Source organism: Merops nubicus, unplaced genomic scaffold (assembly GCF_000691845.1).
Source record: "Merops nubicus isolate BGI_N331 unplaced genomic scaffold, ASM69184v1 scaffold9312, whole genome shotgun sequence".
Classification (NCBI taxonomy): domain Eukaryota; kingdom Metazoa; phylum Chordata; class Aves; order Coraciiformes; family Meropidae; genus Merops; species Merops nubicus.
The window spans coordinates 28,769-100,857 of NW_008595595.1; the positions used below are offsets into that span (position 1 = coordinate 28,769).

Genomic DNA, 72,089 nt, shown 5'->3' on the forward strand with positions numbered 1-72,089 from the left:
GTGTCAGTAGGGAACAGGAAATCTCAGAGGTATTGAAAATAAACCCCCCTACAAGTCCTTTGCTGCCAAACACAGCTCTGAGTCATCAGTGGAGTTTGCCCTCAGCTCAGATTTTTCCCATTAAAATAAGCCCACTGAAACCCACTGTGATCAGAAGGTCTTTGTCCTGCATCTAATTTACCCTGTCAAAGCATCTCTTCCATTTGAGTCTCTGCAGGGAAGACAGAGTCATCTCGCTGTGATTCCAGCTCTAGTCAAACCTCCTGCGCCCTGCTGAAGGTGACAAAGATAATACTTTCTGTAACATCCACCAGTTGACTGGTACTGCATGTGAGGAGTATCACTTAGTTCATAGTCTCCCTCCTTCATTCTAATTTAGGTGGAAGCAGAACAGGTTTTAGCCTACAATGCCTGAGAAACCCTGTTCAAATACCCTCCCTCTTCTGAACTTCCCAAAGTTGTCTGCTGTTCTGTTCATTTTTTGCCACATAAAAATGACACTTCCTCTAAATGTCTGCGATAATGGGAAGAAAATACAGGCTCTTCAAGTACCTCTGTCTGCATCTGATCAAATGCAGTCTGAGCTTGGAGTGGCCGTGTTGCTATTTCTACTGCACTTCAAAAGGACAAAGCTTCTTCTCTGTCAGGAACTCTTCTTAGAAAAGCGTAAGGCAAAATTAATATTTTGCATACTGCATTGCTAGCAGCCAAGCTTGTGAACGGTAGAAAGTCCAACTTTCCTGAACAGTTCAACTGCTCAAATGACTTCTATTAATAATTTGTCAGAAGCATTTAGGACAAGCTTCTTGAAGGCATATTGATCATTCCGAATCAACGTACAAGATAATAGCTCTGGAACAGCATGTGCAAAGCTGCCAAATAGAAGTCATCCTTTCAGATACTCATATTCATGAGGTCAGCAGAGGACACTAACTCCCAGCACTTTTAGTTTCCATGATCTTTTACCCCTTCTTTGTCCATCTGCCTTTCCCCTGCACACTGCACTCGGGCGAGCAGGGGTTCACAGCACCCCGGTGTTTGCAGGCACTGGCACTCTGGCTGCTCTGCCCATTGCACTCCAGGAGGACCAGGGTCTCTGGCATACTGAAGGTAGAAGATGGATTGAGATTTAGGGGCACAGAGTGGGAAGGACCAGCAGGATCATCCAGTCCCACAGGGCTACTTGGAGACTCAGTATCCTCCACACTGTGCACAGCTCAGCGCAGCTTATTAAATGCCCCAAAGACAATACAATGGGGTGTCCCATAAGGTGTCCATCCCAGGGGGACACAGCTCATCAGTTGCAGAGCAGCCAGGGCAGGCTGGCATGTTGGGGATGGTGCAGTTGGCTCAGCCAACCAAGCTACAGAGGGGCAAAAGCACCTTTTGAAGAGGGAGAGAAAAGCAGAGGTAGATCTGAGGCTCTGTTATCTCTATGGCAACTGCCAGGGAGCTGAACCATGGTCGCTGGGGGAGAAGGGAAGAAAGGGAGAGGGGAGGATAAAACTCAGAAAGAGCATGGCCAAGAAAATGCTTAGCAGGGAGAAATCCACAACAAAGGGAAAAAGAGAGGTGGGAGAGGAGCAGCAGAGCCCACTGCTGCTGAACAAGCAAGCAAAGGGCTCACAGTTGGCATCTGAAGAGGAGACCCTGGAGCTCCCTGCACAGGGCAGCTCTGCCAGCGTCCCCATCCACACCCTGCAGCAAACGTTCCCCATCATTTTCTAGGAGACACCAAAAAACGTCTGAGAGAGACCAAAATAACTCCACAAAGGTCTTCAAGCCTGAGATGCCAGCATTGCCGCAGTGCATACATAATTTAAGGTCTGAAATATTCATTTTACTCAACCCACAGACTAATATTAAGCTCAGATAAAGATGCCAAATGGGTGGTGAATAAGTTCTATTCATTGAAATCCATCTGAAACAATGTAAAATAAATATTGAAAAACAGAAGGCTGAGGATCACGCCAGTGCTGTACAACTTGTTTCACGTTTGCATCAGAGCACAATGAAAAGGCAGCTTGGATTCAAAGTAGCCACATTTGTTCAGCTTTCCCTCATCCAGGAAAGCCTTGCTTTGTACAGTCTGGAAGGCAAGGTGAAAAATTCACTCCTTGCCTCCCACACAGTCACAGCAGAGGAAGATTTTCCCTTCCAAAGGGAAACATACTGTGCTTGCTCCAGTTTCCTATCAGCTCCTGAGACTCCTGTCCCTATTTGTCCCACCTCTGTTAGTCAGTAGCCATTCATATGCCCTAATGATTTGAGAGAAAGAGTGGATGGCCATTCCCAGGGACTCCTCTTTACACAGAGAATAAAAAGAGCTCATTTGCAAACCTTACCTGTGTATGTGGCTCTCCTGCTTGCCTGTAGCTGAAACTCAGCAACAGAGCAGTTTGCAGCACTGAACTCCAGGATTCAGAAGACAACACAAGTGCAGAGGCCGTGCCAAGCAGGGATTAACAGCACCGTCCCTCACAAGCTGGAAGGACATTCACTGAGCACAGGAAAGCTCTCAGCTGCTCATGCAAACAGAGGACAGGCTGCCAGCTCAGCAGTGGGTCAGAGACTTACTCTGGGTTGACCACCACATCAATCCTAGGAACTCCAGGCTGAACCATGTGCTCCCCCATGAAACCTAGCATGAGGCTGCCCACATTGAGGTGCATCTATACTACCCCAACTTCCTTCCAAGGCAAAGGCAAGGCAAGCTTCTTCCTAGAGGCAGTGGGAAGCAGCCAGGTTCACCTGACATGTGTGGAGATGCTGCCCTCACCTTGGTGCCAGGAGAGATGGAGGGGCTGAGGTAGTCATGACCAATGGTAGTTGCTGACCAACTTCTCATCTTGTTTACAGGCAGGAGACTGGCATCACCTCTGGTGGGGGAATGAGCCATGGAAGGAACCACAACCATGTGCTCAGCCAAAGCACGAGGGGTTCTAATGACAAAACATGGCCTCACAGCCTGGGGTTTCTTTACCTCACAGCTTTTTGGTTAAAAAGAGCCCTGTTCCCTCCCCTTCCTGCCAGTTTTTGAGCACTGAACAGCAGCCACACACCAGTCCCCTGGGAGGTGCCCCACATCCAGGGGTAGTTCTCCTGCTCACTGCTGTCAAACAAGACATTTAGTCTCCATTAACTAAAGGTTTGAATTTAAGGCAAATTTGTTAAACTGCATCAAATGCTGTTGGGGTTACTCACATTCATAACTACTTCAGCCTTAATTAGGTTGATCTTAACTTTTCAGTCTAGGCCATTTTAACTGTCCATGCACACTCAGCACCATTCCAGCACTGGGACACAGAACTCTGTTTTTTTTCTTGAGAACCAAGTTAAACAAACCAGTTGAGTCACAGGAATTGCTCATGCTCACACTGTGGCCCTTCACAAACGTGACATCTGACACACGCTAATACAAATACCTCTCCTTGAGGCTTAATGAAGGCTTTGCCTCGTGGCTGCTGCAAGGCGAGAGCACCTGCAGCATTAGCTCAGCTCGTGGAAACAGGAGAATTTGGTCAAATCTGTAGGACATCTAGAGAAATGGCCCCAGTAAGTGCCTAGGAGATGAAATGTCATGTATGCTCTGTGGAATGGACACGTGCCAGTCAAGCAAAGTCAGCTGGGGATCACTTTATCTGCACTGAAATAAGACTTCCCACAAACTGAGTGTCCACACAGCATCAGGCTGTGATTCACCCCCCCTGGGCAGGGGGACACAATCCTGGGGGCTGCTCTGTGGTACTCCACAGGCTCACACATGGGCCCTCACTCATTCGTCACATGGAGGCATTCTCAGCCCCAGCACGGCCATGGTTATGTATGGCTGTGGCAGCTCACACACATCCACTCAGGGGTGCCTCCAGCAATATGGGAAAAGCTTTCATCATTTTCTCAGGCCTGCAAGGATGGGCACAGCCTCCTCATCCTCTGCTCACACTGTGCAGCCTGAGGGAGCAGCTGTAGCACAGGCTCATGTGGAAAGGACAGACCAGCAAGGCAGGGGCTTTAAGGCAGCGATTTGCTGAACAATTCAGCTGTCCTGCTGCAGCAGCACCTGAAGCTGTTGCAGACAAGGCTGCGTTTTCCCCTTCACACAGCACTTGAAAGGATTTTAAACTCAGTGACGAGGCGCACTGCAGTGCCTGAAGATAAGGATAACACAGAGGAGACTTAAAGTCTTTGACTTTGTCTCTTCCAGACAAGAGCAAGCAGAGGTGGAGAAGCCCTCTGAAGAGACCTGACGTGCTGATTGGAAACCTTCCCATGATCACTTTGCTCACCATTTGCTGCTGTGCTGATTGCACTGCCAGGAGCACACAGCTCAGTGGGAACCTTCCACCAGCAGAGCCAGAGACAAGGTAGAAGACTGTGGTACAGCTGCAACAAGTGAGAGGCTGCTGGGGAAAGCCTCTGCTCATGCTAGCCAAAAGAAGCAGCTGAGGATGAGCCTGCACCAACATGGCTGAAAAAGGTTGGTTTGAGCAAAAACCATTGTGAGTGCAGCTGGTGTAGCCCAGCTCACAGCACACCACTGCCAGTGCAGATTCCCTCTCCCACCACAGCCAGGACAAGCGCTTTGGTTGCAGGAACCCTTGGGGTTTTGGTGCTCCTCTTCAGCACAAACCCCTCACCACCAGCAGTGGTGAAAAGCAAAGGGGATTACTCGGCCCCAGGAGATTTTGCTAAATTGCAGCCTGTGCTCATGCTATGCAGACCAGAGTTTCCAGGCAGAACAATCTCTGGGGGAAAAAAGTACCTGTGATATCTTGTCCTAAATGATGGTTTCAGATACCACTATATGAAACGACCAGTAAAATTCTGTACCTGAAGCATTTTGGGCAACTCTTCATATGAACAACGCAGAGCACAAGAGAAGAAGTCTTTATGGTTTCCTCTGAGAGGACAGTATAGGCTCCCTAAAATGCTGCAAGCAGTTCAGCTGCTGGAAACAGCTCTAAATCCCTTTCACATGAACAAGTGAACACCCCGAACTCTCTTGTATAACCTATGTTTTTGTCCTTCTTACAAGAAGACTCATTGACCTGAAAGAAGGATTATCAACTGAAAGACATCAGATTTAGGCTTTCAGGCAGAAATCCATACTAATCTTGGCTAATCTTATGCCTGCTTAAAGCCTGCTTTCAAAAATTTCTGTTCAATCAGTTACAGAACAACCTACATTCAAAAGACAGACCAATGCCATTAATTATTAGCTTTATCCCTCACCATAGCTCTCCCGTCTGCCTTAAAGAAAAGCTTAATCCTCCAGTTATAAGTTTTTTTTGGACTTAGTGTTTCACAGAGGACCAGGAGTTGAGGCCTGATGGGGAAGGAGAGGGCTGCACGATCTGGCACAAACCGAGCACGCAGCAGGGACCTCGCAGGGCTGAGGCACCTTCTCCAAGAGGAAGATGCTCATGAAGAATGACAGAGCCTTCACTCTCCAGCCACCACCGTTCCCATCCTGAGGAATTACAATGCTCCCTCTGTCTCTCCCTTGCAGCCCAGGCACATTGCTCAGAGAAACAGCTCTTGCCAAGAAAAGGGTATAATCTAGAAAGCCACCTGCTCAGCTTTCGTTCTTTGAACTCCCGACAATCAATTTCCCTTTCCCAGGAGAAGGTGCAACTGTTTTCCAAGCAGGCAGAAAGAGAGGATTCACAACGTGCTGTAAAACTGCAGCTAGTCCCAGGAAAAAGGTTCATTTCCCTCACTGAAGGGGTTGAAACCTGTTATGTGGGAGCAGCACAGACACCCCAGGATCCCCAATGGTGACCTTCCAAACTTCATGACACTCTCCTTGTGCCTTCTCTCTTGAAGATTGCATTGTTAGCACCATAGGAGACAAGATGTGGCACTTTACCTTCCTGACAGGTCTCCATTTCCTCCGCGTGGCTTTGCCCTGGCTGTAAATGCCACTCTGCTCAGGACTGAGGAGTCTGGCCTTTGCTACAGGGCATCTCTTGGCTGGTCACCCTGTGGCAGGGCCATGGTTTAGCTCAGGCCCAGTGCCCAAGGCAGTGAGCACCAGGTCTGTGGAGCTGAAAGCCACCCTTCCTCCTTGTCCTTTCTCCTTGTCCCTTGGTTTTGGCAGGTCTGAGGGTTCAAATCATGTAGTGTCACAAAACTGTTCTTGGCAAACACCAGCAGCATCTGCCCCTGTATCTTTACAGGGTAACCTGAATCTCCACAACCCTGCCACCATCTTTCTTGGATTTCCTTGGTCAAAGAATGCAAAAAATGACCAAAGAGATACATCACTTGGCCTTGCACAAATGTACACCTTGTGTGGAGCTGTTGCAGCCAGCTGGCTTTTATGCAGATAAAGGCTTGGTTTCTCTCCAAGGGTTCCTCCTACAAACATCTGTAAGGCACAGCATGAAGCAGGTACTGTTGGGGTTAAACTAATCCTTTCCTAAGGGGCACAGCTAAAACAGGCAGGACAAACCACTGCCTAAAAAGACCTATTTCAGTACTGACAATAGCAAGGGTTTAGCTGCCTTGCAGAAGATGGGTGCTACAGGCAGCAACCAGCACCGCTGTCCCCAGCAGCACACCTTGGTCTCCCTCTCAGGCTGAGATGCTGCTACATGACGCAGCTTCTCTGAGCAGGAACCCCTTGGCCCCCTCTTGGGAAGGTCCCAGTGGTGGGAGGGTACTGCACGGAGACACACTGAGACCTCTGCAGCACCAAGCCTCTCCAGATACAGCCCAGAGCATCATCTGTGTCCCGCGTGTCTTCTGGGAGCAGCAGCTCTTACCTCCACCTGCTCCCTTGGGTACGAGGGACACACGAGCTGCTTTTTCTTGCTGGAGAGCTGCTCAATAAAAATTTCTCACCAGACCAAAGGCTCTCACCTACGTACATCATCACTGAATACTCTTTAGTCAGTTTTCACATGCAATTCATATAAAAAATGGGAGAAATCAAAACTGGTGCCATTCTGTCTTCATTAATGTTGTCATATGACTCCATACTGGAGACTTTCATCTGTCCTTAATTTGATGCCTGGTAGAAACATTTTTCCTGTGGACATTTGTGTTCATTTGATGTTAATTATGACCTTTAAGCATTAACTGAAAAAAAAAAATCCCCTGGCAACAGCCTCTATGAACAAAGTGTGACAGACCGTGGTGTCAATTTTCACATAACACATCTCCTCAAGGCCTGGGAGAGACAATTCCAGCTGAATCACAGCTGCAGGTTTATTGCAACCACCTTGCTAGGAAATACCAAGTTAGAATCAGTAACAACAACAAATAATTAAAAACATTTCTCTTCTATAGAACAGACACACACTGGCAGGAGCAGAAGCACTGCCCTCAGTAGTACCACTGAATGGCATTAATCCTCTGTCATTGTAGCTCTTCTAACACATTCCATGGTGGGAGAACACCACTGAAATAAAAGTCACAATGTTTTCAAAGCACCCAGTGGCAGAGGCCACCATGAGAAATGCAAGTATCAAATGGCAAACCATTTAGATGCAGGTCTCCTGCCAGGGCTGTCCTCCAGCCCTCAGCACCAGAAATAACCATCACAGCTCCTGCTGTCTGAATCATCATTTCTGTCTCCTTTCTAATTGTATTACTTGTAGCTGGTCCACCAGACCCTGTCTGAGGAAGCATACAAGTAATTCATCTGTATTTCTCCATTCTCCCCATATATGCTTCCAGGCAAGGTAGGTCTTTGTCTGCTTCTCATCTCATCTCCACCCTGTCTACCTAGTATATTATTTCGATGCATTTTCAGCTGCTCTCTGAAATTCATGCTTCACCTGGCATATTCCATCTCTTCCCATATTCTAAACTCTTGATTAAACATACTTCAGAGGCTGAGGGTGAACTACAGGCATTCAGTCAGGTTGACTTAGAGGACTAGTAGTTTTGGGTCAAAAATGATCATCAGAGCAGTGGCCACAGACTCTCTCACCCCTGAGGGTTTCTCCCCCAGCCTCCCTGCAGCCACACTAATCCATGGGTCAGGAGTGGGACTGATCACCTCAGCCACTGTGCCCACAGCCCCTGCTGAGCTCTGCAAACTTCTGCTGGTAGAAACCAACCCCCCTGGTTACCAGCATGCTCCCTGCCCAAACAGCCCTTCACCAACACCATGGGGAGGGCAGTGGCTGCCCCTGGGGCAGCAGTCACCTACTGCAGACCCCCACAGCCCAGCATCCCTCCCCACACATGACATGCCAACACATCACCTCCTCTCCAAGCTTACTTTTGGCCCCGAGTATAACATTTGCTTCCCAATCCCAGCCTTCCAGTTGATTAATGCCTTAATAAATGGATAAGTCCCCGCTGTGCAGTTTAACAGAAAACACTTCTAAGCCCACCCATAACTCAAACTTGCCTTGGCAATCATTCATTTTTCTTCCAGTTTCCAGAGTCAGGTGGGGTGGACTGTGCAGAGCAAACAGCTGTCAAACATAACGCTGCCTCCTGCTCATGTGTTGTCTGATGAGGTTTTGATTTCTGCACATTCTCTGGAAATTACTCCACTAATATTTTCTGCAAAAGTAATTTATTTGCAAACTGTTTCAAATCATCAAAGAGAGTAAAAAAATCCTCATTTGAAACACAACCTGTTTCATCAAGGGCATGTTCACCCAGTCTTCTTTGCTGCAGAGGAACAGCTGGTGGGACAGCACTTTAATCCCATGCCTGGCCTGGCTGCTCACGTTTCCCTTACTGAACTCACAGATTCCTCAACATCATTTTAAAAAAGAAAAATATTTTTAAGGGACCTGCTGTGGAAGGCAAAAGCCAGACTGCTCAGCCTGAGTCTGTGTGAAGGCAACCCAAAGGGATTGTGCCAGAACAGCCTGAAAGGGCACTCGTGCTTCAGACCTGGGAGATGCACCCTGGCAGCACTCACCAGCTGCCTTCTGCTTGGTGTGACAACCTGGAGACAACTTTACAGGTACAGTACTACGGAAACCTCGGGGGTTTCATGCTTGCCAAGGGGGGTGGGAAGAGCTGACAGGGGAGGGGGTTTGGGTGCCTCGTGGTTGCTCTGTTCCTAAGTGCACAGTCACTGTGCCCAGACGTTTTCATCCTTCACAATCATCTTTCCCCTGCTAAGCACTGCACTTTACAAGTAAATCTCAGATTTACTGAACGTCTGCTGCTGCTGCAATATGGGCTGGGGCAGGCCCACAGCAAGCAGCAGAGGCAAAAGAGATTGCTTCTGCAACCCCCTCACCTCTTTCTTTTCTGATGTTTCCTGAATTAGTTTCCCACATCAGGCTGCTGTCTGTAGCTATAGAAGTGAGACAGAGGCTAAGGATGGTACAACCTGATCTTTAGTCTGAACAGATAGATGGAAGAGATAGGTTATTACACAGGAAAGCTCTCTCTGTGCATGCAATTATCTGATAACTCTATTTTGGGATAGGAATCTCAGAAGGAGGAACATGAAAAACTCACCTTGTTTGCACTGGGAAGCTGCATTATCCCTTTAGCAACAGGGAATAAAATGCATGAAAAATGATACAGAAAGCAGCAGAACAGCATGGTGCTTTATCTCATGCTCTCAGGAGAGGGAGGGGAAAGGGGCCAGTCCCAGTGGTAAAATCTGGTACAAATTATTCCTGATGATCTAAGACTGATCAGGTCTGTGAACAGCTTCTTCCCATGCTTCAGGGCTGGATTCCTTCATGGATGTAAGAAGCAAAATCCGAGTGAAACCTCTGTACCCACCTTTCTCTGGTGGGTGCTGGTGCCTAACGTGCAGGCAGAGGTCATGCTGCAGGCTCGAGCCCCAGGGAAGGTGCTGCTGGGGCCTCTTTGAGCCACTCACCCCATCTTTACTTGGGAAATCTGCAGGAATTTAACAACCTTGAGGTGGCTGCCCCTCTGCCATGCTGACCAAAGGTGCAGTTTGGTAGAGGATAGCCACAGAAGCACATGGAGCATGTACCCTGAGCATGTGCTGGCCCACCTGAGCTCACCAGGGGTGGAAGGACTTGGCACATGCTGGTGTCACAGGACAGCCCATGCACAGTGCCTGGATGTTCTCCTGAGAGCACCAGCACACTCAAAGGGGTTTCAGAAATGTGTAAACTAATCTGTGCCTGGGAAGGAAAACATCATCAGTCTTAACTTACAGCTGAGAGACAGAGGGAAAATAGACTGTAAAGAGGCAGGACTCGGTGGCAGAGCTGGAACAAGAACCCAGGTAGATTCACTCCTGTATTCACTCTGGCAGACACATCCCCACACCAGTCCCTGAGGGCTTCTCCAATTTCTAGTTGTTAAAACACACTGTAAACAACTGCAAACACCTGTAGCCCTTTCCTGACATCACTCCCCTGGAAATGACAGAGGTAATATCCCCCCATTCCGGTGGGACAGCAGGCAAATCACACCAGCACAGGGCCTGGAGGACGTTGGTGTGCCACTGCCAGAAGCCAGGCATGTCAGGAGACACGAGAGGCCAGCCAGGCAGCCCCCTGTGTGTTGCTGCTGTTGATGCTGGATATGATTTTTTCTTGTGTTCTCCCCTTCAAGGCTGAATTTTTATTACATCGACTACCACTTTATCATCCACTTCCACTCTCAGTGATTTCAAAGGGGCACAGAGAAAGGTGAGAAGAGCTTTTGCTGCCAGCCCCCTCTTCGTGCAGAATGGAGCAGCTCCAGGCTGTGGGGGCCAGTGCCAGGAGCAGCCCCAGCTGCATGGGACAATCCAGGGTGCCCAAGGTTTTCTGCTCCCTGTATTTTGGCACAGAATACCATGCAGCATGACCTTGGACATGAAAAATGCTAAACATGGCATGAAAGGTGTGTGTGGGCATGCTATGGGATTTCCATCCAGCCACTATCTTTCTGGTGAGAGCCTGTGCAGTACCTCTTTCCATACAAGCACAGAAAGCAAGTCCTTCCCTATATAATTTTATGTTCATTTGTTTATAGCATCAGAGAAGGAAGGAGGACTTAGAAGGTATTTTGCCAGCAGTTCCTCTACAGACATTAGGATAGCCTTTTAAATGGAGAAAGTGAGGCTGTTCTGAGGTTTAAATGAAGAGGCAAGCCACTTGCCCTTCCTGAAACAACCTCTCCCTTTGGAGAGGTGAAGGATCAGCCTTCAGACAGCACAACTGGTGGTGCTAGGTTAACAGTTTACATCTTCCCTAACTGTAAATACTGAAGGCCAAGTGCTGTTTTTCATATAAACACAAGCCATGATGAAATCAGGAAGGTAATCCAGGAGGGCAAAACACAAACATGCACACTTGCACCATTGATCTGGGCTTTATGCCTTGCCTGAAACCCGAAAAGCCTCTCTCCAGATCCCACTGAAGGCTGTATACACACCCATAATCTAACAGAGAGATAAAGAGAATCTGAACGAGTATGGCAAATTTTACTGGAATGGTATTTAAGGCATCTGAGTTATAATTTCTGCAATAACACAGATCCTACTAGAGCAGGATTTTATCTAGTGACTTACCCACTCTAATCCAACCTTTATCCAAGTCTCACTGGTCACCTTCTGTGTTAAATCACTTTAAAAACATGGGTCAAAGTTGTTTCATAGCTTTACTCTCTCCGTAATGTGCAACATGAACATAATAGTGTTATTAAGAAGTCAAAAATAACTTAACACAATAGCTATATAAGATTACTCAACGGTCAAACTTTTCAGCAATTACTTTTTGTTAAGTTCAGAAAATTAGCATATTTGTTAATCAAATTAATTTAAAAAGTAGCTTTTCAAAATAAAAGCAATGCTTTAAATAAATATAGTCTTTTTTTTATAACCATAAAACACTTAGTCCCGTTAAAGGTAACACAAATACTACACTCAAGCACAGTACTTAAACGATTGAAATGAATGCTGTGAGCACACATGAGCTGGACACTGGGAAGGATGAGGACACATCGCCTCGTGACATTCTCCATCTCCCTTCTACAGCAGCACAGAGAGGCATCCAAGTCTCAGAACTACCCTAAACATGTGACAGGCTATTTGTAACTGCTCCCAAAAATGCTGGTAGCCTGTTCTTTCCCCAAACTATTTCTCTACACTCTGATCTGTAGCAGTTCTGCAGTCTGGCTTCAAATTTCTAGGACAGCTCGATTCTTCACTGCAACAGCGAAAGGCCAGATCCTGCTCGCTTCACCCAGCTGACTCCAACACCTCAGCAGACAGCAGCAAGCAGAAGCTGACCCCTCACACCTCTTGCAGTGAAGCTCACAGTTTGTGAAACCTGTAAAGCCTTCCTCCTAATACTGGCATCGCTGGGTGTTTCAGAACAGCCTGAAGCTCCCCTTCAGAGTTCATGATCCCCAGAGGATATTCACAGCTCTCCTCCTGACTCCGGGGCTGGCCAGCTATGTTCATTGCTACACGTGGTAATGCCTACCAGCAAAGACTGTAGCTGTCCTGCAGACCTACAAGGTAGCAAGGATTTACTGGAATGAAAGAAATCAGCTGGTTGTTATGCTAGTACCTGCTGTCTGGGTGTCTCCTGAGGAGCAGTTTGTGAAAATCCAGGTGAAACATCAGATCTAATCGTAATCTATCCAGCAATTCTTACCATTTAATATCTCATTTACTGTGTTTTAATTGTTCATTAAAAATCACCTTTGGGATCTGCAGCAAGCCACTGTTCTTGCCCTCACAAAACCAGCTGTCGGTGGCGTTTGTTGTATTTTGCTTTTTTGTTTAAACAGCTTAACAGTAACATAACCTATAAATTAAATGATGAAAGCTGGAGAGGAAAAGAAAGCACAAAACTGATACAAGTACTCTGTTTGTTTTGATCTTCTGAATGAACAGGCCTATTCAAAAATGACAAAGGAATAAATTAGCAAATGGCTGAAGTGGTGTGGTGTGTGTAATGCATGAAAGGGTGCCTGGGGGCTCTGCATGTGGGCACACACAGGCCCCTGCGTACAGCTTGGCTCCGTTAGAACTCTCACTATCAGACTTGAACTTAGATAAATTAACTGCAATAAAATACTGACGCTGTGAGGATTTTAATACTATCGACACCCTGTAGAGGGCTTAGCAAATGGCTGAAGTGGTGTGGTGTGTGTAATGCATGAAAGGGTGCCTGGGGGCTCTGCATGTGGGCACACACAGGCCCCTGCGTACAGCTTGGCTCCGTTAGAACTCTCACTATCAGACTTGAACTTAGATAAATTAACTGCAATAAAATACTGACGCTGTGAGGATTTTAATACTATCGACACCCTGTAGAGGGCATAAGAGTTATTGAAATCTGTGGTGGAGGGGGCAGCTCGGCCTCCCCTCACAGCCTCCCGTTCTCGTCTCCTGTGTCCTTCTCCTGTATGGCCTCCAGGCACCGCTTGGACTTGGCATCCGCCTGCCCGCTTCCCGCTTTGCTCAGGCCGCACGACAGGCACGCCAGCTGGATCTGCTTCATGTTCTCCAGGGCTTCGTTCTTGGCGTTCTTCAGGAGGTCTCCCTGGCCCTGAGGATGCACAGACAGACAGAGAGAGGAGAGTCAGGGATCAGGCGTCACTCACGTCTCTGCCACGTTGCTCGGCGCTGCGGAACAGTCCCGGTCCCGTTGCAAATCTCCTCTGTCCCCTGGTGAACACCAGCCCCCAGGGAAGGGACTGAAGCCCCTTCTGCAGCCCAGCACCCAGCTCGGTGAAGAAGGCAGCAGCCAGCACCATGGGCAGGGGGAGTGGGACAGGCACCAGACTCCTCTCACCTCCAGGTCACCCCTTGGGAGGTAATTTGGGGCTGGCCTTCAGGAGCCTGAGCAGGAAGGCATTTCCTCTTCCACAATCAGCCCTGAGGACCTGCCAGGGATGGGCCAGTGATGGCACATTGTACCCTCTCCCTGTGCCACTGCTCCATCCTTGCACCCTGGCACCAGATCCCAGATGGCAAGGGTTGTGTGACCTCAGCCAGGAGTCCTCCACAAGCTGCGAGACCCTGGCTACCCACCCCTCCTTGGTCCTGGACTTGCCACCCAGCCTTGGTCCTTCCTCCAGCAGCCACAGGCCAGGCTGCCCATCTGTACGAAACGCAACGTCCCGCAGCGCTACGGGGAATTAACGGGTCCATCTGAACCACCCTGTCTGGGACCTTCCAGCAGGTGAATGCCAATGAGAGACTTCGTGAGCTAAGGCCTGCTTCTGAATCTTCTCAGGGCGTGTAAAGGTGAGGTGACTCAAACTGGATGTCATTCCTATTTGTAACTATCAGGGAAAACGTGCTACATGAAGTCTGTATTGAGGAGTTGATGTTCAGAAATGCCAAGATGAATATTTATGCAATATTGGCATCTCAAGTGCCATGAAGCAACTAGATTCTGGTGCTAGAGCATATAAATAAATAAAAGCCAGGTGATGCATCTGGTTACTAAAATTCAGCATCACTAAAAACTTGAGCTGCTCTTTTCCTCACGTTGCCCAAAGTAGAGCTTAAAGTACAGCACCCACTGCAGCTGGTCACAGCATATTCAGAAGGAATACCTTCACTGGCTGAAAGGTCACACTCACGTCCCTGCAACCTAACCTGACCTCCTGCCAACCACAGACACTTCACGAGGTCTCAGAGGAGACAACAGGAGATTACAGCAGGACCTGGGGCACACTAGAGGAGTGACTGATCACCAACCCTCCTTCCGTTTTCAAAACAAGCCAGCAGTGTTGGACGAGCCACAGCATGACACCTTCCAGCAGTTGGAGCATCTCTTTGCTCTCCCTTCCTCCAGAGCTAAGAGGGCAGATTTATCCCACAGTGATGAGCACACTTCCCCGTGTGCCAGCGCCTGGCACCGCGCTCACACCGCCCGAGTCCCTGCAAACAATGCTCCCAACGAAGAAACAATGATGGCTTGCAAGTCCTGCTGGTAAACACCACGTGGGAAACCACGTCAGCAGGGACGGCAGCCCGTGCCCCAGAACGTGATGGCCTCATCTCCTGGGGACATGGGTTTGTCCCTGCTGGACAGTGCAAATCGCTGCCCGGACGCTGGGGCTCCAGCTCCACGCAAGGAGAACCAAGAGCACGGGACGGCCCGAGTGGCTCTGTGTGACCTGGAATGGAGCTCTGCTGAAGAGATTTGGGTCTCGGCAGCATGACACTGATGGGAATACACAGACAGACAGCTTGGGATCCAGCGAGCAGAAAAAAACACAAAGCAATACCAGAATAAATTACACAGTGTGTATTTCACGCAGCGGTGAGCTTGCGTTTAGGACAGAGGCTGAGCTGGTTAAAGGCAGCAGGCAGGGACCAGGAGCCCCGTGGCCACCTCGAGCACCTGGCACACACCAGTCTCCCTGTTGGCAAACGGCAGAGGAGTGGTGCTGGTGCTGCAGCAACAGGGACGACACGCTGCAGCATACACAAGGAGATCCAACAGCAGCATCAGTAATGATGGAAAATCCCCTCAGCACGAGAAGCAACTCAAAGCAGACATCCCTACAGAGCACCAAGGACAACTAAGCCCAAAACCTGGGAGAGCCAGTGCAGCAGAGAGGTAAAATGGTGATGCTGACAGCCCAGAGCCCTGAAGCACCTGGTGTCCCCTTCATTGCAGTGCCTGGGGCATGGCTTCTAGAAGGCTCTGCTGTGGCATGGCCCATGTGTCCCTGCTCTTCCTTATGCATATTCTGATTTCACACCTAAGCAACCAGGGAACTCAGATTACAGATTTTTGTCTGAGGCAATGCACAACGTGTCTTCGAGTTCTGAAAAGAAAAACACTCCTCCTGAGATTACTTCCAATATTTTCAAGATATTCTTATTTTACAGCGATCTAAAAACAGAAGTGGACTTATCAAAATAGTGCAATTCCATTCATGTACAGACCAACTGATTTATGTCTTAGTCTCCTTGTATTTTTTAAACAGCTGGTTCATTTGAGCAAGCTGAAGGAGCAAAAATGATTTTGCATCATCTGTCACAAGAAAATTAATGACAAACCAGCCCCCTGTGACAGAGCTGTCATAATTCTAGAGACAGCATAAAAAAAATAATCTGTGGGCATGCTCTGTTTGAAAAGCCATCTGTTTGCTTTGAAAAACTGGCTGTGAGCATAATCCACTTAAGAAAAATGTCAGCAAAATTGTGTCAACACCTGAACGAACTAAATACTGGATAGAAGCTGGAGTAAACTTGAAAAGTATGATTGCATTGAAACCACCTTCATAAATCAGTCATTGCAATCACCTCTGTGCACAGAATAATCCTCTTTGCCCTTGCCAACAAAGCATCTCTCTTCCAGACAAAGAGGGATCATGATGGCCCACTTCAGCATTTCTCCATCTTAGCTCCCTTCTGCTACTGTTCATCAGCCTTCTTGAAAACAAATACTTGGGAGAAAGGTTACACTCAGCACTTGGCAGGACACTAAATAAAGTCAGAAGAGATTAATTGAATGTTTTACTTGAAAAACTGATCAAGGCTTGTTTTTATTTAGCGCTAGGGAACATTAAGGTCAGGTTTTCACACAGCTAACTACAGCTCACCACGAAGCCTCACCACAAATTAATATTACAGTACAAATAATGCAGCTTGTCAAGCAGCTGTAAGATTATAAATCTTTACCTTGACAGGTTAATACTACTTAGGAACCTGGGATAATCTGACATGGCTTTAAATATTGCTCAGTCTCAGTGACAACCCATGAAAGGCTTTAAGAAATGCAAGCAGTTCTAGACAGACACTGGTAATAGCCACAGATGGGAGGAATCCACTATGTTGGTTTTTATTAATTATTTTTTTTTGTTCCAAATGAAGCTTCTAAGTTTTTGTGAGTCAAGATGACAGCTCATTACATTCAACAACAACCACCTCAGCTCTGAGGTGGGGAAAATGAGAAGGTGGATTAGGTAACTGACACCATTTTGTGCCCAACTCCACTATATTCTTTTTTTAAAATAAGTTGCATGTATATTTCTACATAAATACAAATATATGGGCATGGGTATGTACATGGATAATCACTATTTCTATCATTCTGCTTTCTAGAGAGCACCCTGTGACACACAGGTCTCAAAGCACTGCCCAGCACTGGGGACGCTGGCTGCTGCACAGGCAGGAGCCAAAGCCCCCGTGCTGGCAGCTGCCCATGCCAGCACCAGAGAGGAGCAGGAGGACCCTGAGGGCCATCACTCAGCCCTGAGCAGGAGCAAACTGCACCAACAGGTTGCCCCACACCTTGGTTTTCTACTGGAGAAGTGGAAAATCCCACGTTGAGCAATAGAGCCTTGCCAGTGTTGAAAACTGGCTGTGTTTGCAGGGAGGCTGAACCTCAAAGAGGCTCCAAGAGGAAAATGCAAAGGCCATTTTGTGATCTGCTTATCTCCTGCCAGACACGTTCTCCAACAGCACGTTATGGGAGCTTTCCTCTCCTCTGCTCAAGGGCTGAGTAAACAATAAACAGCAGAGGTCTTACCGCCCATGCCACGCCACGCTCAGGATATTCCTGTTATTTTAAAACTTTTTCTCCAAGGAACAAGCTCTTTCATTATTATTTAATCACAAAGTAAAATCTCCAGGGGCTGGTGGTGGTTGGCTGAAAAAGCCAGAGATGGGCCAATAAACCAAACTCAAGCTCTGCAGCTCAGAGGTAACCTGGGTAAGGTAACAGCATCAACGCTCTGTGCCAGGGGACTTGGGAAGCAGAAGTGCTGGAGTGCTGCTGGGATACTGGGCTGCCCTGTGTGGAGCCAGCTTTTATGGCACAAGGTGCATTTTCAGAGAGTCATAATGGGACTTGAAAGCGTGTTTGGTATTAATAAGGAGGCACAGAATTCAATGATTGCACGTGGCTTTGTAAATGTAATCCTGAGGAGGAAATTATTAATGAAATGACTAGACTGCTATGCTAAACGTATTACAAAAAGCAGATATTTTTCCATGCCTCCTTCAGAGTGAAATGTGGGAATAATTGACATGAATTTGATTATGATACGTCCACGTTTCAGAACAGAGTACATCAAAGCCAGAGTATTTCTGTATCAATGCAGCCTTTAAAAACCCACCCTTTGTATTACTACTCCATACAGTTTATCAAGAGCTTTGCTTTGTTCTCTGCGATAGAGATCGTAATGCACATGTTGGCATGAAAAATTACTGTACACAAAGATTGTACATAAAGCATATAATAATTACACTCTGAAAAACAAAGGATTGCAAAAACAGGTTACCCCACAGGAAAAGCAGGGGCCAAACATTACTTGCCAATGTATTTTAAACTCTTGCCTTGCATAGCAGAAATTCACTTCCTGTCAGGAAAACAAAAAGGCCACAAATAGAAAAGATGTCCCTTAAATGGCACTGCTGGTATATTATTTAAGATCTGGGTTTTGGGGGTAGCTTCCCACACATCCAATTCTGAATAAAATGCAGGAGCTAGTTTCTACCTGACTGAAAACAGCAACAGCTTTGGCACTGAGTAGATGAGGCAATCTGACCGAGTCCTCGATGGGGCCAGTCACCACATTCCTCAATATTTGCTAGCAACCTCAGGTGTCAAACTGAGCATCTCATTTTGGTGTATCAGTGTGTTACTGACAGCCAGACACCACCTCTCCCATTTCCCAAAGCAGGATCTAGCAAAAATTTGCAAGGGGGAAACAGAGCTGAACATCAGTTATATCACACAAAGAACAGATCTGAGATGGCTGAAAAGGAAAATACCCACAGAGGGAAAGGCAGTCACCGTTATATTAAGTGCTAAATCTCTGTAAGCAAGATCAGGGAAGAGAAACTATTGTGGAACAGATTGTCACTTGCAGCTTTGACACACAGTTACGTGATAAAAAACAAGGTGAACGTGGGTTAAGATGAGCATTAGAATTGAATCAAAGGTTCTGCCAAGCAACGAGGTCAGAAGCTCTAGGGCTGATTTGCTCAATGCATCGTAGCCAGCAGCTGGGACACCTAGGACAGCAAGGATGAGGAAGAAGACAGAGGGGAGGAGAAGGAGGAATAGTTAACAGGAATGATCGCCTAGTATTTCTGTTCACTCCTCACTTCATGCCTTCTCAGTTTATTTCTTGTAGCAGCCATATGGATGCAGGCCCCAGGCTCTCCTGCCTGTCTCTCTCACACGGGGCTGAGCGGGTTCAGAAAGCAGAAGGGAATTCCAGCTCCTTTTCCCAGGAAAAGCACCAGGAGCACAGAACCGGCCCTGGCTGCACTGCATTTCCCAACGGCTGGGAAACAGAGCTCCTCTTGGCACCTGCTGCTGGCACAAGTCTCAGAAATGAAACCACTCTGGCAGGCAAACTGGCCGCCTCGAGGGCACTCGCCAACTTGCCAAGACACGCAGCCCTAAGGTGACATGTCCCAGCCAGCAGCCTCCTGCCAGCAAGCACCTAACTCAGGGACAACCGCTGGGTGAAGAGCCAAGGGGTGATCATCTCTGCAAACGCCACCTACAAAGCATGAGCTCTTCTCCACCACAGTCAGTTGTAGGAGCAAGAGAACAATCCCAGCATTACTCCAGGTGGCTGGTCAAATTCACGTGACAACCCCAAAGCAACCTGGCCAGGAGCTCCCTGCACAAAAGCAAAGTGGCTTGCAGCAGTTCAAGGGCAAGAATCTTGATTACAGTCCCTCCACAGAGACAAATCCACTCTGGCTTGTCCTGAGCAGCCAGCAGGTTCCAGTGGACTAATCCAGTCCTCTCTGAAGTGGCACAAATCCCTGCAGCCACAGTAGGTGTTCAGATACCATAGCAAAGGCACATGGAAGAGGTTATTAAAGGTTAATAAATAAATGGGAATAAATAGAATAAATAACAAGGTAAAATAGGATTCAGAATGGCCTTACCTTGTAAGACAGATCAAATCTTAACCTCACTCATGGCTCTATTGTGATTATTCATTGTTGCCACAGGCTGCACAACTCTGTTAGCAAACCAAATGGTTTTATGATTGCATATGGGTACTCTGACCAGGGATGGAGCCTGATGCCGAAACTGTAAATGTGGTGTGTTAAGAACAATATCCTGGCTACCTGAAAACGAGTTCCATCTGTTTTAAACTACTTCCATTTAAACTCCCAAACTAGACCAAGCTGCCAATTGTTCATTTTCCCACACGACCTCCAAGACTTCTGAACTGATTCCTTTTGCCATTTGGGTCTCACCCCAAAGGTCTGCACCTAAAGAGGTGTTCTGCATTAGCCTGGTTAGTTTTCTAGGAGACAGGTCAGTGCAGAGCCAAGCCATCAGTCCCAGAGCACAAGGCAGTGACACGAGGGGTTGTGAAGAGGGAACGCCGGCTGCCTTTGCTAGTGTGGCCCTCCCCTGGAAAACACCTGTGGTATTTTCTGCTTCCTTTTCCAGCTGTTGGAGAGGTGCTGTTAAAATCTAAACGGCTGTGCTGAATCCTGAGAGACAGCCCCCTTGGCACTGCACTGGGCAAAGCTCCCCACTTATTACAGAACTGCCAGCCCACCACTTGCACGTTCCCAAATCCTGTGGCACAGCCAAACGCAGAGCTTGAGGGCAGTCTGGGAGGTGGAAACGAACAAAACACTTCTGTCATACAAGGAGAACCTCAAAAACAGTCATACAATTAGCAAAGAAGCAATTACTTAGAAAACCTTCTGATTCTGACTTGCCAGGATGAGCACATCACTGAAAGAGGGTCTGTACTTGTAATTCCCTTACAGGATTTGCCTAATGAAATAAAAGCGAAGGACAAACACAGCCAGCTTGCTCTCTGAAACACAGTCAAGTGCCCTCCCAAACCCTACTGGCCCCAGACCAAAGCCTGAGAAGGAATTAACGTCAAGCATCTGCTTGACTACCTACGTGGCAGAAGCACTCGTGCTTTTCCCTATTGATCTTCAGAGCTCTCCACTGAAATCCATGGGCTCCTGCAAATCAATTGCACTGTATGGCTACTAACCTATTCCATCAAGGAGGCATTTTACATATAAAAAGAGTGGGCTATTATTTTCATTTTTTTAAACATGCCTTTTGCTTCTTGCTCATCTCAGTCTTTAAATTAAATTACCTTACATCAGGCTGTCAAAAGCAATGAATGTGAACATCTACTGTCCATAACTGTGTTGCAGCAGGGATTTGCTTTCCAAAATAATGCCATTAATTTGATGTTAGCCGTGTGCTGAGCAGCTCTGTCTCTCAGGCACTACATCTAGCAGACAGTTTGCAAGCACAGCCACAAACGCACGGCCTCTCACTGCCAACCCCTCAACACGAGGAGCCTGCCTTTTTTTCTGGTGCTAAGTTTGAAATCAAAGGGTTGGCTGGGAGCCCAGGAGTGCACAATCAATCCTAAGAAACCCCCACATGACTGAAGAAATTGGGGCACTATTTATTTCTGATACGCAGCCATGAGATGGAAATCAAAGCTGTATGTGCAGACATTTATTTCTTATTCCTCTTTTGGTTACAAAACCCAGCTCCCCACATGTACCAGCACCATCTGGTAATTCCAGTGAAGTCCAGAGAGTCCCAGAAAAACAAAACAAGGGGAAGAAAAATGAGGCAGAAAGGACAGAATTCTCTTGTATTTCATTTTTTTATGGGTAAAAGGACCAGTTGCAGGAAGCAAAATACACTTTGCAGCTAACAAAACACCTGTGCAAAGCAGCCCCAGAGCAGAAGGCTTGGCTGGGAATAGCTGGCACCCCCTCACCCCGCCCAGAGCCCTCTGTGCTGACTCACAGCCACCCAGGCTGCAAGCCACAGGGTAACAAATCACATGAAAGGTTAAGTGAACAAAGACAAAAATAACACAAAGTGCTGTCCACCTGCTAGGAGGGAACAGGTTTTTAGAAGACCCCTAAGCAAAGGCTCTGATCCGTCTCATCCCTGTCAGCGGGGACATTCCCTGCCCGGGGCGAGCCCTGTCATTCGGGTCCTCTGCAGTCAGAGGGGGGTTTGCTGGTGAGACCGGCCACCAGACCTTGGTAAAAGCAGAACTGAGCCCCCTTCTCTGCTTATGCTGCCTCAGCCAAAGGTCAGAGAGGCTCCTGTGGGCCTCCTCCCTTGGGAGAATCCCAGCCTGGCCCTTGCAGCGCGGATGTGGAACCGAGCCCAGGCAGGAGCAGGCAGGGTTATTCCTGTGAGCAGCTCACTGACTGCAGGCACAGGGCTACAAATGGCTGGGAGGGGATGAGAAAATCAGGAGGGATCACAGACAAACAGAGCTGGGTGTGAGAACCCTCTGTGAAGGATGCGAATGGAGACACAAAGCCAAGAGAGCGAGCCAAGCACAACAGTAAGTGGTGTAGGACAGGGACTTCAGTATTCATCTGCACATTCAGTGCCCCCAAAATATCAGTGAGTGAAACTGAACAAACATAACTTCCAACATGCTACGAAGCCATGCCAAAGAAAAGTTTTTGGCAAAACTGGACTCCCTTTTTAAGCCTGATAGAGGGCTGTAGTATTATTACCCCCACAGTTAGTGGTGAGGGTTGGAGAGGATGAATTTAGAATAGCCAGCTCCTTTTCCTGAGGCTGTTGGCAGCCTGGTCTCAGCCTGCTCACCCCCTTGGGCAGAGCTGTCAAACTCCCTCTACCTTTGTCACTTTGAAAATCTAAAAAAATAATCCAGGTGTTTTTCAGTGCCTTCACGTGGCTCCCCTCCTCCCCAGCAAGCACACCAGCAGGTCACTGGCACGAGGGAGCAGGAGCCCAGGTGACACCAACAGAACACACAGAGCAGGTAACTGCAATGACCCTCACTGCCTGCTCTGCCAATCCACAGCCATCAGCAGGGCTGCTCCTGCCAATACAGGACCTGTGTCTGATCCACAACACAAAGGATGCTGGAGAAAAAAAAATACTATATGGGCCTAATTCACTTCCTCCTCTCAGTCTGACTACATTGTCTGTTTAGTCTGCTGTCTCATGTACCCAGCCTAGCTGACACCAGCAATGCCATCTTTCTCTTTCTGTGATCTAAAAATAAACAGCAGCTGCCACAGCAGCAGAACTGCTGGTTTTGTCTCAGCTTTTCTCCCCAAATGCATCCTACCTCTACCTGGAGAAACTACCCATGGCAAAGGGTCCATTAGCTCCTGCAGGGTTCATCACCTTGTGCTTGATTTCATCTCACCCAGGCAAAAGAAGACTGCAGCTGTCAAGGATACAACAGACAAAGACTGCAGTTTCCCAATCCATTGTAGTGTAAGGCTTACTGCAAGCACTTGGGCCTCTCACTTGCCTTGCACCCGTGCAAGTTTTTGGGAACACCTGCCACGTTTAGGGCTTGTGGGATCTACCAAGGTCGCTGGGGAAGGATAACTGCAAAGCCTGGTCTCACAGAACACATTTCACTTAATGCAGTTTGTGGCTCTTGACTAATTGTCCAAGCCCTCCTAGTGGATTCATGTTGCCAATAACCATCCATGTTAACAGAGAAGTCTTTACTCCACTTTAGTCCTTTGTGCTGGTGGCTCCAGATTACAAAATGAATCAATACCCCCACTGAGTTAAACAGCATGTTACTTTAACCACAGCCCTCGGAATATGTTACCAGTGTGGACAGATGTCTTCTCTTTCCAGTGTCAGGAGGCAGTAGTGGAAGCTGGACTGGCACAGTGGAAGGGGAAGGTGATGCTGGTGAACTGCTGCCTGCTGGGGTCAGAGTCCAGCTCTCCTGACTCCTGTGCTCACGCCAGCACAGAAGCTGTCAGAGGTCCTGGCTAGCAATGGTGTTCTGCACATCCCAGCAGGTGGGCAGAGGATCCCTACCTGTGCTCTGGAGGGAGATGGGGAGGACTCAACATTCCTAGAGAGGCACACCAGCCCCTAGCTTCAGCACAGCACAAGGGCCAGCATCACATTATCAGATTGGACTGAGGCCAGGCAAAACCCTCCCAAACATCCCAGCAACAGCAAAGGAGGAAGCTTCAAGGAAGCAACCAGCAGCTTTCATTGCCCCCTGAGCTCCCTCAGGCAATTTGCTTAAATTAGACACCCATTCCTCCCCAGGGAGCAGGGCTTTGTAGATGCTGGCACACAAAACAAAAGGGGCACTCAACTTGCCATCGTCTGTAGGTGCTGGGAAACCGTATGGGATCCATTGAGAGCAGCTGTAATGAGCTCAAAATATACCCCAGAGGTCACTTTGAGAAGAGGTGAAGCCTTTGGGCACACACCAAAGCTTACAGCTTAATGCTTGAGCACAACCCTTGCAGGCTAGCACCAGTTACAGCTCCCAGAGAACAGCACAATTCAGATGGAACAACAAGCAAAGGCTGGAGAAAAGCAGTGTACAAGTGATCCTCCTAACGTTCCTGCCACCTGCAGAGCAGTTCCCCATCTCCCCCTGATACTCCAAACACACCCATTCAGAAAATATTCCCCAGGGGCACAATGACCAGCGTCTAAATGAACCGGAGAATTTTGTGGTGTAGGAAGAACACAAGGGCTTTGGGTAGAATTCCTCAGACACACACAAGCCCCAGGTTGGGAGAAAACAAAGGCAGTTTTCTCCACCTCTATTTCCTTGGCCCTGAAGCAATGACAGCTCTGCCAGATCTTTAGCAGGACACAGGATGCTGATTCACAACGGCACTCAAAAGCTTAAAACACAAATAAGACAAAACACCCTGGCAGCCACCATCAGTGTCATCTCTGCACGGGCAAGAAGCAGCAACTTCAGCTAGCTGGGGAGGGACAGGACGAGCACAACAAAAGCAAATTCTAGGTTGCAAAGTGAGCGTGCTAAATAATGGAGATTAAACCATGGCTGAAATTATTTAAAAATGTAACGTGTCTTTTCAATAATAAACAAACATGCAACTGAATCTCTCTTCTCATATACTATTTAAGGGACATCAGGAATCCTCCAAGTTGCGTAAAGAGGTAACTGGAGTTGTCCTAAGCAGTAGGTCAGTCCCTGAGTCCAAGAGGAAAGATCCATTTTGTGTGTCTCAGCACATGAGAAACACCACACTGCTTAACTGAACACCCTGAAACCACATCAACAAGGAGCAAAAGGGAGCAAAGGAGACGACCACCGAGGTCTTCAGTGCCACGGATGATCAGCCAGGTGAGGCACCCCAGGACTCTGCCAACCTGGGAAGGCAAAGGCCTCTCCAAGCACCTCACTAGTGCCAGGCACTGGGGTGGGAGCTGCCTGGGGCACAAGCCCGGTGCCACCCCATAGCCTGGGCAAGGACCTGGACCCTCCAGCACCCTGCCTTGCTGCTTTAGGTGCCTGTGGCAGGGCTGGCAGCTGGGCTTGGGTTGCAAAGCAATCTTTAACACCTCCCAGAGGCAGCTGCTTGTTTTCTTCCTTCCTTTGTTAGCACCGCCATTGACAGATAAAAGCAAGAAATGGGTGAACTTCTGCTGAAACTTAAACTTTCATTCCAGCCTTTGTAATTCCTCTGAATGAGGTCATGTTGTCAGATTGGCACAAACAAGACTCCCGATTTCCATGCCTTCCAGGCTGTGTTAATTATCTCCACCGCTGGGTGCTGCAGTCTTTGATATCCCTGTCTCAGATGAAAATGTCACCGTCGCAGGGGAGGGGATGGTGGCAGAGCTGCTGAAGCTCCTGCACCACTTGCAGTTCCGGCCTTTACTGTCTCCTCCTCCAAGGGATGGGTGACGACACTGACCTTATTTTTACACCCAAGCAAACCTCCTTTAGTGGAGAACCATCTACAAACGTTATTCCATTCAGCCACCTTTCCACCTCCTCTTAGTACTACCCATTTTCCAGCTCAGTTGTGCTCAAGCACACACATGGGCAGGAGTAGCTCCTTTCCTCAAAAAGTGAGCACCTTCAAGGAAGTTGTAATCCTAACTGCTTATTTTTCAAATGACCTTCTCATAGGAGATAACCTTGTTACTGCTCAGAGCAGCATTCAGAGAACAAACTCTTTTTGTATTCACACACCATCACCTGAATGTTATTAATTACTTTTCCAGTTGCATAGTCTTGGACCTGATGACACACATGCCCTCAAGAGAAGCTGGCCTTCCTACCCTGGTGGCCAAAATCCCTGCTAGGTTGGTAGAGAAGAGAGATAACAACTGTGGGGTCTGCCCACCAATGGGAGCAGAGAGGTGCCAGGTCCCACTGAGCTACTCCAGGGTGAAGGTGGCAGGAATAGGGAGCAATGAACTCATGCAAACTGCATCACAAGTAGAGACAGTTTTAGAGTCATGAGAGCCAGGTCAAGGCTGGAGGAGATTGGGACCCAGAACATGGTGGTTTTCCCACTGCTTTACCAGGATTTACATGATGTGCACAAATGGGGTGACACTGAGGGAAGGGGCATCTGAGGCTGGGAAGAAGACACAGAAAAGACTGAGATGACAGTGAGGCACTGAGGGATAACTGAGGCAGGACAGCCAACCAAGCAGGGGGCTTCACAGAGCTGCCAGCCTACACAAGGAGTTAGACAGCTATTTTGGCAGACTAGTGCTATCTGAACATCTTAATAAGCCTCCATTTGTGAAGTGATGCTAAAATTGGTTCTCTACACACAGCACCTCTGCGTGCCAAGCCTCTGACAAGCTCAAAGCCCACGCTGCCAAGGTGGCCTTGGCACAAGGGGCACCAGGCACAGCGACCCTGCCTGCTCCTGGTCCTGCCCCCCACCACCACGGCTGGAACAGGAGGCACCTCGCCCTGCGTGCACAGCCAGCAGCCTGGCACCTGATCTGTGCCCTCTGGCAATTTGTCACATCACTCAAAACAAATGGCACAGCACAAGATTGTTTCCCATCTCCCTCTGGCTTATTTTAGTCAAATACAAGGAAAATGGGCAAAGACAAGATACCATTCAAGGTTTTTCATACCATCTTTTACTTCTCTAATGTGTTCTTTTTATCCCAAAGTTACTGTTGTTCCACAAACATATTTGATGGCCTCTCTCACCTCCTATATATCTACATGCACGTGTGTTTGCACACATATGCATGCACCCCACTGGTCCCACTGGATCCCACCTCCATTTTTGGTCAGTCCTACACTTGAATCTGACACTGACTGCAAGAGGGACTTGTCCCTAAACATACTGTTGTGAAATGCTTGTGGGAGCAGAGCCCTGGTGCTGAAGAAGGAAATGAGAAAAGAGGGCAGAGACCCACATTTCTGCTCAGATGGCTCTGGCCATCAGCCCGTTCCCCAGCTGCCAAGTGACTGCAGGTCCCTGGGTCTCCCAGACACTGGGTGTCACCATGGACGGTTAAGCATTGACTCTGCCTGATCCCAGCATCTGGACAATCACTTCTTGCCAGCCAATCCAACACTCCAGCTGTAACATTATTGGACAAAACCCCAGAAATAACTGACTAACACAGGACAAAGTCTCTCCTCTTTGGGAAGCCACCCTGGGACTCCACGCCCCAGTACGTCTCTTAGAGACTCACAGTATCATGAAGGAGCAAGACCCGTGAACTCTGGTGACCGTTGCTCTCCCTTCCCCCATTAGTCCCTGCTGTTGCCAGCACTTGGTACTTGCAGATTTAAGACCTCCTGGGTGGCCTTCATGTATATTTTAAACACACTTGAATATTTAATTTGCTCTAAATCCAATTGACGTCTTGAAATCCTCCTTGGTCAAGAAAGCAGACCTTGTCAGAAACACCATCAGGGCTTCACAAGCTGGCAGGGAGCAGCCAGGTACCCAGAGAGGCCGTGCTGTCCGTGTTTGAGACTGCTCACTACATCCTCCCCGGAGCAATGCTGACAGCCAGGAACAACAGTATATTCCAGCTGATTAACCAGGACTGCTGAGAGGCTGGGATTAGACTCCTTTTACACTGATACACACTGTTGAAGTAACTTGAGGAATTTCCATCAGATACAACTGGCAAAATCTACCGAGACAAAGTGTCTTTATTAAAGAGTGCTGGTTCCTGCCTTTGGGCATGGGCAAGAAAGGCAAAAGCCACTGCCTTGAGCAGCATGGGGGAGAGCTCAAGGAGGCATTTACTGACCTAATCAGCAGAGAACAGCACTCTGCTATGTCCAAGAAGGATCTGCTTACCTAACAAATAAATGGTTTGGTTCTGTTGGGTTACAAAATACACTGTTCAGAACAGCTTTGCACATGAATCATGCACTTTTACCTTTTTATCATGTGACTCCCTATCTTTTAAAGGACTCTAAATCCTCCCATACCAGGAAAATCTTGAAAGATCTCCCCACAGAGCAATAAGCCCTGTGGCACAGCCCAAGGGCCAGCAGCACAGGCTTTGCCCTCTGAATGAGCTCCAAAGCTGGGAGCCCCCACTGCACTCACCACCACCCTCCAGCATTCAAAGGCCTTGGGAACGGGTTGTGCTCCCACACTGCTCCTCCAAACCCTTCACATGTCCAGTAAGGAACAAACTGAACCTATCATCTCCTTCCCCACCTTTCCCTCTACTTTTAAATAAACTGCTTCAAGCTAAGCAGCTTGGCATTTACAAGAAGAAACAGTTGTTGACCTTGCTGGGCTTTTCCTCCTCTTTAGCACTCTCTTAGAAAGTCAACTTTTTTTTTTTTTTTCCCCTTTTTTTGTCCTCCAGTTCATGTGTAAGAGACCAAACTGATCTAGTTCCTACCTGAATAACTAGAGCAGCTCTGCACTTCCTCATACTCCATCAAAGACCGATTGGCTCAGCCCATCTCAGCTGTAGCTGAGCAGGTCTCAGAGTAAGGCAGCACATCACTCAAAAGTGGCCAGGGCACAGAGTTTGCAGAGGTTTAAAAGTTACCAGCACCACTCTGAACTACATGAACAAAGGAAATGCAAACAACGTGGGGACTAGACAGCAGGAGAGGCATTTAACCTCTCCAGAAAAAGAGCCTTTGAGGTAATCGCATTCAAAACATATTTATCTAGGGAGATCTGGAGACAAGTAGACATAAAATAATACACTAAGCCCAGCATTTAAAGGCAAGCATAAAGTCTCTGTGCCACACAAACTGCTCCTGCCTGCTGCTCTTGCTGGACTATCACTGTCACAAGATGACAGCAAATCACAAGAATTTGTTGCTAAGACACTATAGCTTATACTTAATCTCTTTTTGCAGTCGCACAAATTGAGCACCAATGTGCTTATGTCCACAGAAATGTGCTGGGAAAAGGAGGGACTGGAGATATGAGGAATTTTTCAGGGTGCAGGGAAAAGCCTGACACTTAAAGGGAAAGAAATATATGGTACATGGAATACAGCAGCTCTAGAGTGGCTGGTGAATTCACTGTGCTCTTGGCTCAAGATCTGGACAGTTTGAATTGTCCTACAGATCCTCTGACAGCAATTATAGGACCTGCAGTAGAATATATTGTTATCATTGTCCTTAATTACACAAAACGTCCCCAAGATTCTGTCACACTGCTCTGTTGACCACTCTGTAGTATGCCAAGGAGCAAAGCCATGGTTCTTGCCTAACTGCACGAAAAAAGACTGATGTGAAAAGACTCAAATAAATCTTACTTACAAGATGGTTTTAAGAGTAATGTAGAGTATCCATTAAAAAACACTCCTGTAGTGCACTGTAATAATCCTTAAATTAAGCCTTTGAATGGACCTAGTTCTTCCAAAGACCACCAGCAACTCTGTGTGGTACCATTTTGCACAAAGGGCTTTAGAGTAACAATCACTGTCTGACACATTGCTTTTTTCCTAAAGAAAACCAATACCTTGTATGGATGCTAAATTCATCTCAGGTGAGGTGAAGCCAGATAGCCTGTATGTATAACCTCCAGAAATCCAAAGCTTCCCAAGCTTTTGGATTACTTTGGATAAATCCAAGCTTTTATCTCCTCAAGTACCCTCAAAGTGCACATTTGGGGCTCTGCTACTGAAGTGAAAGGTCTGGATGCTGCAAGTTTCCCAAACAACTGAAGGCTGACTGTCACAAATGATTGTGATAAAGAAACAAGTTATTTGTGGATATCATCCCCTCCAGAAGTGCTATTTGTGCAGAGTTTCATTGCGTGAAAACACTCACACCAGAACTAACACTGATCACAACTGCATCATGAAATTGTTGACTTCTCCCCCAAAGAGTGAACTGCATTAGCAATTAAATAGTTGTATGCCTCCTGCATTCAGCAACCTCTCTCTTTAGATATCTAATCAGCATTAATTTAAATGAAGGATAATCAGCAGATACACTCATGGACAGGTGCTGAAATGATGCCTGAAAATTTAACCACTTGATGTCTTGTGGCATGCACTAGCAGTTGGGGCCCCAGTAAGACAGAACACATGGCAACAGAGGCAAAATCTTATCACGGGCAGTAAAAAAGACTTAGAAAAATCATGAATGGATTTCAGAGGAGAGACTAGATTAAAACACTTGGGTATTCTCCCCTTCAGCAGACAACAAAACCAGTAAAAGCCATTTTATCTTTGTCTTCCCACGTTTTGTCTATAACTAAGTGAGCATGTTGGTGTTTTAACTATACAGACATTTATGACCAACACGCAGGCAAGTACCTGGTGGTGCTGTTCCTAGATTTGTGTGTGTGCTGATCCACCAAGGCTCAAATAGCCCAGCAAAATATGTCTGCAGACAGAGCACATCCACAACACTCTCAAACTTCACTTGGCTTCCTTGCCAGGCTTGTGGGACTCGGGCAGGTCCCAGCTCCTTTGTCCAAGGAAATACCTCCCAGTAGTCTGCTGCAGTTTTGTCTCAACAAGAAGAGCAGGTTTGCAGGCTACAAATGTTTTTTTTTTTCCCAAACATTCTCAAAACCTCACAGAGCAGCCATCACATCAGTGTTTTCCACATGTGACAGATGCTGGAAGTTACTGGGAAACGCTTGGGACAAGATCCCATGGGAGAGGCAGATGGAGTGGGCAGAAGGTTCCCAGGAGAGGTGGCAGGGGAGCTGGCCGGGGGCAGACCCGAGGTGGCCCTGCCTGCACGTCGCCCATACAGAAAGCAGGCACGAGCCCACACACCCAGCTGAACCCCTTCACCCTGTGAAATGGATAGTCACCTATTTTAAACAGGCAAGTGTCTCCTGGAAATGAATGGTGAACCCACAGGCGAGGGTCGTCCAAGCGAAAGGTCTTTGTGTGCTCATCAGGATGAAACAGTTCCCAGCACCGTGGTCCCCACGAGGTTTTGGTTTGCTTTGCTACCTTTTTTTTTTGCTTTGCTACCATTACTACTACTCTGCTATTTCACTGGCACTTAAATAAATATGGAAAAGAAAACAGAGGCACATAGATAGTGGTGTATGGCAATAAAAATGAAAGCCAGACTGAATTTGGGATCATAACCATTTCTGTAATGTTGCTTGAGAACATGATCCTTCTGTCTAGGGTACTGATGCTGTGCCTCTCAGTATGACTGCCTGTGAGCCTGGCAGTATTTTACACAATATTGGGCCAAATGAGAAGATGCAACACTTCAAAAATGTGCACATATATCGAAGCTGACTGTCACAAAGGTATAATATCCCTTTTCTTACTAACATTTTTATGTTCTGGCCAACAGTTTGCCCTTCCAGTAGGTATTGTTAACATGTAATTATGTTTAAATAAACTAAGGAAGAAAATGACATATTATTTTGATTCAGTCTCATTAGACACCTCTTAAAACTACCTCAGGGCCCTTTTAAACATGAAGAATGCCCACAGTTACGAGTTTTATAAAATATACTTTAATCTTGCATTCTGTAACTACTTAAAGATCTTGCCAGTAGCCATTTCTTACTGCATCCCCTCTTTGTATTCAAAGCTTACCTACTGCAATGAGTCTTCATAAAGAAATACATTAATTAAATATGCCTTGGCTTCACTAGCCTGGGAAAAGATTATTAATCATCTCGCAGGCACAAGCACAACATAATACCTGCTACCACTCACGGGCACCTCACACACACTGACTACTGCTGCATGATGTAATTGCCTCCAACAACCTTGAGCACACAAAGAGACTTTCTCCCACCAGCGCCGTGCCACTCGCTCACCTCGTGCAGCATAAAGCAGCTGATGCTTTTGTGAGATGTTCAGGGCTATTATTTTTCCCTTTTTTTACATCACTATGCCAGCATCTAGTGAAACACATTTGGAGTGACCACCCTGATGCTAGATGTACAGAGGACATCGATGGCTTGAGCAGGGCAGGGTTGTTGGTGTCTCCTCACCAAATCCTCCTGGGGAGCTCTCACCAGCACAGAGGGGAGAGTCAGTACCAAACACAAGATGCAGCTGTAACCAGCAAACAGGTTTGTCATGGGCAGGGTCACTGAATGCAGTGTTCTTTAAGAAAAAAAAAGTTGAAACATAAGAAGCATGACCAATGGTCTCAGATACTTGAGGTACAACCACATTACCTGTTGTGTAATATCACTGCTGAGTTGGACTTCAGTCAGAATAAAAAGGTGTTTCATGTGTATTTATACCCATGGGTAGTTCCACAAACTCTGTTAATATTTTATTATGTGAGAAAGGTAAAAAGGAGCTGTGGCTTAGAAATGAAACATGTCAATTATTACCTGACCTTGACTAGAACTTTGAAATGCTCTTTAATATGTTGACAATATGTGCTAGGCAGCAATTATTTTTCATGGAAAATGTTTCTCTTATACCTCAGTTGTACCTTCATTAATAACAGGTCACCCTCAGAGGTTCAAACTTCTCACTTGACAAATGGAAAAAAATTGAAAAGTTTTGAGTAGCCCTGTTTAGAGTGACACTGATCAGAAGGCATTTATTTTTACCTAACATAGTTAAAGGAGTTCAGATTAATGTTCAGAACTGCATAGTGCTTTTTTTTTTTTTTTTTGGTCCTCTTTAGCTACTTGCCTCAATTATGCTGTATGGAGAAGGTCACTCCCTTCCATCATGTTTGAACTGGTTGCCTTTTCTCTTCATCGGAGGTCCTATTAACTGAGCCTACACTGACTCCATTACTCACTTTCCCTACTTCTTATGGTGAATCAACATAAGTAAGGAACCACAGGTGTCCCTCAAGTCTTCTCTAACCTTTCTCTACTACCAATGTCCTCTCCTACCCATTTTTGTCCCTCAGCCTCTCTGTTCCCAGCTCCTTTTTCCCCTCTCCTGCTCAAGATATTTTCGTGCTCCTTCCAGCTCCATGATGCTGAAGGATGCATCTCCTCCTACTCTTGCTACCCACTGCTGCACGTTACATCTAGGTGTAGAGTTGATGAGGAAATTTGTAAAAATTCCCTCTCATCAGCTGGCTCACCCTGGGTTGCCAGTGAAGGGAAAGGCACTGGGGTGTCACAGGGAGATGCTGTCAGACAGGGCAGCCTGCTTAATGGGAGCAGGAGGGAGGGAGCAGCAGGGGGAAAGTGAGGGGAAATCAAAGTGTGATCTACCAGAGCAAGGTGGGAAATGAGGCTCCGAAAGAAGGTGTGAGCTGAATGCTAACAACCTGAATGCTTGGCTCGGGTCCTTGCCTTACTGTCTGCTGTGGCTGCAACAGATCCTCTCCTTTTTCCATCTTCAGCTGTCCCTGGGTAACTTGACCCAGGCTCAGACATCAGTTACTGTCACAATTTGTGGCTGGCTGGTGCTGAACCAGTAGCTAAAGCCCAGTGAGCAATGTGCTCACCACACAGTGTGTCACTGAGAGGCCGGGATGGAGGGATGAAAATCCCTTTTTAAGCTGTTTGGATAGGACTCCAAATTTGAAATACAACCCTGACATTCCTACAGGATCTATAATACTCCTTGTGTTTTTTCACGACAGCCCACTCCACCCTGTCCCTTCCCAAAGAGACACTGCAGTCCTCATTTTGCAAAACAAGTATCTAAGACACTGTGACCTCAAACATGTCACGTTCAGGGTGCAAGGGGCAGAACAGACAGCCACAAACAGGTCCCTGAGCAGAGAACCCACAAGCTATCCTTCCTTTTTTGTTCAGGCTTACAAAAATCTCCTTTCCACAGCTTCCAAACAAGAGGTGCAATTAGATATATTTGATAAATCTCAATAATTTGGAGTAATTTATACATCCTGTTAAAAAAAAATGAATTTAAAAGTTGCTTCAGTATTAGACTCCAAATAGATGAGCTAAAAGAGCAAAGGTTTGTTTATAAAGTTAATAGAAGACAAGAAGTGGTACTTTCTGTGCTTACCTTCAGCACTGTGATATTCCATGCAAAACTCTCGATGGCTTTGCTTAATTTTCTTCCTTTCAAACCTTCCTTTGTCCCGAGGTTATGAAGCTCTTCGTGGAATTCCATTCCTAAAAACACAGATTTATATTTTTTTTAACTTTGTACGTAACTCTCCTTTCCAGTGCTGGATTCCCCCCCAGGCACACGCCTGGCACCCCCACAAACACTCCTTCAGCACTTCTGCTGGCAGTCTGCATTGCTGGCAATACTGCAGCAAAAGGCAATCACTCCTCACCTCCTCGAAGAGATGATTTTGTAGCCTGGAAGGCAGCCTTACAGACGTGGAAATACCTGTTCAGCACAGCAAATACAGACCCAAATGCACAGGTCCTCATTAATCTTCATCAGTCATACGGAAAAGCCCTTGTACCCCACAGTGATAAATTACAGCAGAAATACACACTGCTAATCACAGGATTGCTATTCCTGCAGCCTGGAGGACTGACACTTCCAACAAAAGCCCTGGAAATGCTGCATTTCGTTGCTAGTTTCTGTGGCAAACGTCTGCAAATCCATTGCTGGATGCAAGACTGCAAGAAATCTGGGAGCATATTAAAAATCTTAAGGAATCCAATTAGGCCAACCAATTCAACACTATCTGTACAATGTATGCAAACATTCCTCAGAGTCTGGTCTGGATTAAGAGAAAAAAAGGAGATAGAGTTGCTTATGTTCCCTTAACTTCTACCTTACAAAGGCCAAATTGGCACTAAACCACTCCAAAAAGTCTGAATCTCGTCTTGGCTGAACAAGCCAAGCTCTGCCTCCAGCTGTTTCACAGCTCTCCCCTCCCTAATGTTTTAAGGCAAATGCCACTTGCAAATTGGAGTTTCATGGAAATGCCATGACAGAAATGCCCATCAAGAGAACACCTGCATGGAGCAGATGCGCAGAGCTGTTCACCGGGCTGCAGGAGGAGTCAGTCCTTCAGGAGCCCAAGGCAGCCTTGCCATCAGCATAGCTTGCCCAAAGCACTCCTGGGAGACTTATTTTTCCCTCTGGACCTCACTTCCCTACCTGTAACTTGAAGACAGTGCTGCCCCAAAGAGAGGGAGCCACAAACATGTTAGAGGCACCAACTAAAACACTGAGCAGTTCACCCCTCCAAACTGCTGCTGACTACAGTGCATTGGGCTGAGACTGCACGTGAAAAAAACCCAAACAAACAACAAACCCAGCCACCTGAGAAGCCACCTGTGGGAATGGGTAGGACCCTGAGGCACAGGGAACCAGGACCACAACAGCTAGGGTGTGAAGCAGAGGTCTGCTGGGAACACATGTTCAAAGGGAGCAAGACTGGGGTGAGGTGAAGGACAAGGTCACAGGCAATTGTACCTCTGACAACTCTGAATTTTGAGTGCTTCGTCTTGCCACATTGAAAATTGCCACATTGAAAATGTTATTTAACAGTTTGCCTGAGTAACATTTGCACCAAACTAATCTGCAAGTGAGCGTGGTGAGTGATCCTCTCTCCCCTACTCTTTTCCTCTGTCTAAATCCTGAGTCTTCAGAAGAGCACTTCATACCTCTCCAGCCTTCTCCTTAATCAAAAAATGTATTTTAAGGTTAACAAAGCAAACCAAATGACAATACAAGTAGAGACAGCAGCAAAGAGAACAAACTCGATAAATTAATCTTTTTGCTGGGGGAGGGCAAGAGAGGGGGAGTGTGTGGAGCTCTGGGCACTGGTATGATGGCATGGTCTTGCACCAGTTTCTCTGCACACATCTCTGCTCACAAAGCCTCCACTGCCCAGGCAACGGGTTCTTCTTTCTGTACACAAGAGCAGGGTGGGCAGAAAGCTGGCTGATGTTGCTGATAATTTAGTCCAAAGTAGTGCTATTAATTTAGAGCATCTAGAAAGACCCCCCAGTGCTGCATTTTTCCATCACTATCCCATCCCTAAACCCTCTGCACCTGATGAAGGCTTTGGGCTGAGGTCATTTATGCTGCTTATGCAGATACACAGAAGCCAAGGCACAACACAAGATGAGGCCCACAAAACCCATCAAGCCATAACTGCTTGTCTCTCCTCCCTTTGCTACCCTACAGCGTCAGCACGGCTCAAAGAGCAACAACAAAGTTCCACCCTGCTCTTCCATCACATAAAAATCAGTTCAATGCCATTATCGAAAGAGTTTCCAGATTTCCTCTAATTAAAAAGATGAATTAAAGCATTTGTAAAACACCAGTGTCATTCATTATTTACATTTAATAGAAGCAAATGGCTTGTAGCCTGCGTCACTTGCCAAATCCCAAAATGCCTATCAGAAACAAAAGTATTTAGGATTGTTGTGGTCCCAGAAGACTATGCCTAAGAACACAAATGGAATGAAGTAGCAAGGGTGTGCATCACTGACCTTCAAGGCTTGCTACAGGGTAAAAAGGTGCAGTGAACAACCACAAGAACAGGAAAGAAATTTAATTTCTGCAGTGTAAAACCCTGACAGAAACACAACGTGTGTATGTCCTCAGCATGGTTTCTGACACCTGAAAGCTGATGGATGTATTTGTAGATTAGCACTGCCAAATGTGGACTCCTACCTCTCCAGCAGGGCTAATTCTTGTGTGTCAATGGGAACTACAGGATTCACGTCCCAGTTCCAAGTTTAGCCTGCTATCCTGAACAAGTGATGAAGAGGGGTTTGCATGAATAACCTGAACTGTGAATCCCAGACACTTTGGTGATTTCTACCACCCTGAAAACCACCTCTTCCCTTCCTGCTGGTGCACACGAGGCAGAGCCCTAGTCCAGACAAAGACATCCAGTACAACACACCACCAACACATGATGTACTTCAAGCTCCTCACAGTGGTTTGTGCCCCTGCACCTGACATACATAACCCATAGCCACACAGACTCACTGTGACAGAGTGGAATGTATTAGCATATATTTCCAAAATCTAAAACAAACCTAACAGCAGAAGTAAGTAAAAGTAGACAACAGAGCTTGGTTCTCTTGAGTGTCAAAAACCTCCTGCTTCCCCTGTCCTTAAGGGAATGACTGTGGAAGAGGATGGAAGTCTAAAGGCAGAATACCTTCTCACTGCCTCTTTTTCATTTCATGTCTTTCTAGTTCATTTGACTAATTTAAATGCTGTCAGAGATTTCAGAGCTGTAGAGCAGATGGAGAAATAGCTTTTAAGGTGAAATCCATGACTGCATTGCTAGTGGAGGATAAGCCTTCAGGAGGGCAGAGTTTGCCAGGGAAAGGCCAGGATGCTCTCTTAAATACCAGGTCAAAGATGCTGCATTAATCACAAACTGTAAGCAAATTATGGCACACTGTTTCCCATGGCCCACCCAGAGCTGCACAATAAAGAAGGATTACCTGCTTTCTGGCACTGAACAATCTTGTCGTGAGTGATGTCTGCAGTCTCAATGAGAACCCTGCTCTCTTGAATCATCTGTCAGAAAATAAATGGGAAAAAAAGGCAGCATTATGAGAGTTTCCTGCAACAGGCAGTGCACAGAAAAGCACAAAGGTTCAAACTTAAAAAGAGCTCTCCTCTGCAAGCAGCACTGTAAAGACTGGATCATTCCTCCATATCAGAGCTCTCAGATCTGTATCAAGGTAAGATAGTTGCTCAGAAAATGTTTTACTCCAGAAGTTAAAGAATTCCTGTTTTACATCAGTAGAGATACCACTGCACACAACATGAAAGAAACACAAGTGATTTCAGAAGAAAGCTGAGCTAGCAGACAAACAAAAGTCATTCTATGTGAAACTCAGACTTTTCTAATTAGTATTTTTCTTAAAATAAAAGGAGAAATAAGTATAGTCCTTGACATAAGTGGTTATCAAAAATGTTACCAAGTCATGAATAGCTCTGATTTCAAGAGGTACTTAAGCCTGTATTGAGCTCAACACACTACAGTGATTCAGGCAGCTACAGCATTTCTTGAGTTTCTCTCTGGAGAAATTCAGATCCAAACCCTATCCCATCCTCAACATTTCTGTTGAGGTTTAAAAGAAATGGAAGCAAAACCAAAAGAGGCAGGCCGTTTCAACAAGCCTACCCACAAGTTTCAAGAGATATCTGTATTTATGTATCTTCCTAGAGTAGCCCATTAACACCAAACAGGTGAAGTGTCCATTATGTGAAAAGTTTCCTGAGCCTCCTTTCTTGCAAATGGTATTCTCCTTTGATGAGAACAAACCTTCCTAAAACCTTCAGAAGCCCAGGCAAGCAAGCAAATTGTTCCAATGCTATGTTCTGCCATACACACACACATCTGTTACAGAAGGCAAGAACATGCTGTAAAACAAACTATGCCTGAGAATAATCCCACTCTCCTGGGATGTACACCACAAATCTCAACCAAATCCAAGCAGCATGAGAGAAGTGCCAATCAGAAATTAAGCAAAATGAATACTGGCTAATGTTACATCCTGAAATTACAGAAGCTGCCATCCAAAAGCTTTGCCAAGATGCTACAACTGCTAAAAGCCTTCCCACTTTCAAACACACTAAATATGAAAACACAACCAGTAGGTTTGGGTGATTTTAGTGGAAGATAGAATAACAGTATTAAATGAACACTTGCAAATTAGCATGTCTTATTGTTTTCATCAGACACAAGGCAGGAGAGATGCTTCCACTTGTCACAGTTAACCTTCCAAATTCCAGAGAAACTCAGATCCAAATTCTGCTCCTCACACCACCTTCATTTTTAAATAAACCTATTAAAGGAGCCCGCATTTAATAAAAATATCTATGCCTTTGATATAAACAAGAAAATGTGGAGGAAAAAAAATCCATTACCAGCTTCACGGGCAGAGAGAAAAAAGCCTGATACACCTACGGAGTGCAAAATTGTTTTTTAACAGAACATGGCCAGTGGATATTGCCTGAGATTGAAATTACTTTCAATAGTATCCTCTGCCTTTCACTCTTATTACTTGCTTGTTCGTGCGTCATGTTGATTTTCTCCTCTTTCGTATTTTCACTTGTCATGCAGAAAGAAATGACAATTTCTACCCACCCTCTGGCTTCTCTGAAGCATCCAGCTCTCCTGTGCTCAGATCTCTAAAGCAGAACTTGACTTGGGAGAGTCTTTCACATAATATATATACACACATATATATATATATAATTCATATGGCCATAGGAAATTATCCTACAATGCACAAAAAAGGCACACTTGAGAATCATATTTTGTCATCTAAGTTTGACCATATCTCCCTCCAGGTACTGGACCCAGTCCCAGGAGTTTCTGGCATGCCTCTTTAAGGATTCTCAGGCATGAAGGTATTACATTCAGTTTTTAAGAGAAAAGTGGCAATAGGGTGTCAGTTCTCCCTCACTGCAGTGCAGGTAGAGCAGCCCCCTACTCCTTTGATGCTGACATCAAAGCCTCACTGCTCTCAGCTCTGCAAGAACAAACAATCAAAAACAGATCATGTAGCAGAATTTAACCCATTCCTGTCTTCCTGCTCAGCTGCAATCTTGACAAAAAACCAGCAGCTCTTGTCCCATGACAAATCCCAAGAGTGGATGCAGAGTTCCTCACCCCAGCGACTGGGGTTAGGGGATGTCCTTAGGTGGCCACCTGGCACCCCCCTCACAGGTTCCTCTAGGAAATATTGCACTGGTTAGAATACATGATTTAAGATACATGATTTCAGCTGGCCCGTGGTGTCTTCACTGTGACAACACAGCATGCAGGACCTGGTATCTCTCCATGGCAAACCAGGTCCTGCTCCCAACAACAACTGCATGTGCAGTTCAGCAGACATAAGATCCTACCTTCTAATGCAGGAGAAGACCCTAACAAGGGGCAAGTGCAAGGATATTCACTTTGAAAAACCAGAGACTGATTCATACAACTAAAAGTACAACAGGCAAGTAAATGCTAACCAGGAATAAAATTATAGTGTAGGGTTTTGGGCGTCTTTATTTGGTTTGGTTGGAGGTTTGTTTTGGTTTGTTATTTTCTTTTCTTAAAGCACACCACAACAAATACTCTTGAAAGGATTCTGTGCAAATCCTGGCAACAGAACTGATAGAACCTTCAGCAAATAGCCAACCTAACCAGAAAGTCATAGAATGTTAGAATGACTTAGGTTGGAAGGGACACTAGAGATTCACTTTTCTTTTTTTTTAAATTTTCCCCTCTGATACATTTTCCCTTACACCTACAGCAGCAGCTTGGGGGACATTTATTAAGTAAACTTTGTAAAGGTCACCTAAAAAATCAAGATACTAGTAACTATTCACTGGAATTAACATTAACCATTTATCAGTATTCAATCTAATGCATGTAAAAGCAGGTAAGAGCCTCAGCTAGAAACTAGGACCCTACACATCCTTTCCTACTGGACACAGGACAGCAGGCAGCAGTTCTGGCAGGTTCCTGATCACAGAGGAGGATGCTGCCCAGAGATGCAGCATATGGCCCATGGACACCTCCACTTCATCCTGTCCATCAGCCCCTGGGAGACTTTGCTACTGCTCAACAACAGCTCCCTCTCACAGTGCTCTGTCATGGCATCTAGATATACTTTGTCTTTCTTGGCACTGGTTCTTAAACGAGTCTATGGTCTCCCAGTCTGAATGGTCCCCTGCTTTTCCAGCTGGCATCACATCTGAAAACCTGCTTGGGCATGTCATCTACATCTTGTGGTGCCAAGACAAGAACCAGAAGCCCCACACACAACATGGGGGGCTGTGAGATTTTCTGCTGGGAAGGTAACACCATAAATCATATGACAGCCTAAGATTTTCAAGCCCAGTTTTGCTAGTAACATTTTGAAATCCACTAACGTGTCCTGAGCCTTCTGATGTTTGCAGCATGAATTTCCAAGCACCTTTACTCTGCTCAGACCCGTGCTGAGCAGAGCTCTTGGGCAGTTGTGTAAGTCCCAGCCATCTGCCTGGAGCCCATCAGCCTGCTGTGTAATGTCAGCTCCCAAGTGGCAACCCGCTTTGGTGACTCTCAAAGAGCAAGAGAAGTCCCTCAGGAAAGTCCTGCTCCACTGGAGTGTTAACTCCTGAATGCTCAGCTTAATAAACTGAATAGCAACCTCCAGAGGATGGATGCAGGTATCTGGGTCCACTTGGAGTCAGGGAGGAAGTTTTCAGCAGGTTGTCAGCAGGATTGCTCAGGACAACTTGCATTTCCCAAAGATTCTTGCAAGGCCTGGGGGTGCTGGTGCTAACCCTCCTGGAGGGGCTGCAGCACCAGGAATAACTCTCACAACAAGTAGTGAATAAGGGGTGGTTCAAACTGACAGGAGATGCACATGGCACAAATCCCAGAAGGACATGTCACGTTTAATAAACTAATGGGAATGAGGAACACAAAGCCTCATCTGCACACATTAGGGCTTTGTTTTTCCAGCAAAACAGCTTATTTAATTTCAATATTCCTATGCAATGCTGAAGGCAAAAAGCCTAAACTTGATTCATCTCAATCTACCTGAAACACACTGTTATATCATGATGGTTTCTCACAAAAGCATGAGAAGCATGAGCAGACACAAACCCAGGAGATCTCTTGTCCTGTGTGACCCAGGAAGTGGAATGGACCATGGGCTGAAAATAACTGACCTGCCTCACTTTACTGTCTAAATACAGCATGCAATACCAAATTTAAAATCCCATTGCTTTGCAGAAAGACTTGCCACTTCTGTTAAGCGTTAATTCCAAAGATAAATAAATTTTAAGTGAAATTTCAAGTATCTTATGACTGAGGGCATCGTATTTTTACCCACAAGAAATTAATAGGCTTATTTATTGTTTGTAGTAAAGGCAGGTTAACCATAGGATCAGTATAAACTGAACAAAAAATGTTATTTCTTCTTACTTTAATGAACTCCTGTGATAGGGACCAGTTTCTTCCTTTCACTACAAATTATTCAACCAACTGAAAGAGGGAGAGGAAATTAACACAGGAAAGTCCCACTAAAATAAAAAAAAAAGATAAAAAAAGGACAGAAGAAACTCCTGGTGGCAAATTAAAGCACTGCTCCTGCTGGGAAGATAAATGATAGAAAAGGGACACTTCAAAGAATCCACTCATAAATATTCCAGAGTTTGAATAGAAACCCACTGAAGATCAAACTCAAAAGAAGTTTTCTCTCAAGTGTCTCCTCAAGGCCAATGTCCCAAGCTCCTACGCCTTTCACTGACAACGAAGAGTTCTGCCTGGGTAAGGAGTAACATTTCCCCCAGCAAAAATATAAAAGGTTACAAAAATAGAACCAATTTGTAAAAAAATCTGCAGCAGAAACTGAGCTCATGAAAATCTGCCTAGGATTGCCTCTTTAGCATTGAGCATTTCTTGCAGAAGTCTGGGAGAAGAAACAGCCAAGCAATCAATCATGTGCCAGCAAGTCCTGCAAAAAAAGGAAGGACGAGCATTGTGGGGCTAGGACATGGGAAGGAACACTGGCCACCAGTCCACCTTGTCTTTGTCCCAGTCTGCTTCAAATCATGGTTCTGTATCTGAGCTTTTTCCTGGAATAGCCTAGTAAGAGGAACAGTGACCTGGGATGTTTGTATCAGCTGGAAACATCTGAAATACCTTATTGACACAAACTGCAGAAGGAATTGAATAAAATTCACCTTCAGCTCCCAATTCATTGTTTTGGTTACAAATATTTCTGGGGAAACATGGTGTCAGTGTTGCAGGATATGAGCTGGTGCATGAAGACCAGTCCTCTGTAAAACAACAGAAGCAGTGGAGGAACACAGGGAGAGGTCAGGTTCCAATATGCTTATGCTAAAACTGAGTGGCTGAAGTACCCAACTGGAACTTCACTCTGCAAGAAAAGCTCTGTTCCAAGTGTTTGCAGGACTTGTCTTGAAAGGTACTAAGGGACATGGGCTATCAGAGAGAGAAACTGTGAGAGTGGTGGGTAAATGACAGAGATAATTATAAGAAGGGGAGAAAGAAACAGGGTAATTGCTTTCCCATCTTATGTCCAATTTTGGATGGAAAAACCACATATGGCTTCAGGACAACGTCCATGTACTCGACTGTTTGACGTCAGTGCATTGTGACACCTCCTTGGCAGTGGATGCTCTCCTCTGCAATACCCCTTGTCTTCAGCTGCTCAGAGAATTATGAAAAATGCTCCTTTGGGGATGACTCGATCCCAGCTGAAGTATGAAATTCAGTGGAAAAGCTCACAAAGAACTATTTAGCAATTTTGCATTGACATAAATTGGGAAAATGTACTTTCTCCTTGGGAATGAAGAGTTGTCATGCTTGGATCAAGACAAAGAAACCCAAAAAGACAGAATCTTGAAAGAATAGCAAAGAAACAGCAGTTCCTCTCCACGCTCATCTCTGTAGACTTCTGCTAGCGTGCATGGACCAATACATGTGTCAACAAAACCACTGCCTTTAAACAGATAGACATACTCCCCAGCAGCACCACAGATGTTACATCTCTTCTCAAAAATCCCCAATCTATCTCCACATGGCTGAGACATTACCTAACTGATCTCAGAGGTGTTTTCCAACCTTAATGGTTCTATGATTTGGTGATTCTATGATCTCTCAACAGCACCTATGGACATGCTGTCCTTCCTTACCTGTCTTCTCCAAAACAATAAGATCACATAATCATAGAATCGTTTTGGTTGGAAGAGACCTTTAAAGTCATCAAGTCCAACTGTTAACCCAGCACTGCTGGGTCACCACTAAACCATGTCCCTAAGCAATTTCAGTAAAGAGGCTTGAATACAGAGAAAAATGTTACTGTCAATATGAGTTAATATAACAAATAGCTTCTTGGCTCAACCTTTTTTACATTTTTTGTTGTTTATGAGTCAAACAAATGGAAAGATACTTGGGGACCTTCTTTTCTGATTTTACAGAAAAATTTCTGTAGGCACATGAACCAGGAGACTGAGTCAACTGACAGCATTTATTACCACTTGTTTATTGCTTTTGATTTGTAAATGATTCAATCACTTGATCTGGAAGGAAAAATAATGCTGAACAATAACCAAAAAGCAAAGTGCACAAGTGTCCCTGAGTTCATGCATGCCTGCATCAGCACATGAATATATCATGCAGACAGAGAAACCACAATCTGTTTGTGAACAATTCCCAACCGAAAAAAAAACAGTCCTAACTTCACAGGATAACTGTTTGCAATGAATAATTCAGCTGCCTGTCAGATCCAGCTGGGCCCCATCCCTCACTTCACATTGAGCATCTCTTTTTTTTAGGTGTGATCAATGAACAGCAGCATCAGTTTGACAGGTTACAAGGCACGCTGCGCGTGCTGCTCACCTCAGCGAGCATCTTCCCCTGCACAGCCACCAGCGAGGGGGAGCAAGGGGAGAGGGAAAGCCCCTCCCCATGGGAAAGGAAATGTCTGAAGGACAGCTCTGTAAGTGACCTGCTACACTATCCTAGCATGTACATGTGGGAATCAGTGACAACATCACCAGAATCCACTCACCATACCCTATGTGTGGTATCAACCAAGGCTGTACGTTGAAATAAACCATTCTGAGCTGTGTTTCTGGTAGTTGACATACTTTCCAAAAATGTTTTGTGTGTATTGTCAACAATCCACCTTATGTTCTTGGTTTTGGCAAATCCCATTTCCTGCTCTCCTCTGCAGAAACTCCCGTACAACTCAGTCCCATCACTGAAGCCTCTTCCTCCACGGGACACAGCAGCAGCTGAGTTCCACTAAACTGCTGCAATGGCACCATAATAAAAACAATAAAGCCTGAAAATTCATTCCAGTTCCTTATACGAAGCACATTAAGTTTTATTCTAATAAGGCCTCTCTCAAAAGAAAATATTTAATGTGGAACACAATGGTAAAATTAATTGCCCAGGAAAAAAACAAACAAACTGCACAAACTGGTCTTTGTCTGCCCTGCCTGCTGACAAAGGCCAAGCAGGAGGGAACAGACAGTTAATTGTTTTCCAGATCATTGTGGCACATCTCCAAGAATCTGCACCTCCCTTTGCCTCGCCTGTCAGCCCTGTCCATGCCCCATTAAACACCCGGGCTGAGTTCATACTTTCTGTGGTGAAGGAAAAGAAAAAAGTTTAGTTGGCAATTTCCTGTAAGGGGGGAAAAAAAATATAAAATCTAACTTATTAGGGTTGTTTTTTATCAGGGATTATTTTCAAAGCAGACTTTGTAAAGAATGTGAAATATGTGGTGGTTTTGGAGGTGGTGAGGAAGGGTTTGCTCTGCACTCGTGCTACCTGTGCTGTGGAGCCCAGTGAGTGAGGCAGACCTACAATCACAGCTTCCCTCTGTGAGAGCTGGGTCAAACTTTTCTCCATTTTCCTGTAAAAGGAATTAAGAAGTACAGCTCATTCATACAAGAGAGAGGCCAACATCAACAGCTTTTATTTTATGCATTTAAAATTGCTCTTAGGCCTATTTACCCAAAAAGTGCTTTGAAGTGAAGAGGCATTTCTGAGGAATTAAAGACATGCAGCAAGTACTTGTGGATCCAGTTCCTTGAAGCCATACTTATCAACACCTTAAAGGGTTGAACTGTAGTGTATCTTGAATAAAAATAAAGTCCTGAAACATTTTATGTTGCTTTCCAACAACTCCTTGTGCTCTCATTTGCACAAAAGAAAGAAAAAAAAAAAGAAAAATACTACTATTAAAAAGAAATACACCCTGAATTATACCAGGTCATTAAAAACACCATAGCAAGGAAGAGCCCTTTCTCAACATTAAAACTGCAAAGCTGTCCCCACACTGTATTTTCAAATATCAAGATTGACAGAGATAGTTAATTTTTTTTAAACACAGAAAAGGCTAAACAGATTTCAATATTCTTCTGCTGGCACTGCCTCAAAAGACAAATAGCCAAACTGTAGCAAAGACATTTATTAAATCCAGCTTTTGCTTTTCCAAAAAGCAAATAGTTTCAGCAAAGTAAGAGGCAGTCCCAGCCAGATAAAGCAGGTAAAAATAATTTCAAGTATCGTGTTCCCATTAACCAGAATTACATGTCAAAGTGAACCCTTACATAGGCACAGAAGAATTCCCTTCTCTTTCTCAGCCGTCTGATTTTAAACTCCCTGCACTGTCTCCTGACTTTCACAGTACACCTTCCCCACCAGAGAAAAATGTGAGAGCAAACTTTTAAAACAGTTATACAAGTGTTTTTGTCTGCATCCAAAAGAGGCCTTACACCTATTTAAATTGGAAAACTGTTTCCAAAGCTCACGGAGGCCTTGAAACGTCCCATGTGTACTCATCAGTATATAATTACAAAGATAAGAGGTGACATAATCATTCTGTTAAAACTCCATTAAGCAGGCCTCCAAAGGCAGAAAAATCTCTTTATTTATGTGGTATTTGCTCTTTCAGACAGACATCACACCATGTAACCCATCTATCCAAAAGAAGTCCAATCTAAAAATATGGCAATCAACGGGATTTGCAAATCCTCCTTCTGGTATTGTTACAGCTGGTATTTTATTACCACAACTTAATCACCTTCAAGTAACATAAACCACTCTGGAAGGATCCCAAGGGTTATTTCAGAGTATTTTTAGTATTTCTCTTTTAATCAACATCAGAGTCTCCTTCTTCCCCCCAAGCAGATTTTCTCCTGAAAAGTGTATTCTACCAGCAAAAAAACGAGGTGGAAGGGAGGCAAGCATTCAGCAGATTAAATAGCTGGTCAAAGCTGAAATCACTTTTTGCAACACTTCAGGGTCTCTGGAAGGAATTTGATACCCCCACAATTATTCACCATTTTATTCCTTCCAAGCTGCAGAAATAACTGCCATGCACTGGATATGCCCTATGATTTAGTCTGGTTGTCATGGTGTAACATTTAAGCCAGGGTCTGCAAAACTCTGTGGCTTGTTATCGGTTGCTGCAGACGGTCTCTCTCCTAAGGATGGGAAGCTCCAGGGCAGTCTCACAGCCCGAGAGGCACAATGTGACAGCAACTGCTGCTGCTGGAAGTCACCCACAGCTGTCTGCTCAGCCGCCCGCAGCAGCGACACGTGTCATACAAGGCTGAGCAGCAGCATTCACCTGGAATGACTTCGGTTTGTCTCTCTACCTTCTAATAAGTATTTCTGTAGCATCCTGACCTCACTTCCCTTGTGCAAAAAAACACGTCTTAAAAACTCCCTTCCAGCTTTGCCATGCCCTCCCCAAGAGCAGCATGGGCTTGGTCTGGCAGGGACAGGGGCACTACTGAGCAGTGCTGCTGAAAGGTGTCGGGGAGAGCTCAGGGACAGGGGCACTACTGAACAGTGCTGCTGAAAGGTGGCAGGGAGAGCTCAGAGACAGGGGCATTACTGAACAGAGCTGCTGAAAGGTGGCAGGGAGAGCTCAGGGACAGGGGCATTACTGAACAGAGCTGCTGAAAGGTGGCAGGGAGAGCTCAGGGACAGGGGCAAAGGTTAACAGTGCTGCTGAAAGGTGGCAGGGAGAGCTCAGGGACAGGGGCATTACTGAACAGTGCTGCTGAAAGGTGGCAGGGAGAGCTCAGTGTTGCCTGGGAAGGGCCCCGCCCTCTTCTGAGGGGAGCCAAGCAAAGGGGAGCACCCACATCCCCAGGACCCGCCAGTACCTGCTGAATTGCTGCTATTTTTGTAAACAGAGCCTTCAAGTGCCAACCTGTGCTAGCCACAACCATACTTCAAGAAAGAACAACAACAAAAAGCCCACTGTGGCGTTTTGGTGACTCGAGGACAATTTTCCACAGCCAACTCATCTGAAGAGCCTCATTCATGGGCATGTGAAGGCCACCTGCCCGTTCAGGACACCTACCAGGTCATAGGCGGCGAGGACCTTTTTCTGCACGTCGGGCATGGTGCCCAGAGGCTCTAGGTAAGGAAAGGCGTCCCTCATGCAGAGGGTGACGGAGGGGGCGTTGTCAGCGCCGACGAGCCGCGAGGACAGGGTCAGGATGCACTGCTTCAGGCTGGCGATGGGCGGCAGCCCGCACAGCTCCTTCACCGACACCATGGCGTTCTGGGGAAGGAAGAGAAACACTCCAGCACACGACACTCACTTGCCACTCGGTCCCCTCTGCCTGCCAGTACCTCGTCCCCACTGCTGCGGGGCAGCGCTACTCGCTGCCCACCGCCCCTCGGCCCCCGGGGTGCTGGCGCACGCTGAAATTCCCAGCCAGCCCCCTCTGCTCCCCCTGCTGCTTCTCCAGCTTTCCCCCAGGCCCGGGCATCCCAGCTGCCAGCTCTGCAGCTACTTTGCATTGCAAATCCAGCCCCAACAGGGACGAGCTCTGGTCCCCAGCATATTAAACCATCAGCCTAAAATGTTATTTCTCTACCCAACTGTTCAGACTCCAATTGCTTTTGATGCTGTAATCGCCTCATTCTCCCGTCATTATCATCCTCCAGCAAGAACAAGTTCGACAGACCTCATATTTCCCATGGGAAAGGCAAGCAGGAAAAAACCACTCGTTTCCAGCGTTGCATTACCACATCATAAAGAAACACAAACAATCCTTCCCCTTCATGGGTCACATGTAAGAAAAATCAATACTGGATGTACAGGTCAAACTAAACTAACATGCCAGGATTTATTTATTTATCAACTCAGAGGATGTATGGCTGACATGCCCTCATCATTTAGCTTCTTGAGTCATACAATGAGTGACTACATGCACAAAATCCAAGCAAGAGAATATTTTAACAACTCATACCTTGTGAATGTTCCCCCACATCTTGCTGAAAAAACAGTCCAGAAAATGCCCAGCTAATTGAGACTTTTCTCATTAATCAAACACATTAGTGTGCAGTTAAATCTAACGACTCTATCTTTATGAAGCATTCCCCAGGAGAAAAGATCTTGTACTGGAATTTTGCTTGTAAGGCACATTAATGCTGTCTCCCAGTTATTTTCTTTTATATACTTCACATATAGTGCCTGACCTACGGACAGAAGGTGGAGTCATCTTAAATGACTGTCACAGCCTGCAGAAAAGAGAAGGCTGGGAAGAGTTTCCCATTCTTAAAAATATGCTTGAGACTATTCCTTCGGGAGTGGTTTAAAACTTATGTCATTTTGTAAACTTTTCCAGCTGCCAACACTTAATTTGCTTTAGACTCCGTCCAGAAGAGCGGGGTCAATGAAGTGCTATGCGCTCTTCTCCTGTTTTCAAGGAAGAAAAATGAATTGTTTCTGTATCTTTACCAAGGAGATTGTTATGGCTGATTTCAGCTATTTATTAAAGAAAATTCATTGTTTAATGCTACTCAGTTTTGTTTCCAGGCAGCGCCTGGACGTCTGAATTGAGCCGCCCCTTAACGAACCCGCCGAGACTCCTCCGCCATGGAGCAGAGCACCAGGCAGGCTGGTTCTCCTTTGGTCCTGCTGCCACTTCACCTCCTGCCGACCACGAGGGTCCAACCCAGCTGCTGTGAGGGTGCTGGGCACCTGGGCCAGACGTGCCTGGCCGCAGTGGCCTCTGGCTGCTCTCGGAGCAGCATGGGCGGGTGGATGCGGTGCTGGGGACACAAATGTACCCTCAGTTCTGCTTTCGCAGACAAAAATGAGCAGTAAAGCGTGCACACAGAGAGGGCATATTGATTTTTAAAACGTTTCTGTCTAGACATTTGGTTGTTTGTTAACACCTGTAACCTTCAGCCTTACGATATCCAGTTAAAGGCTGACGATAGCTGTGGGTGTGGAGCTTCACCCGCCTCCACCAGCTTCAGCAAGTCTGCCCCACCAGCAGCAACACCGGGACCTCCACCCCCACCCTCGGGACACCCCAACGCGCACAGCAGTCGTGCCATACCTGCATGTTTTCTCTCATGTCCGTCGCCTCTCGTAGAGGGTGCACCGCCAGCTTAAAGATGTCATCGATGGTCTTGAGGCCGGTGTTCCTCAGCATGGTGTACTCCCTGGCCTTCTTCCCGATCCTCACCGAGAGGCTGCGCTTCTGGGCCTTCCCGCCTCCGCTGCGGTTGGTGAGGGCGATGTGCACGAAGAGCGTGACGTGCTCCATGATGTCGCCCACGAAGGAGCGCAGGGGGATGTGCCTGTAGCCGGGCTGCAGGCACTCCAGGGGGATGGTGTACTGCCCGATGAACTCGTCCCCGATGTAGTCGTCGTCCAGCACGACGAAGCGGATCATGGCCAGCTCGGGCAGGTTGATCTGGAACTCGAAGCTTTCATCGAAAATGGGGTTGTCGCTGTTCTGCTGAACGGTTTTAGTTCTTTGCTCGGTGCAGTCTGCGGGAATGCCGTGTATCTCTATGCAGACGTAGGGGTCTATGACATCCCCTTTTGCACACGCGCCCTTGGGCTTCGGAAAGTTCTGACCACTGATTATTTTGACATGTAGGACTTGGGGAGAGACCCCCGGCACAATGCCCTTGGTGTTTGCGCTGAAGTAAGACACCTCGTCACGCATCACCGAAGGCCTCAGAACGTATCCGCATCCCCCGTTCTGTAGGAACCAGCCAGTGTGTAGGTCCATCATGGGCCCCGGGGTCTGATAGTTCATTGCCACTATCTGGCAACCACAGTTCCAAAAATCTTGAGGATTTAAGTTACTGGAGTCTATCCTCATAGCACTGGGGTACACCCTGGACAGAAACTTTTTGTTGTAGTTGACAAAATCTTCAGGGTACTCGTTTGCAATCCGACTGGCTTCCGCCTCACTGAAGGAGCACATTTCCCAATAGTTTTGAGATTTCATAGATGTCTCAAAGTCTTTGTATCGGACAGACTTGCACAGGGACACCACGTCAGACAACTCCCTGCAGAGCCAGATCAGCTTCGGTTCCCTCGAGAAGTCCTCTGACAGTCTCCGGGATATTTCAGCCTCCTCATCTTCATCCGTGACTTCTCCTTCTAATATATCCTGGTCACAGGGCAGCTTCTTCCCCTTCACAATGATCTTCATCTTCAGTTTCTCGGGTGACGGGAGGTAGGCTTCCGAGGATAGAGGTGCCTCCGTGTAGAGCTTGTTTCCAAAGATCCTTTTCATGTGCTGTACCACTACCTTCTGCTGTTGTACTGAGCAGTGGTTGCCCAAGCAGAGAATAAGGGGGTATTCTGAAGCAAAGAAGGCCAACTTGTTTATTACCTCAATAACGTTTCGGAAGGCAAGTGGAGCAGTCATGTTGTTGCGGTTACAGATAATGGGCTCATTATCTGGGCCATCACAGACGTCTAGTTCAATGCTCCGACAGCTCATCTTTAAAGCTCTGACATAGCCATTGATATCAGCTGGCCCTCTGAGCTGGTCTTCTATTAGATACGTATTGTGGGACGCATTGATGTAGTAATGTGACAAAGGCTGTGTCATGTCTTGGACAATTTTTTTGTGCTCTGGGTCAAAAATATCACACTCTGGGGACAGTAAGTATTGAGTAAATCCATCAATCGCAAGGAAACCTTTCAACCGCCCTTCTTGGGAGAGCTCATACCTGCGTATAATATCTAGACACATTTCTTCTGTGATGTGGGTCACTCCTTGCTCAGCCTCTAAAAACAGCATGAGGTCATTGGCATCTAGATACTCTTTGTTTTTAGAGATCTGCACGAGTAAGAAATAAACTTCAGGTCTTGTGCAAAGTTCACAGAACGCTTCACAAAACTCCTCTTTCGTTACTCGTGTTGTCAGTTTCTCTTTGCTCTTCTGGATTTCCTTAAATTTTAATCTAATCTTTGATTCCTTTAAGGTGGGGTTAAGCTTCTTTATTAGCTCCACAGATGTATCTTCTAACATGATGCCATTACCATCAACATCTGCTGCTTCAAACACAGCTTTTAGCCAGGCAAACCGGGGGGTATTATGGCTGCTTTCCATCAAATCCAGGGGTTGTTTGCTACGAGAAACCAAGTACCTTAACCCCGATACCCAAATATTGGCCACATCAGCTGAATTGGCAACTAAGTCAAGAGACTCATAGTTCTCACCATGAATTATCGACAGCGCACAGTCCTCAGAAATCTGGTCTGCAAGACCATTATTCCTGAATGTTTCTGTGTTCTTCCCTAGTCTGATTTCTTTTATAGCAGAAATATCAAGCTTGGCTTTGTCAAGGTCCTTCTTGGAAGGCTCCCAACGAAGAGCCTGCAGGTCAGGATCCAGTGTAAAAAAACGGTTATAAATCCGGGAATTTGGACGAACTTTCTTCAATTCACACCCAGCCTGCATGAAGCTGATACAGTCACTGGCGCTGCTTATTTTCTTCTCTGATGGCATGCTGCTGAAGGACACTGTTTTCTTTCTTCCACATTTTTGGTTTGAAGGATCCTGTGAAATAATTACAGAAAAAAAATGAGTACGTTTCCTTTGGTCGTTCCACAAATGCATAAATAATAGAGGAAAATATGTTTATGTAAAGATAATTCATGTTCTTCTGAACCTCAAAACACAACATATAATCCCTTCCCACAATTCAGTTCCCTACTGAACTATAAAATATACTGAGCTACACGACTTGACTGACTGCAGCATTAGAGATACCGAGTTTTCACGCGTGATGTTTGCAGCTATTCAACTGCCTTGCAGATCTCAGCTGCCAGGAGGTGGTATCTGCCTGTCTCACACACTTTCAAAACAGATATATACAGGAAGAGAGGTTTCATGGGAAGCTCCAGCACCTGGTTAAGGTCTGCATAAACTGCAGTGGGGTGGCTTTCACCAGGATTTAAGAGATACCATGAATAAAGGAGGAACTTTGGGATAAAAAGGCATGAGAGAAGAGGCTCAGCCTACATGGGAAAAGGGACGAAGTCTCTGAAACAGTGCTGGGAGGAGAGCCTGGGGTGGGTCAGCATGTCTGTGGAGCATATATGATATGTTGGTGCTTGGCAGATGAGTGTCCTGCTTCAATTCTGCAGCCTTGAACACCTCAGTCAGAACTAAAACCAAAGCAAACAACAGCCATGCATCAGCCCCCTGAGATACACATCCAGGAGAACCTCAGCTTTCTTCTCTGTGTACTTCAGTGTCCTTTGGCCAAGGATGTTCTCTCTAGGCTGAGAAGCCCATCTCTGCTGCATGCACGATCTCACAGCTCTCATGGCTGCTCTTGTGGGAGCCCCATGGACCCCTCTGCTCAGCCCTAACCTATTTCAGGCTCTCTTGTCCCCCATTTGCTTTGAAAAGCAGCTGTTCTGGCCATTTCTGTGTACCAGGACCACAAAACACTGGGGGAAAATGAACAACCAAGCAAGAAATCAGTCTCTTTCTTAGGGCAGATATTCTAACTCCTCTTGAGAACATCCTTAGCCAGACATGACTGTTTTTTCAGCATCAACTACCTACTTGCTGCTGGATGTAAACTCAGCTGCCTGCAAAGCTTTCTGTAATGTCAGTGCAGCAACCAAAGTTAAATCTTTTCCCATGTTATCAGTTCAAAACGTTTCATAATAGTTCTAAGTTGCAAATAATTTTTTTCTCTACACGATTTCCATCTACTTCATTAATACATAAACTATCCAACATCTACCAAAAATACTTTGAAAACATCATTCAAGGCTGTAATTAACAGTGAAACGCTGGTTAAAATGGCTTTCCCTCCTGATTTCCCTATCCACCAGCAATACTTCTCCAGTTCTCTGCCTTCTGCTTTTGAATGGACTTTTGCTGCCTGGATTTTGAGTAGAAGAGGAGCCCCAAGGTGAGGAAATGTTGACACAGCTCCTGCCAATTCTAAATGCAACCCCTGCTCTAGCAGTGCTCTCCATCCACCCATCTCTGCTCTCTGTGCTCAAGCAGGACCCCGTGGAGCTCTCCCAGCCACAGAGCATCAGTCTTGGTGCTTGTAAGAACATCTCCACTCACTGTTTGCATGTTTGTATAGATATTTTCAGTAAATTAGTCAATATAAACGTTTCTACAAAATTGCTATTGTTATTCACCCACTTACTTCAATAACATCCAGCATATTTCCCAAATCCCAACCCTCCAACAACTGGATTGAAAGGTATGGGATCTGCTGGGACCAAAAATCAAAAACTCTAAAATTCTTATGCTAAAGATTTCTCATTTAACTGATACAGCAACTTGTACTGACAAGAATAATTACTCTAGCTATTTATTGTAGTACTTATTATGAGAATTGGTCTTAAAAAAACAGGAGGAAAGTCAATGAAGCAAGTGCCTTGGGTCAGCTACTTTTTAAATTACAGTTTTCTGCTGAAATATTCTGTTCCTGCATCATCATACTGCATTTTAATGCACAGCTATGGCCATGAAAGTCTTCAAGCAATAGCTGTTAATGAATACAAACGAATACAGCAGATTACCTTGTGGGTTCTAGAAGAGCCTTTTCTGTTTCTTCAGGTTTAGGAGCAATATTTAGACTTAAGACTGATGGCTAATTAAGATTATTTTTTTCCTCATACAGGAAAACATATTAACAGCCTTTGAATCTGCAGCGATTCACTCCTTGACACAGAGTGGTTCCTCAGGGCCAGATCTGGGAAGCTCATCAGAGCAGCATCACTGACTTAGCTGCAGGTCTGCACTTTGTCTTTGCTACAGAGGCAGGAACTGTTATGTGGCTAATTTTCTTCTGCAGAAAATAAAAGCCAGTTATTTTTAGGTGCAAGTTACCTGTGCTTTGTGCTGAAAATAAGCCACAGAATTAATGAGCTATTTTTTAGGTACGATGGTGGGAAAAAAACTAATTGGCCCTGTGAAGGTTCAACAAAAATTTCCTTTTAGCATTCAGTCTTAACCTCTCTGGAGGGAACTAGATTACCTTCTGTGTCCTCCTTCCCTGCTTTTAGTTTTGATGGATACTTCTGTTTCATACTTGGTGATATGTAAGGAACATCAGAATTGCACAACAGCAGTTCTTCATTTCCAAGTAGGACTTCTCCATATCTTTTAATCAATTGAACAGAATTCAAGTCTAACTGATGGAATAAATGCCTAAAATTAACAAGATTTGAGTATCATTGACAATGCTATTTTAACAGACACTAACAATCTCCCCAATCTTCTGTAGAATATACACAAACCCTGCAAAACTGCAATAGCTAATCAAAGTTATCACTGCATCAACTATTCCCCTCTTGGTCTTTACAGAACAGGAACATACTCAGTCTTTCAAAGTGAGAGCTGCTAATTTAGATTTCATGTGACAATTTTCATTCATAATTATCAGGAACTTTCTAGATCTAGTGTTGCAAAATGTGTTTCTGTAAGCTCATAAGCTGTCTTCTCAGCCTGACAAGCCAGGCACTCCCCTTTGTTCTAGCATGTTTACACTGCTTGAAGGAGCATCTCTAGATCCTGACACCCCAGTTTAGCCAGGCCACACATCTCCAGGTCCAAGGGATCACCCTGGGGAGCAGAGGAGTGTTTTCTTTAAGAATTGTCCTCCCTTCACTGGGGTCCACTCACATCAGAGCCTGGAGAAGATGATTTACATACACTTGGACTCCCTGTTTTACTTTTTGCTCCATTTTACCTTTCATTGGATGCTAAGAAGAGGAACAAGTACAGCCACCTGGCAAACTAAAAGCCAACGTCTTATGTGAATAAATAGCAAACCTGATCTTTTCTGTTACCTGCCAAAAACATTCACACTGCAAATAATCAGAAAAACTCTCTACAGTATTCACCCACACAAGAGCACTTGTTCCCCTTCATTAACCAAAGCAATCAGAAAGCACAATGATCTCATACTGCTGAATCTTGGAGGTGAAAAGTCTATCCTTCTCCAAGATGCTAAGTGCATCAAAATTGATCTTACCACCCAGTAACTGGCCTAGGACTGCCTTTTATCCTCAGTCACTTGTACTGGTGACACTGAAATTATTGTGGCAATGAAAGGAAAGGATGTCATTTGCCAAAAAAAAAAAAAAGAAATCTACATCGGCGTGAAAACAAGCAATTAACTTGGAGATTTTTCACCCTAAAAGCTTCTCTACCAGAGATAACCCAGGTCCATACTGGAAACAAACACAACCAGTTTGTGTGCAACGTACATGTGAAAAAAGAAAATCCCTACTTATGTAGGAAACCTTGTGCTTTCCAAGGCAAGACTCTTCTTTCAAAGTGACTCCAACTATGGTTTAGTTCAGTTTGTTGGACACCCTCTACCAATGCCCTGACTGGCTGACTCCATCTCCTGCTCCTGAGCCTCCATAATATTCATTATGCACAAATACCTCCAGATGTCCACCATGAGACCACTTCAACACGTGCTCAGCTTTCAGCATACACACAGCTGCTCTGAAATCAGTTAACCCCAAGGAGATGTACCCGAGTGCTGGCCTGACAGCATCCTAACATTTTCCAAACGTTTCAAAAGGAGGGATTCAGAGCTGCAGCCTAAGCACGCTCCCAAAATAGGAGAAGCTCTCCTGTTGAACACATCATCCTCGTCAGAGGGACTGGATGTGTAAACAGTGGGATCAGCAAACCATCAGCAGTTGTGGGAAAACTCCACCCCATCCACCCTGACCTTTGACTGCTCAATCTTCTGCTGTTTAAATCAAAGAGCTAACAGAAATAAATACGTGGGATTAAAAAAATATGAATAAACATGCTCTCCACCTCATCCCACCCCCTTTGTCAAACTATAGGACATAAACTGTTGAGCTGAAGTTGAGAAACAGGACAGTAATAAGAGCTGTACAGCAACCCTGCACATGGAAGCCAAGGTCATGAATTATGATTTGTCTGAAATCGCCTCTAAAGCATCAACAGCCCTCCAGGATTCTGGAAGATGAGAAGGGCAAAAAGCACCATTTACACAAAGATACCAAAAACCCTCAAGGAGCTGTAGGGCTTCTGGGAAAGGATGTGAAACTCAGTAATAATGCTGAGAGCTAAACTTGTGAAGCGTGGTTAAGTACCATTTCCCCAAAAAACAATTCACATTTCCACCAGTTAAGTATCACCACTGCTGAAAGAGAAGTTTTATTCTGATCTCTGCTATTTCCTATGAACCTAGCACCGAGAAATCAGAAACAGGCAGTCTGGCCTCACAGATTGACTGTAATAAAAAATGCATCCTAAAATCTATCTGCTCTGGAAACTCCAGATGATCCCACTTAATTGGCCAACTGATTACCTGATTAATTTCCTCCCAGGAGAAACTAATTCAATTTACAGGGTGAGGTTTTTTGGGATGCTTCTAGGAATTTCAGCCATACACAGACAGAATTCCAGTCCCCCACAATTTTAAAGCTTTACAGTACTTGTGGTGGGAAAATGTCATCTTAAACATTAAATAAAGAAGTCAGTGAGTCACTAGTAGCACTCAAAGCACTATCTAGTAGGCTGACAAATGCTGGTGTAATTTGTGTTTAATTAAGTCAGTCAGAGCAGGGAACATTTATATAAACTATTGAAGAGAAAAAGCCAATGTTGGGGTCAGGGCTGCAACCACATCTCACATGTGAGGCTTAGGCCAGCTGATCAGAGATGCAACCCAGTGCTTGAGCCCACAGGACCAGTACATAATTACTACAGGTAGCAATGACCCTTGGAAGCTCGTATTCATTACTAGGACACAAAGGTTTCTTCTGTGAATCTCAGCCATCAGAGAGCATCCTAGCACTGCCCATTTTGCAGATTTTATCCGTTCCCCTTAGAGACTCGCTATCACAAGTTATCAGAGTCAACTCCCCCTAATCTTCCTTGGCAAGGCCTGCAGGAGGGAAGTATCAGATATCCATGGTGACGACCCACAGGACAACAACGGAAAGGTTACCTACTCAAAATTCACCCACGCTGACAGCACGTGGCACCAGGCAGCTACCTGTGCCCGGGGACTGCAGACCAGCCAGGCTCCTGGCCGGCGGGGCGGCCGCCCGACGCTGCCCCTTGCGCTCAGGCCAACCACACAGCTCAACAGATGGAGAGAGCAGATGTTAATGCTGTGGGATCAGCCTCGGTGGCCTCTTCCAGGCAAAATTCCTGCTAATTCAGGGATCTGAGCACATGTGGAATAAAGATTGGAATCCCAGTTTAACACTCCTAAAACCTGAGATACACACGTAATGGAATAAAGAGAAAATTTAAAGCAGACCAAAAATACGATATGGACAGATGCATGAGAACACAGAGTCCAGCAATTTTCCAAATACCAAAATAGTCATGCTAGGATGTGTGCAAATCCAGCTAGTTGTCACTAACTAGCAGTTTAACCTGAGCTGGAGCTCCATGCAGAAGCCTAAGCACTATCATCGTTCATGAGAATGCAATGGCTAAGGGATCTCAGACACAGAAGAACAAAAAGTGCCATGGGGAACAGTAATACCAACATTTACAGTGGGCTTTTCTCAACTCCCCAGGTGGAGAAAAAACCCAAACACCTGGTATGGGCAGTGGACTGTCACCAAGAACCATAAGAATGACTTCACAGTCAGCTTCTCATCAAAAGGGGAGGAAATGTCACCCTGCAAAATGGGCACCCCGAGGGCAGAAAATCAGAGGGAAGACAACAGCTTAACTATTCTGGGATACTGAACAGTCCCCACTGCAGAAGTTCAACAGGAGACAAGACTGTAAAGCCTTGTGTGCTTTCCTTTTTCCCTCCATTACTAAAAATCCCTTTCAAATACTGGAATGTAAGGCTGGAGAAGATGATAGAGAAGCATGTCTGAAGGAGATCTCTGAGAAAAATACATCTGAATCAAAAGTATTTGCTACTGAAGGAATGCTTTGTTGTGTGTTTGCTTTCTTTATTTCCTTTTTTAACTCATTAGCATTGCAAAATTTATTCAATTTTACCTTGAAGAAAATTTACCTTTGCTGTTTAAACGACAAATAAGAGCAAAACAAACAAAAATAAAGCAGCAGCACATAAAGACTTCATCTGGAAACACTTTTTGGAAATAGAAACCATGCAATGGCAAGAAGGGTTTGTTTTCTGGCACTGTACACACTGAAGTTACTACTTTTGCCTGGCTTTATAATTAGGGCCATGAAGCCAAAGTCAAGACGCTACCAAGAGCACAAGAACAAGAAAGCCTCTAATAAGGCTACCACCTCACAGCTCCTTCTGCCATCACTGGCCTTGAAGTTTTCTCTTTACACTTCATTATTCAACTGGTTTCCACAAGGACATGCCTCAAACAGAGGTGCAAGTACCCCCCTCCTTTGTGTATGAAGCAGTATCTGCAGGTAGAGATAAACTCCTGCATGACACCTCAGTATATACCCACCATGCCTCTGTACAACCCCACAGAAGACCCCACACGAGGCAGAAGATTTTTTTTCATGAATCCTCTTCATTCTCCTTGTGGAACAAGACCTTCACTTACTGACCCAAGTGCCAGATGTACTTTCAGCTGGGAGGAGGCTTTGGTTTGAACGGGACTGACACAGGCCACCAGACAGACTGTCTGCAACCACTGCCACTCCCCAGCTCGGTTATTTCCAAGCACCTGGGCTGCTCGCAGGCTGCAATGCTTGTGACTCTCCAAAGGGCACCCTGGACATGGACGGAATTTATCCCCACGCTCAAAGGGAATAGAAACCTGAGAAAGATTTTAAAAGCAGGAGCAGTGGCAGCAAATCCTGGGAAAATGGGACCTCGGCTGCAGCACTCCCCGAAGAGCTCCATCTCACAAACACTTGTTCTTCTATAGATTCTCCTTTGAATGTCTCTGAGGCAAAAGGGGTTCCTATTTAAAGCAATTAACCCTACAGCAACCACAGACCTGCCTTACAAAGCTTCTCCCTCCACCCAAAGTGGACCACAGCCCCTACCTGTCCCCATCTACAGACAAGGAAGCTGTACTGGGCAGCCTCTACCGGCACCCAACATACAGTGGCATTTAAGACCAGGGAGGAGAGGGGAGTAACCATATTTATTAAGTACCCATTTTGAGTATTTGAGCTGCTCATCACTCTTGCTAGGTAGCACAGAAAAACAGTCTCTCAGGTTGGAAGGCTGTAAGTTACTTACATGTAACAGATCAAAGGTGTGCCTCAGATCCCATCTGGAGACAAGCCAGCACCAAGAGTAACTGATGGAGTTCAGGCAACGTGAACTTCCCTCATTTATACCTACTTAAAACTTCTGCATCGATTTCAGGTTTACAGAGGTGACTGCAGTGATGAGGCTTTGTACTGACCAACATTTGGTTCACAGTAGAAGGCGCTACATCTGGAGAAGATGTCCAGACCCCCCACAGAAAGGACAGATGGGAAGCTGTGCTCCAACCACTCTTCATACAGACACAGAGCAAAGGCATTAGAAACACACAGGGCATGTAACCAGTCTGAGCCTGCAGTAGAAAAAACTGAAGAAGATCTAAGGTCAGGAGCTGGGAAACAGCACTGTCTATGCAAAATAAGCCATGGCTCTAAGCCCAGTGACTCCCAGGACTCAGCATTCAAACTAGATAGAACCTACTGGGCTTGAAGCTTTTGAGACTAGGGAAAATGAGCTTCTTATTCCCACATCACGTGAGCAGCTGGGAGAAAAGCATCACATGACACATCCCGTGATGCAAAAATACAAACATGCACACACCTTCCTACAGGCTTTTAATGGTTTTATTTATTACATACACAATGGTTTTATTTATTTCTACATCTCTTCAAAAAAAGTACACTTTAAGTATCTTGAAGAAATTATTCAGATATATTAAATCAGAGCAAGACCTTCTCTGCATTCCTTTTTTGGAGAAAAAAGTTTGTTTCTAAGAAGAAACTTGCCCCAGTGGTACACCTCTGAATGATGAATTTGCAGCATATCTGTGAGTGGGTATTTTTCATTGTCAAAATAATGGAAAAGCTGAAAAAAGATTTGATTAAGAAATAATAAAAAGATGGTTTGCTTTAACTATTTCCAGCATTATGGAAACAGAGCTTGTCAGACCAACCTGATAGCTCTTCTTTTATGAGACTTCAAGTTTGTCTGATACACATAATGAAGTCATTGCAATATACTTAGGCCATAATACATTATGGTTTCTGCAATGCATTTGACTTTGTGCTGAATGACATTTTGATTGAGAAGATATAGCAACGAAAATAAACTCGGAAGACATTAAACAGATCACACACAAGATAAATGATATGTCTCAAATGCAACAGTAAATGTGAAATGCTCATCATGCAGATATGCTTCAAATGGGATCCTGCAGGGACCCATTCTTAGCCCAATGCTAAGAATGCTATTTTTAGAGTAACCTGGAAGAAAGCATCAACTCTATATACATGGAGTCTGGAGATGATATAAATGGAAGATTTGAACAGTGATGAGTAACAAAGAATCTGGGTCAGTGGTCAGAAGTCAAAAGATGGCTTGACAAGCATTGCATCAAAAAAAACCCTCAAAGCATGTCCCCATAAGGACCAACATATGAGGTCATAAATCTAGAAACACAACAGGCAGGCCTTATTTACAGGACTTTGGAGCAGTAAACAATAATTTTGAAAAAAAAACAAAACAAAACAAAACAACAAGAACTTAGTTTTGTCATCACAGACTATCAACACAGAACGTAACAAAAAGATCACAATGGTATATTTGGTTGTATAAACAGAACGTCTACTCAGGATAGAAAACTTCTCATACCTTTGTTTTTGTCCATCGTGCAATACTCTGTTTAGAAATCACCTTGAAAACTGAAGAAAGTTCACAAGAGCCACAAGAATCAGGAATATTTTGGACAACACATTTGAGTAAGAGATTCCAGACTCTTTTAGTTCAACACACACATTGTCTGGTCATGAGCAATTGCTGAAGCCTAAATTAATTCAAGGAATAACTTCAAAGGACACTTCTTATGCCCTAATAAAGGCATATCTGGGCACAACAACAGCAGTTGAATTCCACAGTGAACAAATGTATTTTATGAAGTCTTTCAGATTATGTATCCTGATGGATCCCATAGAAACTTGAGATACAGACTGACATTGTCACAGATTATAGGTGATTATATTAACATCAGTACTGTAAAGTGACACATCTTTTCAATATCTGGAAGTTGACACATTCAAAATAAAGCTAAGACTTTAAAAAAAAAAGGGGGGGGGGGTGGAAGAGGGGGGTCCAACCCCAAAAAAATCCCCACACACCAACAAACCCCTGCCCCCAACCATACTAACAACAACCCACAGTGAGGACAGCTGCTGATGGTCACAACCTCCCAAGGATGGCAGGAGAGTCTCCACCACTAAAAATGCATCCATCAGCACCTGACTCCTTCCATAAGGGTGTCCCACGAGATCAAACGTGATTTTATATATGCTCTATATAATGGAGAGCAGATCAAATTTTCATGGTATCTTCTTGGCATGATTATTTAGGTATTAGCTTAAAAATTCAATCCCATATTTTCCCAGTGAAAACCACTGAACGTGACTATGCCTTCTGTTCTATTATCATGGCACTGGAGACTTCAGGCACCGGGGGCCCAGAAGAGGATGACCAATTTAATTTCATTCCAAATCTTACAGCAATCCTCCAGGAATAAAATGTGTAATCCAATAAACCACGCAAATCTCCATAGTCTAATCACATTATTTTAAGCTCTTTTTAATCATCTTAAATTATTTCTTCATTAATCACATTTATGCTGATTCAGATCAACCCAAATCCTTAAATTTAGCAATGAGGTTAAAAAAAAATATCAATAAAGTAACAAAACCAGTTTAGTAGGAATTTTAATTTTGATTGCCATTCATAACTGAATTATTAAATAGGCTGTGATAAAATATATAAAGCCAAATATGAACTATGTGGGCAAAATCACAGCATTGTTTTAGCTGGTCTGTAATGCACTTGGGGGTGAAATTTTGCCTTGCACATGCTGTCTAAAGGCCCCAGCTTTCCATGAGAGAGAAAAAGAAGCTTCAGCATATCCAACAAATGCATTAGCTCCTGTAAAAGCATTGTTCAGCAATTCAGGAGAGCATCCTTGAGGTGTAGGAGTCTGTACAGCTGGTGTGCAGGCTCCCCGCAGGGGTACAGGCACCACCTCCACAGGACCCACAACCCTGCAGCAGCCCCAGCACTCCCAGCTCCCCCAGTGGGGGGGGGTTGGTGGGTGGGCCACCTCCCCGTGCACGTGGCACGCCCGTGGACCTGCACTGGCCAGATATATACACATACTAAAAATTTTTTGAAGTATTTTACTCCCATCTACATCGTTTTTGCTTTGCAGCTACACACACAGTGCACACAATATATTCCCCCTCAACATCTTCAGGTTGCAGCCCTAGGTTGTGGGTATAAATTACACCTCCTGATACATGAGCAGCCCTCATCAAGCCACGAAACTCGTGGCTACACTGATAACAGGGTTGACAGGGCAAAAACCCCCATGCAAGTGAAACAATGATTTCAGCAGCCTACTTAGCAACAGCATAACAAATTAAATATCTGCCTTAAAAGCGAAACACAGATTTCTCCATTAAGACAAAGGAAATAAGTACTCAAGAGACAGCTGTGGTAGCCTCATTAAATCATATTTTGTGAATTTAATAAGTGGGTGTATTCAAAATTTTTACCAGTGCAGACACTGAATGTTTGCATTACTCATCAAAATCAGGAGTCAATGATGCAGGTTCCAAGTGCTCTGATTGGTCTCCACAGCAAACTGCTGCATCATAAACATGCCATTTGTTTCCAGAATAACTGATTTATTATGCTAATGTGCTACAACTTTTATCACGTTTCTTCAAAACTATCCACCTTCAAAGGCAGAGCCCTCCTACCTCCTGGAGCTCTAGGCTTAGGGAGAGAAAAATTGCTCATTTGTTTTGTTTTGTTTTAAAAATACAGGACTGCAATTGTAATGCAATTTTATTCTGGTCATATGTTTTGCTGAACAATTATAATACCCTTTTCTCACAAGTAAATTAGCTGCATGCCTGAATATTACAGTGCCTCAGGTTTCACATAGTGCATGCATTTTTATGGTTTAAATATATCACCAACCTGGGGTAATTGCTTCCACCCAGCTAATATTTAAACATTGTGAATTAGTGGCAACAGAGATATTAAATAAATAAATAAATAAATAAATCTAACCTCAGTACAATTATACTGTAACTGAAATCTAAGAGTACTTTCTGAGGAGAAAATAACTCCTCAAACCTCTAGTAGTTTTGTACACTTGCAACATTTTAGAGTATGTTGAGCAAGAACTGAAATGTTAGGTTTGCAACCAGAAAAGGGAACCTCCTGGCTTTTAGTTCTGCTCGTGACCCCAGGAAGACCCCTTAGGAAATAGTACCTGCTCTGGATTGGGACTCATAATTTCCTGAAGCCTCAAACGTATTTCTAAAGAACAAGCCTCAGAGACGAGGCAGCCTCCTCCAAGGTCTCCATCCTTCCCCTTGCCTGGGGGGATAGACATGGCAGAAAAGGGGGCATCTGGGCAGCAGGGATGGGAGCATCTGGGTTGGTGGCTTTGGGAAGTCTTTTGGCTCGAAAGGTCCAAGTCTTGTACCTGCCTTCTTCAGGATGGGAAGTCACAGACCTTGTTGCTAAATCATCAGCTTCCCTGATCACCTTGCACAGTTGTCATTAACACCAAGAGGCACTCTCCCCAAAGCAGTTCAAGAAGACATCTGTTAAACACTGGCAATGTTGAATTTTGTGAGTGTGCACAAACGGTGGCAAGAGTGTGGCATACAGTTCAAAAGCCAGGAAAAAGTGAGTGACATGATGCTGCAGAGAATTCAGCACAAGCCATGCCTGCCAAGGAAACCTAATGCTTTTCACAGTCACAAGAAAGATGGAAGTATTTACAAGAAGCACAAAAAACCTGAAGGAAAGGTATTCACAGGAAGATGTCATTAACCACCAGCAACCACTTTTCTCTCCATGGGCAAGAACCAGCTCAGAATTCAACAGTCCACTCAACAGGCCCTTTAAAATAGATCATGATTTGCAACAACTATATGATTTAGCAGTTGCTCATTTTAAGCCTGAGTCTTGTGAATGCTTACACACCTATTTAGTCCCAAACTCACACTGTTCATTTGTTAATATTCCATTCAGCATAGGTGTACCTGCACTCTGGTTCACCCAACATCTCCTCAAGTCCTTGTTAAACACCACTGCTCTGGCTTTTCAAGGCTTTTAGAGCTAAGCCTTCCCACCAAGGAGACACACATTCTAAGTTTGTTGGTGTGGTTTTCGCATAAGCAGATATGGAGAAAAGATAAATTTTAAGGAAAAGGCTTTTCCTTGCTCTAAAAGAATTAGCTCCCTCTTCTTTCTTGTTATTTTTCATCAGTTCCCTTAGCTGGGCGTAGGAGCAATGAACACTCCTCTACATCTTGCTCCAAGGCAAATAAAGGGTGAAAGAATTTAGCTGCAGGATTGGCTAAGTCTTGGAAAAAGAGAGCAGAGGCAGGCAAGGAGAATGCTCTGGCAGGGAGCTGGCAGCAGTGAGTGCCCCTCGCCCAGGGGAGCAGGGGACACTCGCTCCTTCTCAGGTTGGGCTGCTCCAAATCCAGCATTCTTGGGACAAGCCAACTTTTGAGCTCCATTTTTGCAGATGGCATTGTTGGTTTGGTTTGGTTTCTAAACTGGTGGCCACAGGAAAACCATACTGCTGTAAATAGGCCACTTAGCAATTTTTTTTTCATGTGCCTGTCTTTTAATGGAAGACTAAAAAAACAATAATTAAAAAATTATATAGTTTGAAGAAAATTACAGAACTCATTTGCTTTGCCTGGCAGCTTTCAATTTCAAAGCTCTTCATGAAATTTCCAATCTTAACCCTAAAGCAAAGTTTTATGCAATGAAGGGCAGACATATTTTATATCTGTTTAATTATAATAATGAAGACTTTGCTAATGCATTTAAAAGAACTACAGCATAATCAGGACTGTATCCAGAGGACTGCTTTGTTGTACCCAGGAGAATTTGTCTGTCTTAATTAAGTCTCCTCTCTCACACACAGAGCATAGTGACTGTCTCATCTGAACTACCTTATGTAATTGCACAACAGCTCTATTTATTGCATACAGCAGATACTGTTTTTTGGTGCCTTTTCTAACACTATCACTGTTCTTCTTAAACTATAAATACAGAAAACCTAGAAAACTGTGTGCACAATGTCTTTGTATGTACTGAACAGTATGCACATACTACACTTCTGCAGTTCAGCAAGGGGGACAGCAGTAAAATCTGAATGTCCTAATGCTATTAATGATTTGAATCAGATTAAATTCTTTTAGTTCACAGAAACAATATTTCTTTAATTACCTGGATGTAATGAAAGCAGAATCTATAGGTGCAATGGATTCCATGGTTCATGGAAATCTCATTCTTAATTACACCCCATTTTCTGAGTACATTCTTTTAAGGTATATTTGGAGTTAAGAGAACAGTACAAAGCACTGTTGTAGCACCAGATAGTGTACAGGTAGATTAAAACAAAATAAAATCTATTAGAACTACCACAGACAGTATGCTTCATAGCTCATTAATTTCAGTGGGTCTTGTTTCTGCTGTTTTCCAATTCTGAATCAATATTGAAGCTTGGGGAAAATATTTTCCTCTTTCTACCTATACATGAACAAAATGAATTAAAGTTTTTATTCCAGATGACGTTTTCAGTTGGGATTGTTATTAACTGAGAAAAGAAAAATAATCAGGTCTTTGTATGCCATAAAGTGGCAAACATTTTTTAACTATGTACTTTAGAAAACAATACTTTTCTAACTCATTTTCCAAAGCTCATTAAATTACCTGTCAATGAGTTCTTCAGCTACCAGCTAAATTGAGGCACGTCAGATACTCTGTAATTGCTGAATATTCTCTATTGATCAAATCACACTGCTGTGGTATTACTGCCTTCATGAAAAATGAATGCTTCACCCTGCAACCATTTGTTGCAAACTCTGGTCTAGGTGGTCATTCAGCAAGCGCTGTGCACCACCACACCAACATGGAAGGGGTCTAAATACATCCTTTGATTTCAGAGTCAGCATGGCTATCAGGAGAGATTAGAAGGGAAGTAACGAAACCTGTGAAGAACTGAAGGGCAGAACATTTTTTGAGTATTAGCTGAGCTGATCTGTTATCCTACAGCTCATTTTTGGTGACACACTCATTCTGAATACCTTCATGATAAACTCGGTGAGTTTTCTCTTTCTCTGCTGCCTAAAAACACAAGTCCTGAAACCAAATTCTGAAATTCAGGTAGGAGAACATACACGACTGGGTATGAAATAGATTTTCCTTGCATTCCACTTCCGAAAAGCTCAATGTAACACATCACTGTATATAGAGGTGCTTAATTACCAACCACTGAAGCCACAAATCGACTCCAGAGTAACATCCACTTGAGCAGAAGTTCAAGTTACTTTGCTTTGCATGAAGCATGAGCTGATCCTCAGCTCTTGCTGAGTCAATTAGATGTTTAAACACAGATCTACTGTATTCAGTGAAACTTAAAAGAGATATTTTAGTGCTTTGCTGATCTCAGACACTCACCCACAGTCGTGCAGGAAGCAGAGGGCAGAGGAGCTGTGAACGCTGCCGACACACTGTTATACTGAGCCACAAAACCACCCCTCTGTTTTCAGAGATTGCTCTAACTCTGTATCAAACCTACATGCTTTGTGAATCACATCTTCATGGTAGGAATATATCAGCACGCAGCAAAAATAAGTCAAACTGTTGCCTTAGTAAAATAAGGCATTTCTTTGCAAGTGCAGAAGAGACACCTACACACCATTCCTGCACGTTTTCTCAACCAGTCTGCTTGGGATATCTTCAGAAAAACCAGACTGCAGATCTGAAAGATAATCCTTTCCACTTCTGACCATAAACATGCTCTGAGGGCAGGTAGAGGAAATCAATTTGAAACCTCTTAACCTAAATCATCTCCCTTTGACCATGAGTTTCCCCAACAATTAAGCAAGATGTAATACATGGTTCAGTTTGGATAATAACAAATGTTGGTTTCTTCCTTAGAAGGTTCAGTGTAATTGTTTTTCCTTTTTGTATTTGAGTGCTCTTGTTAACCAGAACTTTCAGAGACAGAAAATGTCTCTTAAGTCTATAAGATCCAGGTGTTTGCACTACACGGAAGAATGAGACTAAAAGCCCTGGAAAATCTTTTCTTGTTTTCCCATATAAGCCTGTGCAGAGAGACAGACAATGTTTGGCAAACAAATGTATTTTAAATACACATCCTGGACATGTTTATACTGCATTTGTGAATAGCAGGTGATTGAGAAGAAAGCTGTGTTAAGCCCTGTGGCTTGAGCCAGGACACATGGGGATGAGCACATGGGCACGGGCACACACCATGCACTGGCATGCTCCTAAGCCAGAGCCATGAAGAGCTTTCACCACCTCCTTTCCAAGTAAAGCAACCTGTAAAATTATAAAAACCTTGGTACCTCCTGAGCCATTTCAAGAGCAAACATTTTCTCTCACACAAACACCTCCTTGAAGCCCAGAGCTGGGACGATTACACAGCATCCAGAAGGGGAAAGAGGCAGGGGAGAGGAAAAACTCCAGCAGAGAGAAACTGGGGAAAAAAAAAAACCACAAAACTTCCCTCCTTATAACTACCCTTGTAAAATAATGGCCAAACTTATACAAAAGGAGCAATCAGATCCCCTTTCAGCATACGCTGCTGCTGCTTGGGTTAATCAGAGCTGTTCTTGAAACCAATACATAAATTAACATTGGTTCAGCCTGCATGTATAATTTCAACTCGCTCTCATTTTTCACACCAAATTATGTCAGATTTTAATTAAAATCTTTTAACTGAAAATTAAAATGTCAGTAGTGATGCACAGATGCTGCTGAACACATTTATCTTGTCCTTAATGTAAATTTAAAAAAAAAAAATAATAAAAGAAGAGAGTGAAAATACCTAAGAGCAATGGTTTAAAACAAGTCTTTGCTCATCTGCTTCAGCTTCTCCACACTCCTGCATTTGGGTGGGATGCAAACGCAGTGGCTGAACACCACTTTGAGACCTCCAAAAATACTCATTGGTGAGTTTCACCAGGAGAGGTGATAACAGAAGAGCCACACAGTCCATACCCATTTTCCAGAGCCAACACTCTAATGAAGCCCAACTCCACTTCTTCCAACCACTAAATGTTTCTAACAATTAGCTAACGTGGTCTGACACACCAGTGCTCATTTACCAATAGCTTCCAAGGGGCATTCCCCAGGGTCCCTATTGGCTCTGCTACCACCAGCTAACTCACAACTATTTTAATCAACAGAGTCTTTAATCTACGTCCAAGGTTCACAGGATCACCAGCATGACTTGAGACCTGCAGCTCTTTTCTCCAAAGCTTCTGTTTCTGATGTTTCCAGAGGTTCTTCTGTTTGGTTCAAAGAAGTTAGAAACTTTGACCATCTGTCTCAAACTGGCCACTAGCTTCAGCCTGAAAGAAGTTCATGCATAGTTTGGCTGGGCCCATCACCATACACAACCAGGTCCTGCTGGTGCTGAAATTCATTTACGGAGGCACTTTCTCTGATTCCACAACTAAAGCCCATTCCATGGCTTAACTTCATTTTCTGGCTACAAATTAAATAAAAGAAATGATAAAATGTTGGATATTGCAATGTACTCTTACAGTGAATGGCCCCCTTAAGCAGAGTGGGAACAAACAAAAATTAGAGCACAAGTCATAGAGAGCAAGACAAATTAAAAATAAAAGGAAAAAGAATATAGATACACAAAGGGGGTGAAGAAATTATGAACACCAGGGAAAAGTCACAAACTGAGGCCCATGTAGAAGTGGCTCTCAAGCACGGGCAGCACACTTCAGAAGTGGACAAGCTGAAGAGCTTTTGACACCTTGCTCAGTCCAGCTTTCCATCCCCTCCTCATTAAAAGAGCACCTGAAAAAGGAAACCATTCTCCAGGGAGCACATTGACTTCTCAGCAAATGTTACTGAGAGTTTCACTGTTATGTTGATAAAAGGAGGGCAGTTTAATCCCTAGAGCTACTTTAGGGTTGCTACTGATTTGATGAGGATATGCTGCCCAAGCTGCTAATGGCTTGAGCCTAATTTCCTGATAATTTGTTTCTGTGTTCTCAGTGACTGCATTTATCACCCTTTCCTCATTCTTGAGATACCTAACACCACCGTACCTGCCAGGTGCTGGGAACAGAAAATTATTTCTCTGCAATATTAAAAAGGCTGAAAAAAGAAAACGAGCATGACTAACGGGCAGCTCCTGCACTGCTGCTCCTGCAGGACATTCAAGCTCCACAGAGCTGAATTACATTACATATCTGCACATGGCAATCTGTGCTCTGCAGGAAATACCCTTCTCCTTAACTGAGTCTCACTATGAAAACAGATCAGTCAGGACCTGGTAGGGGTGGCCAGGCAGCTCAGCAACACCCAACACACCAGCACTTCACCGGCCACGGCTCTGCCCCAGGCTGGCCACAAACCCAAGCATCTTGTGCATGAACAACAGGGTCAGTTCTCGTCCACAGCAGACCTGAGGTGGGCTGGCCAGCTGGGGAGACCTGCACCAAATGGCAACTGCCCGAGACATCCAAGACACCACGCACACAGCAATTCACAGCACCCGCTTCAGTTGCCAAAACTATTTAATAAATCACTAGTAGACTTCAGACTTGAAAATCTCACAGAGATGTTTAGACTGGGAGCTCACAGAGTGACAAACTTCTGGCTTTGGAAAAGACTGCTAAAACCTATCTTGGGTCGTTTACACATCCTCCTTTTTAGTGTGAGACCCACCATCTGCCTGCTGGGATTTGCCAGCTAGGCTGCCGTATCACCAGCCACCGTGCTACTAGAAGGCAGACAAAAACCTCTCCTGGTGTTTTCACCCACATGCTGCTTTTGGATGCTTGCCTGGGGAGCAGCGAGTGGCTTAGGGCTGGAGGCAGAGAGTAGGAGTCAGGTCACTTATATCCCAAGTGGCAGCAGAGAGGAGCACCAACACCCCCAAGCCCAAGCAGGGAATGCCAGTGAGCTTACACCCCTCTGCTGGCACTGGCCCCTCCATCACAACTGCAGCAGAAGCTGAGCTGGGGGAGCAGCACATGAAACAGCAGTGGCTGGGTGTTCAAACAGGGACCGTGTTCACACGGGGAGCAAAACCACCTGCCACACAGTAAGTCCACATCCCCTGCACCTTCCTCACCTGCCTGAACCCAAATGAGTACAGCAGACTATTTAAAAATAGAGGGAATTGGAATTAAATAGTGATCCTAACACATTCTATGAACATTCCTGAAAACAAAGCATTTGGATTCATTTTATTCTAAAGCCTCTGAGCAAACCTCCAGCCCTGCTGTAACACCGCTGCTCCCGCCTTGCCTTAATAATTCAGTTCCCACTGTGAGGGGCTATTTATCTCATTCCCCTCGCAACATAAAAGCCATTTCTCCAGTCAAACCTCTACATTATAGATGGTTATTTTCTCCTTCATCATAAGCCTGCTAATAGTCTGTTTCATATGGAGGCAAAGCACACAGCCGAGTGATGAAGGTGGCGGCAGAGAAGCAATTCTGCTCGCACAAGGGGCCTCTCCTAGGATTTTAAGCTGTTTGTGAAAGCCTGACTCCAGTGCCATGCTGGCTGTACATCACTGTGATTACACTGACTAGGTTACTCTGATTTACTGGAGAGAGAGATGGAGAGGCAGGAAATTGGCCCAGCAATGATGTACTAATGTATACTCCTCTCCAGAAGCTCCGTGCCTCTAAACATGAAAATGTCCAAGCCATGTTTTTGATAAGCACGACAAATCACGTAAAGCCATTACCGTTTTATTAGAGGAAACATTTTCAAATGCATCGATTAAATTAGGAATAATGACTTGGACCTAAAGTTATAAACCTCTAATCTCATCAGCACTAATGACCTCCTGAAATAGGAGGAGGAAGTGGGCATCTTCAGGGCCGAGACAGAGCACACAGCACACAACACCAACCCTTGATGGGCTGTGCTGCAGGGGATAAAACTGGGCAAGAAGACAAAGACCATTGAGACCCAAATCAGAACCCACAAGTGAAAGAGGTTCAGCTACCTCTGACTTTAACTGCTGTTTAAAGATACGTAGTCCCCAAGCCCCAACAACACTGAGGCACATACTGTAACCATAAGCAGCCTATATAAAAGCAGTAAGTGTTATTCTGTGTGTCTTTTCAATGAGG

General features: G+C 45.1%; 1 protein-coding gene across 1 annotated transcript; it reads right to left on the bottom strand.

The window, feature by feature from the left end:
- Nucleotides 1-13,274: 13,274 nt before the first annotated feature.
- Nucleotides 13,275-52,268, bottom strand: PLCL1 (phospholipase C-like 1). Its single transcript, XM_008936102.1, has 5 exons — nt 49,803-52,268; nt 47,807-48,010; nt 37,397-37,472; nt 34,023-34,132; nt 13,275-13,457 (listed from the first exon to the last, which is right to left on the bottom strand). The coding sequence occupies exons 1-5, from the start codon at nt 52,221-52,223 to the stop codon at nt 13,275-13,277; spliced, it is 2,994 nt and encodes a 997-aa protein (XP_008934350.1). The 5' UTR covers nt 52,224-52,268.
- Between the last annotated feature and the right edge of the window lie 19,821 nt (nt 52,269-72,089).

Bases quoted from the DNA above. Each gene is read 5' to 3' on its own strand.
- PLCL1 (XM_008936102.1), bottom strand. From the start codon at position 52,223: ATGCCATCAGAGAAGAAAATAAGCAGCGCCAGTGACTGTATCAGCTTC. The intron at 37,473-47,806 runs GTAGGTGTCCTG...ATTTTCTGACAG, and splicing joins TCCTCGCCGCCTATGACCTG to ATGATTCAAGAGAGCAGGGT. The intron at 34,133-37,396 runs GTAATCCTTCTT...CTGTGTTTTTAG, and splicing joins TGTTCAGTGCCAGAAAGCAG to GAATGGAATTCCACGAAGAG.